At 39.8% G+C, this 70,027-nt stretch overlaps 2 protein-coding genes and 1 long non-coding RNA gene across 8 annotated transcripts in view; 2 read left to right on the plus strand and 1 right to left on the minus strand.

The window, feature by feature from the left end:
- The first annotated feature begins 15,392 nt into the window (after nucleotides 1-15,392).
- CCDC6 (coiled-coil domain containing 6) lies at nucleotides 15,393-47,525 on the plus strand. Its single transcript, XM_042818288.1, has 9 exons — nucleotides 15,393-15,409; nucleotides 16,993-17,149; nucleotides 22,660-22,788; nucleotides 27,334-27,437; nucleotides 29,237-29,397; nucleotides 32,466-32,622; nucleotides 35,812-35,912; nucleotides 39,546-39,670; nucleotides 42,031-47,525. The coding sequence occupies exons 1-9, from the start codon at nucleotides 15,393-15,395 to the stop codon at nucleotides 42,220-42,222; spliced, it is 1,143 nt and encodes a 380-aa protein (XP_042674222.1). The 3' UTR covers nucleotides 42,223-47,525.
- A 426-nt stretch (nucleotides 47,526-47,951) lies between these two features.
- Nucleotides 47,952-53,215, minus strand: LOC122160133. The gene is made up of 3 exons (XR_006168739.1): nucleotides 52,823-53,215; nucleotides 51,133-51,377; nucleotides 47,952-49,959 (listed from the first exon to the last, which is right to left on the minus strand). It is a non-coding gene; the product is annotated as an uncharacterized LOC122160133 (long non-coding RNA).
- Nucleotides 53,216-58,959: 5,744 nt separating this feature from the next.
- Nucleotides 58,960-70,027, plus strand: part of SLC16A9 (solute carrier family 16 member 9) — a 23,871-nt gene continuing 12,803 nt past the window's right edge. Inside the window, exons 1-4 of one of the 6 annotated variants that reach the window (XM_042818400.1) lie at nucleotides 58,983-59,043; nucleotides 68,068-68,127; nucleotides 68,610-68,727; nucleotides 69,396-69,624. In XM_042818400.1, the coding sequence (XP_042674334.1) occupies nucleotides 69,429-69,624 (196 nt within the window). In that variant the 5' untranslated portion in view covers nucleotides 58,983-59,043; nucleotides 68,068-68,127; nucleotides 68,610-68,727; nucleotides 69,396-69,428. Of the gene's footprint in view, nucleotides 59,044-64,224; nucleotides 64,281-64,447; nucleotides 65,443-68,067; nucleotides 68,128-68,609; nucleotides 68,728-69,395; nucleotides 69,625-70,027 lie in introns of those variants that run through there. The other 5 variants (XM_042818398.1, XM_042818401.1, XM_042818396.1 and 2 more) reach the window with 5 other exon arrangements.

Genomic DNA, 70,027 nt, shown 5'->3' on the forward strand with positions numbered 1-70,027 from the left:
TACTGTCTGAAAAGGTGGTCCGGAGCTCGCGCGAGAAGAGGACCGACAGCCGTGCGGGAGCGCGCCGCGCCGTCCCAGCTCCGCTCCTGCTCCCTTATCAGCACCGGCAGGATAAATGAGTTTATCTTCACTTTGCGGCGCTCCGAGGAGTCAGTCCTCGGCAAAAGACGTATGAAAATGTATTCCGCATGGCACGGTTTCCTTCCCCATCGGAGGGGCGTCTGGGGTTTAGGTCTGTGCTATCTGGGGGGACTGTCTGTGCTATCTCAGCCGTCAGCGCTGCTCTGGGTGCTGCAATGGCCACGGCTGGTGTACGGGCAGCCCAGGCAGCTGGGGGAATACGGACTTGGAGGTGGTGCCGGCAGCGCTGTGCTGCCCTGCAGCCCTTGCTGCTGCGGGCAGAGCCGCAGTAAAGACTCCAGAGCCCACCTGCGAGTGCTCATTCCCATCTGATGCTTCATTGACCGGCTCGTAGCCGTTCAATTGCTGAGCAGTTTGTTGCAATACATCTAGCAAAGGAATGGGATCTGGAGCTCACACAGGCAGACCCCTCCTCTGTTCCCAATAGTGCTAGCAGGATGTGGGCCGGAAGAGTGCGTGAGACACAATACAGAAGTAATTTATTCAAGAATGACAAATATAGTGCCGGTTGGGGAAACGTGTGCTTTGTTAGTACTTTACGAGAAGGAATGAGTCTTAATTAGGTAGCGGTGGAGTGCCTTCAGTGCTGGAAGGGGCTAAGACATCTTGTCAGTCAGACATTTTCTCTCTGCCTGTTCGAAAGACATGGCATCTGTCTGAACCCCTGGTAGATGTATTGCTGTTTGTAAACAAGTTCCTGTGAACTAACATTCCTTTTGTGCTCTCTCTAGGGACTGATTACATTAGGTTTTAATTGGAAAAAAGGGAGTGTTTTTCTTAAATCTGAAACCATCTGTGTCTTTCTCGACATCTTGACTGAAGAGGGGAAGGTGTTAGACTTTCACAGCAACCTGTAGGCTGCCTAGAAAACCAGCGTCTTGAGCAGACACTGTTTTTGCTATACACAGTTGAGTGAACCACTCCTAATTCAGCAAGCAGCAAAATAGTGAATGCAGAGCAGGTTTGGGGTTTTTTTTTTGAGCCACCGAGACTGTGCTGCGATTTACATAGTCCTTAATGTAAACAAATTTGCAGTCACAATACTTTGTTGCTCTGACTATGAAAGTGATCGGAGATGAGCGTTGTTGGAACGCTGAAATGTGTGCCATTTGCATGGAAATGTCATTAAATGCAAAGTTTTCTGATTTTCCCCATTGTGATGGTAAGCCGTTGTGGAGGTACTCCCACAGCCCCGCTCCAGCTGGTCGCTGGTTTGCAGTGTGGGCAGGGCTGTGCGGCACAGCCACTTCCTGCTGTAGGCACTGTGCTCTCACGGATCAGCTTTGATTTTTATCATTTGCTGAGGATGAGCTGTGAAGCATGAGCGGAACCGAGAGGTAGCCAGAACTGCAGGTGAGATGATGCAAGCTGTGTGCAGTAGGTGGAGGTGATGCTTCTGGCTGTGTGACCCATCATCCCCGTGCCTTTCGCCACCCCTTCCTCTGAACTCTGTTGTGCTGCAGTGACACTGTGCTTTAAATAGTTCCCTCCAACTTCTTTTCTGGTTTTGAATATTTTCCCTTTTAGATTTATCAGATAGAAGGCAGTCTTTTTCTTCTTTCCTCTCGTGTCTGTACTGACGTATGCTTGTAAGATGGCATTGTTTTTGTTTGTGTGTAGAATTGTTGGTGTCAGTGTGAGCATGTACGGTTCAGGAACTGTACGATGCTTGCTGCATAGGCACCATGATATTTGTAGTTAATCCTAACATTGTAGGGTTGAAAATAATTGGTCAGCATAGGGGACGTATGTTAAGCAGTGGTACTTGGAAAACTGATTGAGAAGAGGTGTTGACTTGGCAGATTTATATGCTCACTAACTTCATAAAATGTGTAACAACAGATGCTGGTTTAATGCCGGAATCTGTAAAACTTGCTTGGTCTAAGTGTGTTTCCAAAAAGCTTGCAAGCTCTGCTCATTCCTGCAGCCTGAAGTGCAAATGGAGTTACACTGCTGGTCTCGTGCAAGGCTATGGCGTTAAATAAGTACACAAGATAATTTTATCTGACCTGCTGCTATTGGTAATTACCATGGGGAGGTACTCAGTGAGGAAAGTGTGGAGATCTAAAGTGTTGTCTGGAGTATGAGAGTAAATATTAAAAAGAAATAGCTGAGTTCACGTCACTTGTTTGCATGTATTTAGCAATCTTTAATTATATGATTGCATTATATGTTTCTGTAAGATCGTTTTTAGGAAATGGAAAGAATGGTGTTCAGGTTGGGAAAAGTCTGAAAATCTGAGCAGCTGTGTGTGAAGTCATTACTTTTGGTTACAGTGCTACATACACTACCAGAAGAGGAGTTCCTGTATGTACTTCCTTCGTTTCTTGGTGAGAGGTCTGCAAGGAAATGTCATACATGGTGGACTAAGTCTGACACAGCACAACTTCTCTGGTGAAAGCAGAGTACGTGCAACCCTGGGGGGAGGAGGAGCACTCTCCCAAAGGTTGCACTGCTGCGTGCCATGGGAGCTGCAGTGCTTCAACCAGGAGGCTGCACGCATGTCTGGGTCAGGGAGTCTGTCCTGAAGTCAGAAGAGCTTGGGTTTGTTTCTTTCATTATTTGATTTTCACCTTCCAGTGTTTGATGTCACAAAGTTGGCTCAGTGAAAGCCACGCAGTCTTGGAGTGTTTTGGTTTTGTTGTTCTTTCTACTTAACAGGCCTCATAGAAGCAGGCTGCTTTTCATTACAAAACCCGTTTCAGTCCAATTCCTGCAGGTACATACATGCTTCCCTTGGTGTTAGGTTCGGTCATTTACCTCCCATGAGTTGGCCTGGAATAGTCCGGCATCTCCTGTAGCATCAGAGGAATAAAGTGTAGTGAGCCTTACTCTAGGGATTATTTTTTTCTAACTGGTGTAAAGGTAGTGGATTTGCATAGTCTTGATTTGAGAACATTCCTGTTGCATGGTGCCAGATGTAGCAGTTTTAATGCTGTAACATAGACTTTCTGAGAACAGCTTCCTGTTCTTCTACCCAGTTTGCTTTGCAGGGAAGGAAAGATCCTAGAAATCCCATTGTGAGGTATGTGGGTGTCCAAAGGAATATAGGTTGAGATAGAGAAGACTGATCCCAAACAGCGATGGTATGAGTGCCACATGGGTGCTGCTGGGGTGAGCTTGTCGTGTGCCCTGCTGTTGTGCTGTGAGTTCCATGATGCTCAGAGGCACAGGAGTTGGGGCAAAGGGCTGCTGTGCTGCGAGTTGCGAGCAGCAGTGTTTTCCTGGGAGTCTCTGCTGTCCTTGTCCCTCCAGCTAAACCCACACCTTGGGGCCAAGCACGAGCTTGTTTGTATACTGAATGTTAGCAGAGGGCAGCTGCGGCTCCTAGCTTCACAGTCTCCTGTGTTTCTGCACTGCAGTGTGGACAGGCTTCTGCTAGCTGGGAGAAACAATGGAAGAAAAGGGCTTACTCAGCTCTCATTTCCTTGTTTTAGTCACAAATTCTGGGGAAATTCGTCGCTTGCAATAACAGACATCTCCTGCAAACAAGCAGGCTTTCTGTGACTTAGAGATTGGCAAAATCTTCTGTGGTATTGCAGAGTTGTTACAGTTTTCTCGGTAAACAACCAGATTTAGGTGCTGGAAATAGATGTGATTTTAGCATTTTGTTCTCAAGGAAGTATGCGGTGGGATGTGTGCGTGTTTGTGATCTGCTGCTGTGGTTCTTTGTGGAAAATGTCAGCCTGGAGAGGTAGTTTGGGGAAGTTCATGTGTATTGTATTGGTGAAAATCCTCTGCAAAGAGCGCTTTTGCCTTTCCTGCAGTTGGAACCAGAGTTTCAAAGCAGAATGCTTTTTCAATACGGAATGTGAATGGTAGGAGAAAAAGCAGAGCAGGCTGTATGAAAACACAAACCTGAAAGGTACTCAGCTAAGGGCAGAGGGAAGAGAGCGGTTAGAAGGTACAAAGTGTATCAAGAAAGTGAGGAGGTGAATGTTTTAGCAGAGGTAAAGTCTGTTATTTATGCTTTCCTTTAAAGTAGTTGCAAGTTTGAAAAAGTAGTTGCAAGTGTGAAAAAGGGGGTTCTGCTGTTTAGTGGCAACTTCTGTAGGTGTAAAAGTGCTCTCACAGCTTTCAAATCTAACAGCATCGTTCAGTTCTGGTTTTTGGCTTCTTGAAGACAACATTTTTGCTGAGATGAGCAAATTAATATGCAGTGAAACTCCAAAATTTTTCAGAAAGAGCAGATGCAGACGAAACGGCTGTCTTGTATTTGAATGTTGTGTTTGCCACCTTCTCAAGAAATTGAACTTCTACAGAAATCTGTAAAGGAAGAAGGAAGCTTCATGATGGACTTTGTTACTGTTCGTGACCCTTAGGTTAAGGTGATAAAAGCCATGCTGTTTGCTGCAGTGCTGGTAAGCTGCTAATGGGAAGGTGTGGTACCGTTTGCTGCTGCTTGATCCTTGTGCACGGCTCCTGGCACAACTGAAAAAAGCTGTCAGGCTCTGAGATGCTGAAAGTCCAGTGTGCTGGATCAATATGTTGTGGCTGTATGGTGCACTGGTCGAGGCTGAACACGTTTTTCTGCTCCAGATTTGCTCAGCTGTTTCTGAGAGCTTCATTTGAAACTGATGGCTTTTATTTTTTCATCTTGTATCGTCAGTCTTGCTCTGTGAGCTGACTGTTGTGTGCTGCAGCTAACTGAGCACAACTTGCAGCAGCACACGCATGTCTTTTCCAGGCCTGACTCGTACTGCTGCAGCACCACCTGATTTGGTGCTCGTAACTGCGGTGCCATGGTCTCAAAAAGAATGTTTTCCTCTGTTCTTGATTTTTGTGAGGCTCTGTTAGCTCTCTTTACAAAGAGATCGTAACACCATGCATTTATTTCCCCATATCAGTTTCACCGATGCTGCTCATGGTGGTGGAGGTGTTCTCCTCTGCTGGAGCCTGGAGGACCTTGTGGAGCAGTACCTCTGCTGCAGCATCACTGGTGAGGCCAGTGCTCCCTTCTCTCCATGTCCATTCTCTGAGGAGAATCCCTTATTTGTGGGGATAAAGAGTGGTGTGGTAAAGAGTCTCTTTTTTAGCCATCTTGCAATTTTAGTCTCGTGGAGTTTGTCAGAAATGACTTAATGAAGAGTGATATGCAGTCGATGTTTTGATCAGCATCATGCTTAGTACGTGTTGGTGTGAAATTGCATTAGACATTTCCCGCCGACAAGTGTTTTTAAGGTCTGTAAGCCACTCTGGAATTCTGCCTGTACTTTGATTATTGCATTGCTGTCTTCAATACAGTCTTATGAGCACCATGTACATGTCTTATGCCTTTGCAGTAATCTTTATTAGAAATAGGCTTTGGCTGAAAGATAAATCTCTGCTTATCTGCCAGAACTTGTTCCCTATAAAACCACGCCAAATAGCTCTCCTAATGTTTCTGTCCTTTTTACAGTGAGTTTGTTTTCAGTATTGCCATTGGGTTGATACCAAACTGTGATAACCATCTATGTCATGCTTGCCTAGAAAGGTTGCACAACAGCTCTGCTTCGTTACCCGTTACTTTACTGGTGTTGCTTTGTTCAGTAATGGTGGAATGTCTTCAATCGATAGTAGTGTTGGTATATTGGTTTGAATTAATTTGGGATGGAAGTGAAGTAAGAACTGTGATTTGAGAATATATTTGGGAATTTTTAATAATGCAAAGTCCTTGTTGTTTCTGTAAGCTTCCTGTTGTGCGTGTGCAGTGTTCTTTTAAACAAACCTTCTCATCAAAGTGGTATTCAGTTCTGTGTCAGACTGTTTGTAGTGAGTTTTTCCAAACACAGCTTATTGCCAGGTTTGAACATTTACTGAGGCTAGCAGCTCTTCTTTCTTAGTGTATCTTCAAGGACTGAAGCATTTTGAAGGAGCTGTTCTAGTTTCTTCTGCATTGTACACCTAACAGGTCTGTTTTCACAGAAACAAATATCCCTGTATGCTACACACCTGTTGCTTTGAATGGTAGGGTAAGGCTTTGGTCTTTTCTCCAGGTTCTAGCCCTGTTGCTAATCCCAGTTTTGAAAAGCTACTATGGACAAAACCGTAGAATGATTTTCAACTCCTGGAAGTTCTGCCACTGCATTTTAGTTGCAGTTTTGAGCGTAATAGAGTTTGATTTTTATTGCTGATTGCAAAGGGTGAAGGAAATCTGACTAAGTCTTTCATTTAGAGTAGTGACTTGGTCTTTGCTTTTCTTTCACCTGCAAGTTCATTTTACTTGTCTTTATTGATTGTTTCCTCCTGCTGCTGATATTGGCTTCAGTTAATATTGGAGTTTGTTCCTAAGCACTCAGTCCTGGGTGTTGGTGTGCAGGGGGCATATTTTCATCTGCAGACTGTTAATGCTAACACTCCTTGTGTCACATGGGGAAATAATACTGCTGTGTACAACACAGGTGTGTTAAGCAGGTAATGATTTGCTGCTGCTAATGATTTCAACAAAAGATCGTGTCAACACACAGCAACTTATAAGATGTGCTTGGGTGGAATTTCAGGTAGAAACGCTAAGGCCACAGAATGCTTGCAGTGGTGAATCCACGATGCTGCAAATAGAGCTGGTCACTGAGCTCAGTGTGTGAGATGCCACAGAAGGACATGATGCTAACTTCTCACTGTTCTTGAAATGTGCAATAGGGAGTAAGAAAGTGCTCTTCCAAAGGAGCAGAATTTGTCAGCAGAACATATCTGATGCACTGCAGCATAGCTTGCTAAGAGCAGCAGAGAGAAACAGTTGTTTGCTGCTCTTTTTTATGCTTGGGGGTAGGAGGAAGATACTGAATTTAGCAGCAGAGCAAGGGGTGAATCCTTTTTTGTCTTACTTGGAAAAAAAAAATCTGGAGGAGGAGAATGGTAGGGACAAAATGTACAAACTGCATCTTGTACAGGTTTTCATATCTGAACAGAAGGAGTGGATGAGGCAATGACATGTTCTGGAAGAGAGGCAGAAAATAAAATACAAAACAAGTCCCTATGGATCAGTAAGGGAAAATACTGCTGTGATACATTGCTTCCAGTGCAGCAGCCAGGGGGCATCAACAAAACAAGGCCTTGAGTTCATCTTCTTTAGCCAAGGCCTGCTGCCTGGCTGACCAGGGGAATGTCTGAGCTCTAATTACGGGGACTGTTATGGTCCTGTTTCAATACATGGGATGAAAAAAGAAGTAATGACGAAGGCAAGACCATTGAGGTACACTACTCCAAAGTAAACAGGCAAATGTCTAAGTCAGAAAGGCTGTAGCACGAGTGATGTGTAGATCTCACATCTGGGGGTTGTAAGGGCTCCTTGGTTAAAGTTAAAGCAATTTGCAGAAATGTTGAATCAGTGTTGAATTGTGACATCTGTGCCTGTAACTTTTTCAACTTTCCTGTTAAAATTGTAGGCTAACTGTTGCCTACAGCAGCAGTCCTAGCAGTTCCCAGGAGTCATCCGCATCTTTGTGTCTTCTGTTGCTCCCACTGAGTTCCTGGAAAGAGGGCATTCCTTCAGCTAAGCTGGTGCTGGTGGTACAACCGAGGGAGAGACACTTGGCATAAGGCCTTGTTAACATGATCTGCTTTTCAGACTGGGGTAAGCTTTAAGAAGTAGATGTGCCTCTCCTCAGCTGTGCTGTAGATCGAAGTGTCCTCGCAGTGTTTCAGCTGTCTGTCAGCTTTGGTCAGATGTTTTAATTCTCTAAATAGCCTCAGAATGTGATGTTTCTGTTTGTTGCCATAAAGCTAAGGATTTTTAGTTCCTTTATTGCTGTTGATGCTAACCATGATGTGGGTTAGCGGACACGGTGGTGATGGGTTGGTGGTTGGACTGGATGATCTCAGAGGTCTTTTCCAACCTTAGTCATTCTATGATATTTAAAAGTCCTACCACAAAGATTAAAAAAATTATATATATAATTCCCACAATGATACAGTTCAGTTTTGGATAAAGATATAAATGATTCTTATTAAGTCAGACGTGATAAAGTTTGATATTCAAAAGCCCCTTACGATGTTTCTTCCTGTCCCTTGGAGTTCCATTTCTACTTAGAGCAAATGTGGAAAGGACTTTGTTTTTGATTGTAGCGGAGGGATTGCCACTTTGTTTCCCTTTACTTCCAAATAAGCAGCAAAAGCAGTTATTTTTTTTTGCAAAATTTAGTTTTTTATTAGTTTATTTAGTTTTTATTTAGTTTTTTATCAGTACTTTTCCAAGAGCTTCAAACAGTGTGTTTTTCACATCTGTGACAAATGAAGAGTAGTTTTCTGCAGCCAGCTTTGCGAGTAATCCATTCATTAGGTAAAAGCAATGCCTTCATAGGCCCTGAAGTGCTGGCTGAATCAAGATCTGCCATAACCTCCTTTTTCTTTTAAAAGGGAGATATTTAACTGAAAGTTTCTGCTCTGAGGATGGAAAGATGGGTAGGCATTTCCTGAAAAATGCATATGGTTATTTCTGTGTTAGATGTACTTTTTCAGTTCTTTATGGGGTGAATACTCAAAGATGAGTGCATTCTCTTACATCCTGCAAACCTCTGCTCGTAGACAGGTAGAGCAGAGGATGTAGATGCTTCATCTTCCTCAGTGTCTTCTCCTGCACTATGTAATAGACCTGTTTCTTGTCTTGAAAGCCTGAAAAGTGATTGCACTTTGACATATTATGGTGTGTGTATTGCAAGAGACCCAAAATATTTAGAAAAAAAAACCCTGAATCCACAGAGTTCTGAACACGTGTTTGTTGTGTTGGAATTAGAGCTAGCATGCATTAACTGTGGGATGGATGATGTGATGTGAGCTTTGTGAATGTGTGGGTTTGGAACAAGGTGTGATTAACATTGGTGACATTATGGCTTTTCTGGAAAGCCAGTGTGTGCATGAGGAATTAAGGGGGTTTTTGAAAGGAGCGCTCTTCAGAGGCTGGTTGTGTTACCAGGCACCTTGCTAGCGTGGAGAAGAACACGGCCATCCCTATGACTATGTAAGCTGTATTGAAACTTGGCATTATAAAAAGCAAAACCAAGAAGCCAACAGCAGAGGTTTTAAGAAAATGGCACTGCATGGGGGATGCTTGTGGTAGCAATGTATGGTCTGCCTAGAGAAGTGGGGTGGGACAGGATAATGCTTTGGCTGTTATCTACTCCAGTGAAGAAGACCAACTGTTTTATATCCGCATCTTTGCCCTGGCTTATCTGAGCTACGAGGTGAAGTAGGATTGACACAGATGATTTAGAGGGGCTGGCTGCTCAGCCTCTCCTCTCTGTTTGCACTCCTGTGCCTGCAGAGAGAAGCAGCCATGGCAGCTTCTAACAAAAGCGTGCTGCGCTTGCACTTTGTGCACAAGCGTGTTGTTTTAAAACATGGGTCGGTGCCCGATGGCACAGATGTGCATAGCTCACTGAAAAGAAGCTGCTTAGTAAATTAGTCACCTAGTAGTTATTCTGTTTGTTTTCTTTCTTTCTGTTCTATTCTTCTGAATCCTTGCTGTTTTTTGCTGTTCTTTTTTCTTTCACTGAAACTTTGGGAGTGAGCAACAAGGAGTTTTTAATTGGTCAGCAGTATATTTTGTGATTAATGTAGTATGTTTTGTAATTAATACCTCTCTGCATCAAAGATAAATGGTGAAGTAGTAGAAAGTAAGTAGTAAAAGTAGTAGAAAAAAGGCAAAGAAGTACTAAGTAATAAGATAAGTTGTATTTTTGTGCCCTGGACATCTCATGCCGCAGAGTAGTTGGACCAGTTTGCAGCAGGGTTACATTTCTTCCAAGTTGTCCTACCGAGTGGTGGCATTGCTGGGATTCTAGCTGGTGTTGGTTTTTTGCTTTCTGAGCAGCTTGACACAACCAGATTGCATTTAGTTGGGGTATTTTAGATGCAAATTAAACATGAAGTCTAAATATTTCTAAGGGACGATCAAGTCTAAAGGAAGTTCAAATGATCATGGGGCCTATGAAAAATAAGTTTAAAAAACCCAAACAAATAAAACCAACCAAGTCTGCCCCAACATTAGCTACATGCAATTGGATCACTTTCACCCCACTCCACCATTTCATCATTGCTCCATCCTGCTGCATGTTCAAAAACTCAGCTGCATGTTCAAAAACTCAGGCAGACTGAAGTACAACTACAAGTCTGGCTGGGGATCTGTGCACCTATGTACATGTGTGTCCTTATTTCGTTTTTCAGCAGCTTTTATACTGAGGCTGAACAGATGTAAAACCTGTTCCACGTGTTTCTGTAGTCTATTTGCTTTACACCTATTGATTAACTAGAAAGCTCTTTACCACACAAGATTACCAAAAATTTCACCAATAAAATGGCAGCACCAGCAGATGTCTGAGAGTAAAGCAAAAACCTTTCAGTCATCAGTAGAGGGTTAGTAGGGAAATTTCAGGCTTTGTTTCAATGTTTGCTTTGACAGTGTAACTTTACTGTCCATATTGGTTGTCTTTGTCAAGGCAGAGCTTCAGTCAGAGCTTCATGCTCCCAGAACAGAGTGTATTCCTGCTAGGTCATTCCTGTCTTGGCCTGTAGCTTCTGCTAGCTCAGCTTACAGCTCTTGTGTATGGGAGACCACAGTTGCGTCCTCACGGTCTGCTGGGCTTCCACGTGGAGATGGCCAAGTGATTGAAAAATTCATGCTATCAGTATGTCTCTGGTGAATCCTAATATGTCTCTCCTAATCCTAAGCACTCCAAATAGGAAATATTGACACACAGTTTACCTGTACAGATGTGCTGCCTTTCCTTTGTAGAGCTTTATGCCCACGTAGTCTTTAATGACATAAGACTTTTGCATAACAGTGCATGATCATGGTTAAGCTGCTAGGTAAAAGTTATTTGAAGGTTGATACACTTTCTGGACCCTGTCTTGACATTTTCTTATTACAGTAGCTTTTCTAGGAGCTGCCCTTTAATTAACTATTTAAAGCCAGTATTTTGACAAAATAAACTCCCTCAAAGAGAACAGACCAATTTTTTATGCCTGAAGAAAGCCTTTAAAATTATTTTAAAACTGCACTGTATGAATTATGAATTGCACATAGCTTCTCATAAGTTTTGTGTGATGAACCAAGTGCATGAATTTTATGTGTCACCATGTTTATGGAACAACTGTTTTCATAACCTTCTTGTTTCACCTGATGTCTTTCAGTTGCTGGGACTCTCACAGGTCAGCAGCAACCTGCAGAGGGAAGCTATTTTAGGCATGTAGAAGTCTGAAGTGGAATGCAATTGCACACCATCAGAGAGTGAATTGCAATGCTCAGAGGCTTAGTGTGCGTGAACACTACAGAACTTCTGTCTTCAAGAAGGTAGTTGGTGTTGAGGACTAGAGTGTAGGTGTGTGTGTGTATATGGATATATATATCTATATATACCTATATATATATATATATATATAGGTATTGAGTATAAAGAGGTATAGGTATATATAGGTATATATATGTATAGGTATATATATATATATATGTATATATATATAGGTATTGAGTATAAAGAGCTGTTTCTTGTGTAGCTTTCCAAAGCACAGTATGGATGCACTCATCTTGAATATAACTGTGTTTTTTGAGAGGCTTGCTCATGAGGCTGCATGGGTGCTGTGTAGCTAAAAACATCTGATCACTGCTCAGCCAAAGCCTGGCTGGTCCTATTAAAAGGGGTGAGAGGGGATGAAAGGGAGAGAGAAGGGAACAGTATTTTAACACTAGATAATGTTTTAAGGCAGTTCTGTTTGTGGTGTTAATGTTGCAGGATATATTATGTTTAGAGTAGTTGAAGCTGGTAGGTTGAGGTCTGATGGTGATTCATTTTTTTCCTCTCCCATTTGTCTGTTTTGGAAGTAGCACACACAATAGCTCCATTACTCCTGAAAATTTCACTTAAATGGGAAAAGAGGAGGAAAAAAATGAAAGGGGAAAGAAAGAAAAAAGAACGCAAAAGAAAAAACAAACAAACAAACTTGCTCTTCTGCCTGAAGTGAAAGTGAGGAAGTTATCTGGGGGGTTGCCCTACATAAAACAGGAAATCACACTCAAATCAGACCCAGAACTTGAGGTGCAGAACATGGCTGTACCCATGGGAGCAGTGAGCCGGAAGGCTGCAGAGGTATCTGGCTGTGGCACAGGAGGGCTTCAATGGCCTTCCTTGTACCCCAGGAGCCACAAATAGTGTGTGTTGCTGGGCAGCCACAGCAGCTGCAGCAGTGTGAGCCATCATCTCTGAGCTGATTCTTCTTCCATTTCTTGAAAACAGTCTTTTCCTTGCACATGGTTTGCAGTGGTTTGTGTTTCTTCTTGTCTGAAAGGCACGCTGCATGCAGTGTGGTTGTTTCAGGTGCTGAAGGACTTGTAAGATAAAGAGCTCCAATCCAGAAGGGCTGCAGTGTGAAAGTTTCTCCTCTAAAGGAACAGCATTGTTTAACTGAGATAATTGTTGCATTTGTAGACCAGGAGTTTTCTGTATTATTTTAAACTAGTGCAGTAAGCATGGCTAGAGCAGTGTCTTGAGTTGACTGTGCTAGAGGAGAAGTATGTGCTACAGCACAAATGGGAAACCTAAATATGGTAATGTTTTGTGGGAAGATTTTACATTTCTAAAATTGTGTCAATGTGCCTTGCTGCTCTTTACACCCTGTTCACTTCATGCTTTCTTGTAGGATCTTGGGACAGGCAGCTTTCTGAAGAGGCAATTCTATCTCAGTGTACCGTGTGCTGCACTGAGATATCCCTCCTGAAGCTGCCCCAACCTTTTGGGCTATATTCAGTAGTGCAGATTGAGTTTCTGAGTGTACAGCCAGCGGGTTGAATTGCTCTTCAGCTCCATCTGCAGTTGTATTTTGTCCCTGTCACCCAGCAGAAACTGCTCTGCATGGGTGAGTAATAAAGAGTTAGTAGTGGGCCTTGTCTTTAAAGATAGGGAAACTTCAAGGATGAATTAGATCAGAACAGTGCTTGGTAAGCTGTCTCCAGCAAGATCCCCTGAAATCTTAGTGCCAGCTCTACTGCAGGCACTAGCGAAGGCAGACAGTGCTTTGCCACCTAGCTCTCAGGCTTTATGGGGCCAACAAGCCATTCATGAAACGCGTATTCCTGAGGCTGCATCTGAAGAAAGAGCTGAAATTAAAATGCAAGGTCTCATTCACGTCATACCACTGATAATGTGGCACTGGTGTTCTCTAGGAAATAGCTTTCAGCTGTGATGTTGAACCTGCTTTTCCTTACCCTGCTTTGCAGTAGTGGGAAGATTTGTGAAACTTAGAGAAATGGTAACCTTGGAGGAGAAGGAAGTGTAGACAGCTGTCATTGTTATTTGGCTTTGTTAAAGCATCAGAAAACCAGGGTTTTGCTGTTCATAAAATATTGCCACTAGAGCAGTGGTTGGAATCTGGTCTGATGCAGAAAGAGAGCATTCCACCAGGCGCAGAAGCTGCTGTGGGAGCTAGAAGCAAGTGGGCAGAGGGGAATCTAGCAGTGTGTGCTCTTGGCCTGCTAGAGATACATACACAGGAAGAACTGAAAGCATAAAAATACATTGGACCTAAACTCTTGATAGTTTATACTTCCACACACATGCAGTGTGTGGAAAAATAACTTGTAATGAGATTGTCTTCTTAATAAGGTGCTCAGTTACTATGTAAAGTTTTCAAAAGAAGATGTCTTAGTTCCTTTAAAAACAGTCCGCTGGATACTAAAGTCAGAAGGACGGATCTTTTATAACACTTCACACCCCTACTCTACTAGTAATTGGGATGTCGCATGCTACTGCAGTCAAAATCCCCTCTTTATTTTTGATTTTCACAAAGTAACATGATTGTCTTTGATGATTGTCTTAGACCTGTGTGGTGTTGACTTCAGTAATTACAGATATCCTCTTACTGGCTGCGTCCATGCAGTCCTCTGAGTTAGCCAGACCTGAAGTTTGAGACACAGCAGACAGGTGGACGTGGTTATATCTGCAGATCTGTGCAGCAAGGAGATTGCACCTTTCAGGTTTCTAAAGGCTGTCAGATCCAATGTTATAATTTTATATCACTCAGTGTCTTAGCAGTTTATTTTGTAAGGTGGTATACAGAATGAAGTAAATTGCTTTTGGCATTTATGGATGTTGAATGTAATGTGAGTAACAGAGAAATCATGAACTCTGTGCCCTCACTGACCCACTGTCTCTGATTTCCGTGCTCTTTCTCAGTTTTTTTGCTGATTCTATCAGGGGCTGTTTTCTAATGCAAATGCCTGATTTAGAGTCAGATTATTTGTATGGAAACTGTGCATGTATGTTCAGAAAAATATTACTGTGACAGTCTGTGCAGGAAACAGTGTGTGGGTTTTTGACTGTGGGCTAAATGACTAATAGATTTCAGGCAATATTAACATGAGGGATTTTGTTACAGCCAAACTATCTCCAGCGATGAACAAGATAAAGGGAAAGTTTCAGAATGAAAGTATGTAGCTTTAGAAGAAATAGAGGAACACTGTGTGCTTTTTATACCTTGTTTCATAACTCTAGTGTGGTTTTTTTACTTCATAGATAATGTTGAAATTGCAGACCACCATGTAGTTTAAATGGACGCTGTATTTAATTTGACATATGGATATCTGGAACTTACATTCACACTTAGATTTGTATGCTTCTTGTTTGTTCAACTGAGAAATATGATTTCAAAGGTTTTGATGGGTGCAAAGCTGGGACAGAACAGACTTTATGCAAGTTAGAAACGAAGAGAAATCAAAGTAGATGCATCTTGAGTCTTTAAAACCAAGACCTTTCTAATATAATTCTATGTATACTTGGTCTGCTTCCTCTCTTTTACTGTCTTTGAACCATCAGAAAGCTGGCAGTAGAAATCTGTGCCATGAAGACAAAGGAGGGGGATGACTTCGGAAGAGAACACATGAATTTTAACAATTTGAGGACAATGAACCTTTGCAGTTTGAATTGTTTATTCTGTTCTGACATTTCTGTGAAGGCATAAGATTGTTAGTAGCTCAAAGTAAAGCTACATTTATAATGGGATAATGATGTTATTGAGATTTTAGCCAGATCCCTTGTGTTGTAGCATTCTGATATGTAAGCTGACAATTTAGTATTTCTTTCAGGCGTTTGGGCATCTTTATGTTGTCCTGATGTGGCCAGTGATAACCCTTAATGAACATGCAGGAAGAGTGGTTCTCTGCCAGCGAGATGCACTGACGTTAGAGAGAAGGTGCTGAGCAGGACCTCATCTAATAAACTGTGCCAGAGCTTCTTTTCTTTCCTTATTATTGTCTTTTTCCTCATCTTGGGATTGTGCCAAGCGAGATGGGAGCTGGTAGCAGGTAGTGTGTAAGGGCCATGGCACAAAAGCAATGAAGATGGGAGAAGGCACTGGTAAGGATGTGAAGATTTGAAGCAAGGAAGACTCAATTGAAAAGTTTCCAAACCACTGTTATAGATTTTATGATACTGGAGATCTGGGGATATTTATGGTTGTCCCTTTTATTCCACCAGCTTTAAAGACAGTTATGCTTTGTAAGTAAATTTTCTTGTAGGCATGAAAGGTGTCTCTGCTTAAGTAATTGCCTCTTGGACTACTAGGGAATGCATCATTCCATTTAAAAGATCACTGACATAATGAAATCCTGTGAGCACTTTCCATTGTGCAGTATGTATAAAGAGATGATTATTCTGCCACATTTGGGGCAGAACATTATGCAAGTTAAACAGTTATAGTTCTGGATGCTATTTCTTAAAGTTTCCACAGTCAAATTTTGCTGAAATAAAACTAAGCAAATCCTTAAGTATTGCAAGCTACAAGCTGGTATAATTTTATTAAACTCAGGGCAAATCACAAATCTGCAGTTCATGTGATATGGGTTTTGTTGTAGGGACAGAGAAAACTCCTCAACACTGTGTGGTCTCATTTGTTGAAGGTTATGGCTTGGGAATTCTGTGTTTGTGTTGTTCTGTTTTTCTGGGCTAATTATGCATTGCTTGTGTAATTAGGAGTTGGCTTTACCCATCTGTAGCTGTGGGCTGTCATTTGCCCATATGAGTTGCCCTTTGCGGTTTTCTAGAGCAGGCATCCAAAGATAACTACTATATTCTGTTTATGAAGTTTCTTAAGTGTACATAAAAAATCTGGAAATACCTGAATAGCAGAGAATGCAAAGGGGGAGGCGGAGGGAGGAGTTTAGTTGTCTTTCTTTGGAGCAGCCCAACTTCTGGCCCCAAAAGGGGACCATCCAGAATCCGAACCTTTTGTCTGAGAGTGTCAACCAAATGCTCACCGAACTCCAGCAACCTGGGGCTGTGCTCATTGCCCTGTTCCATGCTCACTGCCCTCTGGTGCAGAACCTTTCCCTAATGCCAGCCTGTCTGTCCCCTGACACAGCTCCAAGCCATTCCCTCTGGCACTGTCACTGTCACCAGAGGTGTACCTGCAGGAGAGACAAACACTGTGTGCCTCCCAGAGAGCAGTGCTACAGCTGAAGGGATCTGGCAAGTTGGCACAGTGCTGAATGCCTCGCATCTGTGAGTTGGTTCATAATGGAGAACATTTAGAGAGGTGGCTGCAGTATTTTGTTTTTAGGAATAGAGAAGGTAAAAGTGGTTATCTCTGAATCGCTAATGTTTTTATAAACTTTAAGAGGCTGAGGAGTTCATGCATTTGGTTGAGGGAAGCCACTTTAAACCATCTGTGTAGTTTCCAAAGTTGAAAGATGGGGAACAAAAAAAAAGGCAGAATGATGTTGTTCTGCTGGAAGAGGTAACAGGGCCTACATTCATCTCACTGTTCTCCAGAATGGACGGACAAGCTTTAATATGAAGGGTGGAGAAAAGGAATATTAAGACAAACAGAATAATTGTAGTTTTTGGTGTGGAAAGTTGCTTCCTTTTTTTCTTAAAACTTTGTCTTTATTTCACAGCAAGCAAGGGCAGAGCAGGAGGAAGAATTCATCAGTAACACGCTGTTCAAGAAGATTCAGGCTCTGCAGAAAGAAAAAGAAACACTTGCGGTAAACTATGAAAAGGAAGAGGAATTTCTCACTAATGAGCTCTCAAGAAAACTGATGCAGGTAAGTGGTTCCTTTTCTGGTGTTTCTCTCAGGGCCAAACGGTGGCTGAGTTTTTGTTCTTGCTAGTGTGAGGGCAGTCAGGGATATGGTCAGGTCATATTTGCAGTAAAGCTGACATCTGATAAAGTAAAGTACAAGAAGTGCAGTGAGTGAGGGTTGGCTTTTGATGTTTTTTGTTTTTTAATATGTTATTGTGGAATTTGCATCTTGAAATGCACATTGAGAACCTAAAAGTTTATAGAGATGCAAAGCAGTAGATGTAACTCGTAAAGACGGTTAGTTAATTTTAAAAGTGAGTGAGATAGATGCTTTTTTTTTTTTTTTTTTCCCCCTGGACTACGTGATATTTCAGTGAGTCCTGAATATTGAACTTTATATACAGAACTGTGCAGTGATGCTTGAAGGTTGCCAGGAAACTGCGAGTTTAGCCATATTTCTAACAAAACAGTTGCTTCTCTAGAATTCTCTAGAAAACTCTAATATGTGTTAGGTGCTGGAAGTAAAATAGTTTAAGGTGCTGGAACAATTTATGGCAGAGAAACACCTTTTGATTACCCACCGTGTGAATTTGTGGAGAGTGGGTGAGTATCTGTGGGAAGTTCTGTACACGTCTGCCCTGTTCTGATAGGTGTGCAATACCTGGTTTTGGCCTCTGAGGAAGATGGGTCACGAAGTTAGGTGTGGTCCACTATGGCTCTTCTCATGTGATTTTGTACAAGCTTTGTCATGAAAAATTAGTTGAGTCTGAATAACCTGCCAGTATGTTGTAACAATTTCTTATATGCTGCAGTTGGAGATTTGAGAGGCATGTGCAGCCCTGCAGTTAGGAAATGTGTTGTTTCTAAACAACTTTAGAGCTAATCCCATTCATCTGAACCCCCTCTGTGCTGAAAACTCCTGAGACTTAGTTTAATGCCTAATATCACCTAGTATGCTGTCAAGTTAAATATCCTCTACCTTATATATACTGTTTCCCATTACTCTGGTTGAGGACTGATGAGAACATTTCTGAGTAAGACATTTGCTTTCAAAGTCAACTTTAAAAAAAAAAAAAAAAGTTCTCTAGTGTTCTTTTCTAATTGAAGATGTACATACTATCAAAAAAGCTTTCTACTAAAGAAAATGCTGTATTGAGCAGTGCTGCTGATTGAAAGGGCTATGTGGAAATTGGTTACAGAACCAGGTTATGTGGGGCCATGCTGTTATATTGTATTAAGCAAAGTAATGCTTTAAAAGTAACAGCATGAATTACACTTGATTTGGCTGAAGGGTTTTGAACCTATGTGGTGATTTTGCATCCAGGTAGCAGGTTTTTAGCCCTTTGTTTTTCATTGTTGTAGGGGCTTATGCATGGCATTCAGAGCAGCATTGGGACCAAGATCCTACAGTGCTAACATGCTTTAAATATGAAAGCTGTCTGCCAGAGTTCCAGCTGCAGTGCTCCTCACTAATAGCCTAACATGAATTTCCCAGATCAGCATGATGTGTGCTGCTGCTGTATCAGGTTTTCAGTGTTGTTCTAGGAAAGCAAATTTGAAGCGTTCACTGCCAGACTGATTCTGTATGAAAGAGTTTTCAATAAAATACTATTGTCTTTCTGTGGCCAGGCTTTCTGATGTCAAACCATTGCTGGATGCTAGCTGTGTATTTATAACTGTGTGGCATTAGCATTTACTGACTTTACAAGCCTAATAGGTAAATGTATTCTTTTACCTGTTAATTTTCCTTGGATTAACACAATTTTTGATTTTCTAAATGAAGTGCAGCAGAGATGAGGGAGAACATCCATATATCCATCTTAATAGATATTTTGGCGTAAACAAAAGCTATCCATTACACTTATTCCTTGTGAAGTTTTAATAAGCTCTATATAAATCCACTACACTTTTCCATGTGTGTACTCCTTATTGTCATTTACCAGGCTACATCTCTGGAAAGTTTGGCATAATTATTTTTGTAGAGCTGTCAATTCCTAATCAGTGGAGAATGGTAGTAATATTTGGCAGAGTATCACTACAAGTGTTTTGATGGGAAATCTACTCCTGCAGCTGTGCACATGGGTTGTTGAGTGGTAGTTTTGAGATTTAAGGAAGTAAAATCACATCTGTTGTGAAAAGACTGCTTAGAAGAGTAATTAATTTTTAATATTGCTTTAATTTATGAAGTCCATTATTCTGCACATTGTCTAGCAGTCCTTTTCAAAATCAAATACAGATTTTTTTTCTGTGTCTTTTATTTTGAAAGTGCAAGTGACTCTTAAGTACCTGTCCTTGAAATGAAAATGTTGTGACTTCCAAAGATAATAGCTGAATTAAGGGTGAATTAAGTAAATGGGAAGCTATAATGAAAGGTACCCTGTGAAAGTCTGATTCTGGGCAATGCTTTCAAAAGTTGTAAGTCTGTTGACATAAGGTATTTCCTTCCTGCTCTCAATATACCATGCTTCAGCCTGAGGATGCAAATAAATAAAAGCAGTGCTGAATTATCAGAGTAAACTCATCTATCATGGATTTGATGTTCATCTAGATTAAAGAGGAGGCATGCTGATGGTGCAGGTTTGTTAATGAAAAGGGCTTTCAGCATACAGTGGAAGAGGAATTGGGCAAATTTTGAAGGCTGACACAGTAAAAAGGAAGTGTTCAGTGTACAAGGTTGTAGTCTGAGGGATATTTGTTTGCTGGGTTTTATTTGGAAAGGGAACTTCAAGCATTTTTTTTAATGGCACAAGGCAGTATGGTAAAATATTATGGCAGATGTCATCCTATGTTGCATCAGGAATCATCTTTGTAGGGAGAATAGAATATTACTGTAGTTGTTTATGACTTACCTGAACTAATGCATGCACTCTTGTTGCTGCTAAGCTTTCTGTTTAAAGCTCTACTCACTTCAAAGTATTTGCTGTCTCTGTTAACCTAAGTCCATTTTTGATCTTGTGTAAATGCATACCGTATCTCTCCTACGACTTTCACGGGCACTTCAAGGTCTGTAAGAAAGACTTTGCGAAGGTGATTCAATCTAACTCATATTTTGCTTCTCCTCAGTTAGCAGTTATAGGTGTATATGGAAACAGTTGTTACTACCATTACATACAATGTAAAAGTTTGAAAATTTTTGCTTCTTTTTCTGAGTAAAGTCTTTATCCATGTGTTACCATTGAATACTCTCTCATTGTTTCAGTCTTAGGGTTTCAGCATTCACTTTTTTGTGGTGGTTCCTTTCGTTTTCTGATCAAAAGCAGTGAAAGCAAAGGAGGATTTTACCCAAGTGTGAGTGATCACTGAGATGTGTTTTGAGAGGGCTATCACTGTTTTCTTCCTGCTTTGAATAATAGTTATTTCACTTCCTGGTGTACTTACGATTAAACCCGAATAGAAAATATTGCTTGTAGTAGATCTCTTCTAACTTGACTTATTAGCCTTCTGCTCAGCTAGGGTGATCCTCTGGCCGCAGTTCCTGCTCCCAAGATAAGGTTTAGTAGATGCTACACAGCAGCTACACATCCAACAAGTAAGCATTATCAGTTTCCATGTGACGCAAATTCCATGCAAACCTTAAAAAAATAATGATTTAACAAGCAATATTGTGCTATTGCAACTCAATTTAATTTAAGTAATATGACAACTGCAGTTATATACAGGATGTGAGATCAAGAAATAGAACTTGTTAGGTTGGTTTCAGGTACCTTCATAGGGCCATAACAGCAGCCTGGCTCTCTGGAGTGCCTGCTAATGCCCCCAGTTCCTAATTTCATCTTAGCAGCATCTGGCTCTAGGCTGAGATTTTGGCACTGTGCCTTTTTGCACAGTTTATTCAGCTAACTAAATATAAGCTGATTGCAGCAACTGACTTTGGTTTTAATTTGTAGCTAGGCACAAGCACCTGGTGCTAGGTGGGCATCTGCACCCTGCCTGTTCTGTGTGTGCTTTGGCTGTCTTCAGTCTTAAACTTTTGATTCTTAAAAACAAAACCAGTATTTTGATTTAAAACTCTAAATGCAACTTTTTTTTTCTAATGAAAATCTTTCTTAGTAGCCCTGCGTTTTCTCACACAAAAAGGAAATGGCTTCTTTTCTGACTAGACAATGTAACAAGATTTCCTAACCATTCAATTAAGAATGGCCATGATAAGCTCAGTTATATCACATGAGTCCAGCTGGCTTCCTCAAGTGCATGGGAATTTCCATGTGCCTCAGGGGTTTGGGGGAAAAAAATGAATGGAGTGAACTCATTTATTTGAAAATTCTTCTCTACAATTTCATTTTTTACATATTAAAATACTGAGAAGCCCTGAAAACACAGGTGAGCTCTAAATTCTTTGTGTGTTGCAAGCAGTTTCTGTTTGTCTAGTGCTCTTTCCACACTAAGATTTCTGCTTTAAATCCTCTGCCAGTCTACTTCACAGATCATTTTGTCTGCAGGTTAGCAGCAAAAGAAGTTGAATTAATGAGCTAATGAAATTCAGCTTATTAGAAAGTTATAGAATTCTTGACTTGTGTCCATGACTATTAGGTATGCCTTCAGATGTTTCTCACAATGTCCTGCGGATATCTGTTGTCATCTTACCATTCAAACCATTATTTAACTCAGAAGAACTGGCAAAGAAAGTAAGCAAGTGAAAAAATGCCTCCAATTTTTGTTGTATGGCCAGCACCACTGTCTTTTTGTGACATTTACTTCCCAGTAAGTCATGTCATGTACTCATGTCACGGTGACAGTCGCTCTTATCTGTAGGAAGGCTTGAATCCTTTTCTCAGGATTCCATTCTGATTTTGACAGTTAATACTAGAAGCGACTCTACTCCTCACCATAATTTGTGGTTTTTTTATTTCTATCTTTCAGAGATTTTTGTTTTCTGTCTCTGAAAGATTTCTTTATTTTCATTGAAACTATTACATGGACACAAAAAAAAAAAAAAAAAAAAATGCTGTTAAGTATTAAGAAAACCAATACCATGGCTTTGTAATAACAGCATCTTTGTCATCATAATCTTTTGATTCTTGCTGTCACAGGAATAGAAATAAGATTTTTTCTATTATTGCACAGTGTAAGATTTTTATATTGTTGCACAGTATTGTCAGTATTATGACTTGTATGAATTTTAAAGTTTCAGCTGCGAAGGAAGACATGCAAAGGCCTGCATTTTATGTTGTGAGTGCTCGAGATTATGCATTTAGATTAAAATTGATGCTTTTGTGAACATTGATGTATTTTTTCCTTTTGAAATGTGTGTGTTTTTTATATGCTGTATATAATGTGTCTATTTTGATTTGACTTTATTAACTATTCAGAAATGTAGCTTACTTCCATCTTCTTTATAAATTGAACTTTTTAAAATGCTCCTTTATGAAAGGCTGTTGGGTGGGTTGTGCATTTTGAAGTCTTTTCAGGAAAATCATCAGTAGAGAATTTAATGTTCAGTATGAATCAACATGTAAAAATAAAAGTATAAATGTAGCATAATGTTTCATATTTCTGTGTGTTTAAAATATTTCATGTGTCCTGAATTTTTAGCTACAGCATGAGAAAGCTGAGCTGGAGCAGCATCTAGAGCAGGAACAGGAATTTCAAGTGAACAAACTGATGAAGAAGATTAAAAAACTGGAAAATGATACGATTTCAAAACAGCTCACCTTGGAACAGGTAATGCATTCCTTTTGGAGTTGTATGGCTGTAAAACAAGAAGGGATTCAAAAAGTATCTTCTTATTTTTTATTCGATTCGAATTCCTTTTTAAATCTTTAGGAAATTGGGCAATGTCAAGAATATGTATATTTAAAAAAAAAAAGAGGGGGATTTTCTTGCAGTCCAAGCAATAAATTATTCACAGAAATCATTAGGAAAATTTGTTTCGTTTTTTTTTCCCATGGCCTTTATAGCTCTTAGTGCCCTTAATGCAGACCTTAATGTCTGCTGGATAAGCTGTAATTATTTCGCAAAAGTAATTTACTTTTTTTTATAAGTTATGCTTCCTGTTGCTGTTTGTCAACTTGCACTATCGTGCAGCTGTTGAGGACTGCCTCTTCTATTAGCAGTTAAGTGTGGTAGTAAACCACATATATGTGGTATACTTGTACTGTGGGTCACCATTTTGTGGTACCTTGGGTAGCACAGTACTCAAATGTCAGCTGTGTGTAAACTCACAAAGATTTGAGATGAAGCTACGTTCAACTCCCTTTCCCCCTAGAGAGAGATTACAGGTGAAAACTCCGCTAGTTTCCACCTTGTTTCCACTGGAAATTGTCTGCTCCTATCCTGCTGAATTTTAAGCATGTGCATCCAAGCATCTGAATGGCTTTAGGAGGAATCTTTTTGACTGAAGGACAGACTGATGAAAAAATACACACTTGTTAAAGAACTTCAGTTTTCCTAACTTGTGAAACTCAAGCAATTTTGGGTGGTGTAAATATTGTATGTTATTCGTGAGACTTTGCTTGCTGTTCTCAGACATGTAAATCTTGTGCTACTGGTCATCTGAAATTTTAGTAGTTTTTTGACTTTCGTATTTCATTTGGCATCATAGACTACTTAATTAATAGCTATCTTAATGATGAAATGAATTTTCTCAATTCTTATGTTAACATTCTATGCAAAGAGATCTATGAAATAAATGTATAAAGGTAGGAAGCTGGAGTTGCCAGCAAATCCTGAAGCTGCATGTAAATTAATGAGGCTGAACTAACTCTGTTAGCCACAAGGTGGTGGTGATGGCCACGTAATCAAAACTGCAGTGAATGCAAAGATTACAAATTAAGCTGCATACTCCAAACTTAGTTTCATAGAATGGCCTGGGTTGAAAAGGTTTCAACTCCCCTGCTGTGTGCAGGGTTGCCTGGAGCCATATCTAGCCTTGCCTTGAATGCCTCCAGGGATGGGGCATTAAGCTGGTTTAGCCTTTGAAATATTAGAATGAGCCACAGCTGGAAGCTCAGTGGTATTTATTTTTGCGTCATTGTGCTGGGCAAACAGACATGTGAAATGATAACATTTGGAACTTTTTGCTATGTTGGAATATCAACAGTAGATATCTTTAAAAAAAATGTGAAAGCTTAACAATGAATTTGCTTATATGTTGGTGTTATCAGGTCTTTCTTTCAAATATGTGACCTTGTAAGCTTACTTTGATTATGAAGGTGTTCTAATAGGCTTCTGGTCTTACTTTGAATTTCCATGTATTTTTAAATGTCATCCAATACAATAAAATAGAAAAAAAATCTCATATTCGATCTTTATGCTTTCTTGCAACACTGTTTTATCTAGTAAGAAGCAACCAAAAATTGTGAGCAGAGCAGTTATGCCTTTATTGTGCAAATAGAAAATAATGGAGAGGAGACTTACACATCTTCAACAAGAGCGCTGTTAAACAGGACTTGGAACAAGTATTTCAGGAATGCTTTGAACGTAGTGTGCTAGAACTGTATTGCTTGCAACTTTATCTTCACGAGATCTATCACTGCAACCAGTGATCAGACAGTTAGAACAAAATTAATTATCCACTAATTACTTTCCTTAAAATATGGAATAATGTGAATTAGCTATGCTTTGATTCCTTTTTCATCTGCTTTCTCTCATCCGACCAGCTTGTAGCACCTGAAGTAGCTGGTTTGTAGCAGTGATGGTTTTGACGGATGTTAATCCTAATTTAAAAAAATTGGTTTCTTAGATTTCACATGTGACCCAGCATAATTTCCTTGAGCCAGCTTGAAGCAGCAGAGAATTCTCTGAAGGCTGACCGTGAAGAAGTTTGCAACACAGAACTATTTTCTTAACTGAATGTTTTAGCCAAAAGGAACAGTAAGGCTTTTCGGTTCTAGTTCAGTGATTTGATAGGAAATATAGCAGCTGCCAGTTTTGTTCTACAGAGGTCGAGTTTGTGTAGTCTTGCTGTTACCCTGTTTAATCGCTTTGCTATTTCACACATTACAGTGGGTAACTGAATGCAGCTAGCAGATGAGAAATAAGAACTAATATGCCAGTAATCATCTCCTATGTCTGCATCTTTAAAAGGAGAAGATCATTAAATGTAAAATTTCCTGGAAAGATTTTCTTGGAGAACAGAAAAGTGATACAAATGGGAAGCAGCAGATGAGAAGCAAATATGTGGGATTTGGGATAGTGGGACTAGGTGGAGAGTGTACACAGTTTTCATTGATCTATAAGATGTCCAACATTTTAGGAGGAAACAGTTGTGCTTGTTAGCAAGTTTGCTGGAAGAAGCAATAATCTAGGAATACAAACAATGCATATTTTGGCTCCATTAGAAGTAAAGCAAGTGCCAGAGACAAGTAGAACACAATTGGATGGTGAGAAAGCTTAAAAGGGATTCTTCTCTTCTTCTGAAGGGAAGACTAAGGTTCACAACATTAAGCAATACTTTTTTCACTTCCCTACTGTGATGATAAAAATTAAAAGATGTCATCTTACATGGGTATCAAGCACTAATATTGACAGAGCTGTTAGTTTTGTCTTGAGATGTGATCCTTTTTCTCAATTTCATTCTAAATACAATCAAATTCCAAAGAAACGCATTGACTAGAGCTGGACTTCATTTCAAAGCGCACCTGGAATACCTATAACAAAACATACCTACTGTCCCTGTGAATTTGCAGCTCTGCTCAGCATGCTGTACTGGTTTATGTAGGTTGAAATCCTTAAAGCTTTAATATCCTGGTAGGAACTGGTGAAACAGTGAAGATTAACAGAGAAGGATTCTTCTTTGCTGTGTAGTCTGACATTCTTGAAAAAGTAGAGTTTTAGATCTCTTTCAAACCCAGCTTCTTTGGCGTTTCCTCAGATGACATCTGTCAGCCTCAGGTTGCAATACTTTCCTGGCTCATTTATCTGTTATCTCTGATGATTTGACTTTTCCATTGTACACGCTCAACTATATGCAGGTGCCTAATTAACAAGCTGCTGCCCTGGGGATGGCTGCTGTAACACTGATTTTTCAAATCAGGTTATAAGTAATTCACTTTCCAAGTGTGCTCTTTTTCCTACCATTAAATGAGATAGATTTATTTTCATCTGTATGTCTTGTTGGTGCAAGATGAATCATGTAGTTGTAAAAAGACAATGAAGAGTCAGAGCAGATGAGTCTAAATGATACTACATTGAAGTGATGCAAAAAACATTGTTGCAGAATGAGTCATTTGCAGTCAAACCTTCACCATGTTGTTATACAGATAGTTATCTGATGTAATGAAGATCTGCATGCTGTTAATACTGGAGCATGGTGTGTTGATTTGTATTACTTTCGTCCTTCTGAACACCCAGGCATCGACCAGGTGGTTATTGAGCTGTGTGCTAAGGCGGAGTGCTATGTCTCTCCAGGGCTGAGCGCTTTGTCTTCATACCATTCTGGTATAAAATACTTGCTACAGTGTGCAAGTGGCAGCCAGGGTCTACAGTGTGCAAGTAGCAGGGTACAAATTCTCATCTCTCATATGAGACTGAAGCATATTGCTCCTGACTGCTATGTTACCAAAGTCTAAATTCCCTCAACTATTAATGTACTGTTGACTGTTTTTTTTTCTTATTCTTTTTCCTATTACTCATCAGAATGAATATGTTTTTACCTGTGGTATCTAATTGCCCTAAATGTTGAAAAAGACAGTTGTGTGCTCATTGAACCATTACTGCTGCATTAAGTGCACAAGTGTAAATTCTGCTTGGTTATTGCAGTATTAAGTGGTTAGGACATAGCCCTGATGGATTTAGTTGCTGTGATACCACTTCAGCTGTACTGATGCAGTGAGGATGCAAGAAAGTCATTTGATGTGTTTTCATTCTTTCAATGAATGTGGGTTTTTCTGCCTATTCCAAAGATAGCATGTGTTAACTTCAGCTCGCTGTAGTTGGGTGGGGGAAATACCTCCATAGTATTTTCATAAAGATGCTAATCGTCATGTTGGTTTTGTTACTGCTGTCTCCTGTAGTTCAGCCGCTAGTGTTACTGGATAAGATTGGCTCCTGATATCCTAGTGTATTCGTATTAATAGTTGCACAGTGTTTGTACTAAAATACTACCAAGAAAAGGTTTTTCCTTTATTTTTCTCTTTGCCTTCTTGGCGTCTTAGAGAATCTTGGGAAACTGTCTTGTCTTTCTTGCAACACAGGAGTCATTCCTAATGACAATTCTTTGCAAATATTTCTATTCCCGTCATTTTAATCGATTGCTTTTCTCTGCAGCTAAGACGTGAGAAGATTGACCTTGAAAATACTTTGGAACAAGAGCAAGAAGCACTAGTGAATCGTCTTTGGAAGAGGATGGACAAGCTCGAAGCAGAAAAACGGTTTGTCTTGTTCAATGTATTTGTTACTGTGGGAGATGTATCATTTAATACTTAACTTCTGATTTAAGTATGTTTATTTCAGTAATTCAAGCACTATCTGATCTATGGAAACCTGGAATTTAACATTGTTGTAAAGGTCTTTGTTTACGTGTTACCACAGGCTTGAGTGCCTAAACTAGATGAAATGAGGACAGTATAAAAATTGACCTGGGAAAGCTGGGAAAGCAAAAGTTTTCTGAATTTTTTCAACAACTGATATACTCAAGATGTCTTGGTTTAGAAGTAGCTTTCTGTTTGTGGCCAGAAGAAAATAATACATTGTTTTAGTTTATTCTTTTTATGAGAAGCTCTTGTTCTTTCCCTGCCTGCTTGGAGAAGACTTCAGCTTTTTCTCAGCTGTGCATTTGTTTCACTAAGACTTCCCTGTGTAATCAATGAATATTCGGACATTATAATTAAGGTTATATAGGTTATATAATTAAGGTTATATAGGTTGTATAATTAAGGTTATAATACAGGAAAGTTAGGCTAAGCAGGTTGTCATACTAAAGAAGAATGGATGGAAAGCTTACCCTTGTCCTGGGCTCGCTGAGAAGACTCCAAGAGAAGCGATCTCCAAAAGAGATCATTCTCCAGTCAATCAAATGTTCAGGCCGTGATTCAGCAGTTCCCATACATTTCCCTCTATTTGTTCACTAGAAAATAAGACAAGGATTTTTTATGTTCCTGGGAAAGCTAGGATTAAAAGTATGTATTAAAATGATCTTCTCTTTGCTACATTATGAGAACTTTGCCTTGGAAGGAGTAAGGGAGAAGAGATTTCTAATTCCTTAATTTCTACTACGTGTTTTAGGAGAGTTATGCTGGTTCAACTCTGTGAATCTTGGCTACGGACTAGAAACCAATCAAAACTGCAGTTTTTGTAGTTTTATTTTATAGAGCCCTGCTGTGTAGAAGGAGCTCCGAAGAGCTTCATATATTCAACAGTGATAAATCCATAGCAGATATGCGTTTGGTAGAACTTTTTTGTGCATCTTGAAGTCTTTTTTAAGCCAGATTATTTGTGGTATAATTTATTTTGGACTGCACGCCTTCTTTCCAGGATATATGGTGGAGTCATAAACTGTGCTTTAGTACCACGTTGTGTGGTACTTGTGAATAGCAGGCCGTGCAACTGCTGTGTTTGTGTAGTAGTGTCCCTGCTCTTCAGGGCAAACTTGGATCTGGCCAGTCAGCCTTGTTCAAGTGAAGAACAGTTTCGTGCTTCCAGGCTGAAAAAATGCATGTGAAGTCAGGAAATATGTACTGAAACATAGACATGTTCCAAGTGCTTGTTTCGTTGTAGGAGTGGAATGCAGAAAAGGCTGCATTTCACCATACTCCTTTTCTCACCTTCATGTTTATTCTTCCTGTGAGAACATGCATGTAAAAACTCAGATTAAGTGACTTTACTTGAAATTATTTTGGGGAATAATCACATTTTGCGTGTGAAACAGAGGTAACTATGTATGGTCTGTGACTTGTTTTTCCCAAACTATGTGCATAAATATTTGGCATTGACAACATCTGAGTGTCCTAAGAAGTCTATTTGTCCTTGGACAAATCTTAACTTTTAAAATTCTAAATTAAAGAAGAAAACATTATAAATCTTCCTAAGGTTCTTCCAAACAAATATAGTAGATATTTGTATTTGATAATTTCGGTTATCTGTCAAAATCCTTTCGCTTACTTTCTGAGGAATTTAAAGGGTTTTCTTTTCATTAAAGCTGAAGGTAAAGTTCAAGCTGTTTTCTATTCAGAATTTTGCAGGAGAAATTAGACCAGCCAGTATCTGCTCCACCATCACCCAGAGACATATCAATGGAGATAGATTCCCCGGAAAATATGATGAGACATATCAGATTTTTAAAGAATGAAGTGGAGAGGTTAAAGAAACAACTGAGGGCTGCACAGTTACAGCGTGAGTAAACAATTTGCTGCAAATCTTTTTAAGGATGTAATATTAGATTTCTGTCTAAAATTGTGTGGTGTAATTTAAGATATCAGTGGAAAAATGGGACAAGTTCAGTCTAAAATAGTTTAATCATTGCAGTATTATAACTCATTAATGTACTTATACAGCAGTTTGGTCTGTTTGTTTTTAGCATTATTAAAATGGGAAAGAATCACTGAATAGTTCTTGAATACATGTTTCTATCATTTTTTTTCCAGAGACTTTTAGAAGTATTTCAACACACAAATACTTTCATAGAATCATAGAATGGCTTGAGTTGGAAGGGACCTCAAGGATCATCAAGCTCCAACCCCCCTGTCACAGGCCACCAACCTCCCCGTTTAATACTAGACCAGGCTGCCCAGGGGCCCATCCAACTTGGCCTTGAATGCCTCCAGGGACGGGGCATCCACAGCCTCTCTGGGCAGCCTGTGCCAGCACCTCACCACTCTCTCTGTAAAGAACTTCCCCCGACATCCAACCTAAATCTTCACTCCTTCAACTTAAAACCATTTCCCCTTGTCCTTCTGTTATCTACCATTTCAAAGGGTTGACTCCCTCCAGTTTGTAGACTCTCTTTAGGTACTGGAAGGCTGCATTGAGGTCACTCCACAGCCTTCTCACAAGCCCACCTCCCTCAGCCTGTCTTGACAGGGGAGGTGCTCCAGCCCTCTGATCGTTTCAGTGGCCCTTCTCTGGACCCTTTCCAACAGCTATGTCTTTCTTGTATATGGGGCTCCAGACCTGGACACAGTACTCCAGACGGGGCCTCACAAGGGCAGGGTAAAGAGGGGCAACACCTCCCTGTCACTACAGGCCACCCTTCTTCTGATGGAAGGGGTGTACTTTAATACATACTTAAGAATTACATTGTAAGAATCTAGATAGAAGTTAAAAGTTACTCAAAAGAATTAAAACAGCTAGGAAGGTGAAGTTCAGTTGTATATAAGATTAGCATTTATTGGTTGCAGTTACCTTGGGGTAACTGTAGCTTTGCTAAAGACTGATTGTTCAAGCAGCTGATTTGACTTCACAGTACAGCAAAACAAATAATCTTTCTTCATCCTTGCTTAAATAAGATTACTTTGAATGTGAGCAGAATCAGCAGTTGTAATAAGGAATCTTGTCTGTTCCTATCCTGGGAAGCATGGTGGGACGTGGCCTGCTTTTTTGCTGCCCCTCTTGGGGAGAAAGGAAGGGCCCAAGTGCGTGTTTTAGGGTGGCAGGAAGATCGCTTGTGTCTTCCTGTGGTCTGCAAGACCATTCCATCATCTCTTCATCCTACAATTAAAGTTCCTATCTGTGGTTTGTCAGCTCCACCTTTTTGTTTTTTGTGTATTTCTTTAATCATGGTGTACTTCCACCGCTAGATAAGGAGGTACCTAGCTACATGGTCAGGAAGGTGTGGGCGAGCAGGAAGCAAGCAGTACCCCCTCAGCAGTGCTGGCTATGACAGGCTGACTATAGTACTTCTCCAACAGCTTGCCAGAGACTTTCCTTACAGGCGGAGTAGCTTGCAGAGTGCTCTTGTGCAAAGGCCTTGTACACACATTGGTGGCATTAATAATTTGTCTCAGTTAAAAGAAGATAAGGGCTGCTAATCTTTGTACTTGGCAGTTCTGTGCTGTAGCCTTTGCTTTGTGAACCTCAGAATGAGAGCATGGCCTTAGATTTACTGTCATTATGCAGATCTGGCATAATTAATCTCATTTCACGCGTTCCTTATTATTTCCAGGTAATTTCTTTTTGAAATACTGTGATTTAGAGTAAAAATTTTGAAGCAGTTGAAGTCAAATTCTTATGAAAAGTGGGGTTTAGGTTTAGAAATACTCTTTTCTGTTGTAAACAGGTTAGAAAAAGCTGCAGAATGTATAGTCATACTAATGAAAGTTGTGGATTTACTGCTTTATGGACTGCCAGCAAACAGAAGGTTAAACTGAAAAGCACTTTTTTGGGGGAGGAAGTTTGATGCTTTGCAGTATGTGGCTGTTTCAGAACCCTTACTGTTATACTTGAGTACTTTGTAAAGTCTACTTAGAAAATTGTTATTGTGTTGTTATATTGCATCTTCCCAAAACACTTCCAGTTTAGGACAATACTAATTTTGTATAATTATGTATTATTGGTACAGTAATATCTGCAAATAAGTAATGCTGTTACATTTAGAAGTTGTATTCACACAGATAAGTGGAGAATTGTAGACAGTTGATAATTTTCTGAAACAGGAATATTCTTTGGACTGCAGCATAAAGAAATGATCAGAGAGTAATGGATCACTTTATTGTTTTAATAACAAGGAATTCACTATATACTTGATCAAATATTAGAAAACCTCACAAAATATGTTACACGTACCGTAGGTTCTGTTTTATTGCAATAATGTATCAGTGTGCTACAAGGCTTTCCTTGATGTAATTTAATCACTTAAATGATCTGGTAAATGACTTTTAAAGTGATGTTTGATGAACTCTTTAGAACTGCAAACTCAGGTTATCTTTTATGTAGAGAGTAAATCACTGGTTAGCTTTTGATACTGGTAGATGTCCTGCTGGCTTATTGAAAGCATGCTATAGAATATTTTAAGATAGCAATTTAATTGAAGTTGGAATATTTTGTGTTACAGAACTTGTTTTGCGCTCTTTCCCTTGTCAAATACCTTAAATCATTTCTTCACTAAAATTCTTGTAGATGTTCAATAGCATTACTCAAATGGAGCAGCAGTCATTCATGGTACTGCTTCACGGTTTTGGTTTTATCATTTTCTTAATGACTTTTTTCTTTGCTTTTTGAATTTATTTAAGTAAATACTTGAAACTTGTTTAGCTTTTTACCCTTCCTTGTAAAATTGCAGTCAGACAGCACTTTGTTTTAGTAGCTACTGTTACAAATTAGCCAGAGCAGTCGTGTCTTATGGATGAGAATCTTGATGATCCGTTCTGAACATTTTCTACACCTTTCTTCTTGAAGTAGTGGGGTAAAATTCCTGTCTCTGAAATGGAATTTGAATCAAATTTTAACAGAATTCTGAATTTCAGATTCGGAGAAGATGGCGCAGTATTTAGAAGAGGAGCGACATATGAGGGAAGAAAACTTGAGGCTTCAAAGAAAATTACAGAGGGAAATGGAGCGTAGGGAAGCACTCTGCAGGCAACTGTCAGAAAGCGAATCCAGCTTGGAAATGGACGATGAAAGGTGTGTATCTTTTAGCTATTCAGGTATGTTGGCATTGAGCTTGTTAATTATTATGTGTGTTGTGTTTTAGATTTATTCTTAGTACTGCACAATGAGTACTCATGGTAATAACCGACATAGGGTTTTCATATATGTATCAAATTTCAGCATGGTGCAGCAATATGTTTGGTAGAACTATGTCAAACTTATGTAAAATTGGACTAATTATAACAGTGAGAATTGAAAAAGTTACTTCTAAGGATTATTTAGGGTTTTGATAATGTATATCGAAATAAATATACCAGTGTGATTGAGCTTGAGGATGCTTTAATCATAGTACCTTTCTTCTTCCCCTAACCTGATGACTGTAATGAATTCTATGAGGTAGGTACAATATTCTTACTTGCAGCAAACTTTTCTTTTACAGAAAATAGGATACATTCTGCCAAATCTAAGGGAGTAATATATAAAGCCTTAGAGAGAGGAGGCATTTCCAGAGCTGATGGCTTCTTGAAGTCCAAGACATAACATGCTTGGTGGTTTTCTGTTTGTTTGTTTTTATTCTACTGAGAAATGCATTGCTTGCACTGTCCTTACAGGTAGTGCAGATTTTTTTATTTTGGTTTTATGTAATGCCTCTTAGGTTTTTTTTACGTGATAGTGTTATGACAGTGTTATATTTCGGAGGTGGTGTTATCTTATTTCTTCTAACATGCCCATTATTTTGTTACAATTTTACGTTATTTTGGATTTATGGTTTTAAAAAACAAAACAAAATAAACCCACCCTCACCCTGTGATGTGTTCTGCAGATACTGAGATGATGCTTCTTGTGTCAGCAGTATATTTGTTGTGAAACATAATCTACCGGAGTGTCAGATACTTTGCTTCAAGAAGCGCCCTTAAAATACAAAGCAATATGTTCATTTTGATGAAATGCTAAGCAACTGATGTTTGTTGCAGTAGAATCCAGTATTATGCTGTAGTTAATACCATCTAAATTAGAGTGTAGTGAGAAACAGGATTCTGGTGTTCAGATCTAATTTTAATAGCCTGACATTTTCCACCAATACTTACATTGCAATAGAAATAATCAGAATCTCTATTTATATGAATTATGAATGTTCATCTAAAAATGTGACATATCCTGACTTTTTTTCCTACCTTTTCCACGTAGTGATAGTAGTAAAAATGTGGAAAATAATTAAATAAGAGATTTCATTGTCATACTGTTTTTTTCTTTCTGTTATTGCAAAAACATAAGAGAATTACTCCAAAACAGTGATTTGCACTGTTAGTAATGTGAAGTACTTAGGCATATGTTAGAATGGTTAGTCTTAGAAGAGAACTGCACAGAGAAAAGACTGTAGAACAACACGCGGTAATGACTTAAAATTGTAAATTTGACAGCTTCTTTTATTTTCCTAAAAGTGATCATGCTGACAGATCAGTTATCCAGATTTTTTAGTTGCGTTTCTAGTGGATGATACTTATGTGTGGTTTTTTTGTGGATGGGGTAGATGAAGATGCTTTACTGGATTAAAAATGCATAGTTCTCCCAAAATTTTCTCAACTTGACAGCAGAAGCTTTATCTTTTCCCTGTTATCGAAGAAAATAAGATGGAGATTTCTAAACCCAAGAAGCATACAAATGATATGTGGTTATTCCACTTGATATGCTCTAGGTGACTAGGAAGACTTTAAAAAAAAAAAGTTGTATTTATCTAGAATAAGATTGAGTCATAAAGACCACTGCCTTGCTGTAGTGCATATATTGTCTGCATTACAAATTCTTGTATGTTATGGAAGTAACCTCGTCAGTTCAATTTTGCCAGTGCTGCCATTGGCATCTCTTTGGGAAACTGGTACATAAGTAAAGCCCTTATTTGCCCACAGTTGTTCCAGGTGGCAGCTACCATTGTTACTTTATCTACCTAAGTTTAAACCAACTTCAGCATTGCTACAATCCACTGCCTCTGTTAGGTATTGTGGTTTGATGACTCTAAATATTTTGATTAAAAATGAATTAAATGCAGTGTTAAAGCATTTATCAGATTGATTAAGAACTGCCATGCAGAGCTCAAAGCACCCACTGAGTTCCATTGACTAGGAATATTTTATAATATTTCTTTTTCCTTTGATCTGAAAGTAAGTGTAGTAACTAAGAATTTCTGAGCAGCACAGTGGTAGATGGAAAAGGGTATTTAGCTAGCTAATTTTGCCTGCTGCTTTGTGAAGTTCAGTAAAGAAACACAGGTAGATGTGCTGTTAATATGAGGCCGTTGATTTGCAGCCTTACGTACAGGAGGAAATGAGCAGAGAAACTTCTGATCTACACAGCGATTGAAAAATCTACAGGGAGGAAGCATGAGCAAGTAAACCTAAAAGCTAACATCACAGTGCTCTGGAAAAAAATACATAAAATTGCTTCTGAGATAGAAACAGTGAGCGGAACTAGGAGCAAGTGGTATGATTCTTGTTATACTGAGTAGGACTAGCACTTCATGGTTGTGAAGAAAATTCCCTTTATTTGGTGAAGAAAGAACAAATAAAATAGCCACTAAAATAGTTACAGGTGGAATAAAATTCTACCTGTTTATTTTATCAAAATGAAGTGTGGGAGGCATCTTGCTACACCACCTACAAGTATCTAGCAGGTGAAAGTGCTGCATTCAAAATAGCTCCCTGTTCCTGTGGCAAAAGACCTGATGAGCAGATGGCTTAATGTTGAGACTAGATGGATTCAAATAGGAAGCAGGACTGAGACTGACCAGCTCTTGTAACCAACTGTCAATACTTGAGTGGCTTTTCTCCTTTTTTTGTGATTAAAAATTAATGCTTGAAAGTCTTTCTGGCAGTAGGAGCATTCCTGGGAGACAAGGTATTGAGTTCAGTGTAGAAATTCTAAAATGTAATTGTAAAATGCAAGACTGTAGCGTAGGTCAAATGGAATGATGTGGTGTAAACCCCTGACCTTAATACATATTATTCCAATTGTGCACAACTTGTACAGTTTAACTGCAAATGACTGTAAGTCCATCTGTTTCCGTTCAGCAATGAATTGTTCCTGTCATGGCTTCCTAAAGGTGACTGGTGGTCCTACACTAATCTTGTGTGACTCTTATGGGAATTGAAAATGCACAGTGAAACATTTAAAGCATGGCACATTTTAAAAGGTTTAATCTAATTATTCTTTGCCTTCTTTTGTTAGATATTTTAATGAGATGTCTGCACAAGGATTAAGACCTCGCACTGTGTCCAGTCCTATCCCTTATACACCCTCACCAAGTTCTAGCAGACCTATATCACCTGGTAAATATTTTACCCAGTTTCTAAAATTTTTGTATGCATCACATAGTAATGTGCCCTAGGTCGATAGCCTTTCAAAGCTGGTCTGGGGAAAAAGTGCATTGTAAATGTAATAATAGATTTGCCTTAGATTTCTTCTACTGCAGCATGTGTTTTGAATGGTTCTGTTTTATGCTGTGATCAAATTATCAGAGGTCAGTTAAGTAGCTATCATTTTAACTCCTCTCTACCTCCCCTGCCTTCCCCATAGCTGCATTTCTTTCATTCCAGTAGATATCCTGATTCTCCTGACAGACTAGAAGTGAGACTGCTATTGTGCTTTGAATCAAAATGTCTTGTAGAAGTCTAATCTTGACATACTGAAAATAAGTTCATTTTCATTTCTCTTCTGTAGAGAAATGGCTTTGGCACTGCTGCCAATTTATGTTTTAAAACAATAACAATAACAAAATTAAGGATTTCTGTCCATTGTACCTTATGTATTAAAAGCAAACTAACCTTTTTTGACTATAATAAATGGATTATGTAGGCTTTGGAATTTCGAAAGAACCTGAATGGATTACATCTGACCTTAGATGATTGAATTTTTAATTACTGAATATATTTTTAAGTCAAAGGAAGTGTATTTGTGTTGACATATAAAATTCATTGGAAATGCCACTGGATATTTGTTATAAATTGTTGACCATGGATGTCAGGTGATGATCACCTATTCACTTGTATGTAACAAAGTGAATCCTGCATGCTTCTCTTTACAAAGTTCACCTTTAAAACCTGTCAGACAGAGTCCTACCATAAGAGCAAAGGAGATGTTCTTACTATTGATACATTCTACAGAGTGGGACTTAGACATTTGATTGCATAGGTCTGCTAGAACATAAGTAGTGTGTTTAAACTCTTTAGTTTTCAAGATTGACTTCAGTTTTTCAGAAAGACTCAAAACAGTTTTCATCTTTATGTAGATAAAAGAGCAAGCATGTATTTTTCTGGCACTGGCTTATGACTGAGAGTTTAGTTTTTTTAAAGAGATGAGCCAGATCACTTGGCTTTTAATGTTTTACTAGATATACTATCACAGAAATGATACATACTTTCTTATCCTTTGCCTCTAACTGTGTGGTGTGTACAGAGATAAAGCCATACTAAAAACTCTTCTCAAGCAACTGCTTTGGACATGTATCTGCGCAGGCTTCATAATGACCCAGTACTCATTTACACATTGCATCTGCAGTCCACACAGTGTTAAAATAATAATAAAAAGTATGTGTGGTGAAAATTCGCTGGCAGCTTATGCTAAGCTTACATACTAGATTTCCTAGAAATGCATGCTGATGTTTCAGAGCAGGACTGTTCTTCTGGTTCATTGTTTCTGCACTGGGACTGTGGCAGGTTCCTTGCTTGCTGTGGGCTTGCCTCTGCTCATGGGAGGCAGAGTCCTGCATTCTTGTGGGAATTATTCCTACAGGCAGGGGATGCTGCAATGCAGTCTGAAATGGAGTTAAAAATAGCATGGCTGAAATGATCATTTCCAACAGACCTCACAGGTTTTTTTTGGTGGTTGTACAGAAGATATTCCAGCTCAGCACTTCTGCACAGGCAGCTGTATTGCTCTCCTTCACATCTGATAAATTAATGTCCACAGCTGGAAAGTTTCAGACTTAGAAAAACAAAACAGCAGTTTGCTAGAGAACTAATGAGATCAGTAGGGAATTTCACACAGTTGTCTGATATGTATGAAAGTAGTAATTAATGAAAACAGTTTGTTTTTGAGAGTAAAGCAGTAAGACTGCAAGAAGTATCAGCACAGAAAATACGATTAGTATTTTGCATCAATTGATTATATGACCTGACATATTGGGTTTTTAAAATAAATGATTTGCTTGACTTTTTAGAGACATATTTTGAAACCATTTTAAAATGGTGTAAGTTTATGTGTTAGTGAGTCGGACTTAATGGGTCAGATTCTGGCTCCTTATTTTTGAAGCCTTTCACGCTTGTGTGGCTTGAGATGCTGCTTTTGAGGACTCTTTCAAGCAGCACGCTGCGGTTTATAGCACAGTGCATGAAACTGCTACTCCTAGGCAGCTGGGGAATGGTTGCTGTAATTACTGATTAGTCTTTGGTGTAGTTAAAGCTTTGTATGCTTTTCTTCTGCATCTGGGCTAGATAGATATTTTAGGCTGCAGAGCTGTGGATGAGCTACCTTGCGCGTACATGCATTACTGTTATCACTGATTTGACTGCCATGCAGATTTGCATTTCTGAAGTTTTTGAAGCTGATGTATCCCAGAGGAGTCCAAAATTGTAATATTGCAAAGATGACTTGACATGTTAGTTATAAAATATGTGCTATGCAGACGATTAGATTACATAGTCAAAAATGAAATTGATTTGTTATCTGTATTGTTTAGCTACTCTAAAGTGATGGATTTGCTCACAGTTTGCACTAGATGTACACTGATAACGAAGCAGAATCAAACGTAGAATAGAAAGAAGCAAGGGTAGCATAATATGTTTTCTTGTACAGCTTTATTAGTGATCTGAAGCTTTTTTGTTGTTTGTTTTTGTTTTTCTGAAAAGCCTCATCAAGAACAGGCACAAAAGCAGGTATATGCAGTTAAGGACAAAGCTTTAATGATGAGAGTGTGTACTGTATCTTTACTTACACTTGATTGCATTGATGTAGTGTGAAAACTGCTAAATTCAGTGAGGTGTTCTAAAGCAGTTTCTAGTTTCTAATACTAAGCAGCTGAGAAAAGAGTTGTCTGCTATCCTACTGACATTTTTTCCAGAAGGTGAAGGTGAGCTAAAAGTTTTTGAAAGTTTGCTGTTTTGAGAAATAGTCAAAATGGTCAGAACACTTCCAAGTCTGAATTTCTTGCAATTGGCTGCTATTGTTTCTTCTCACCTAGGTTCGCTATACAAGTACTCTGCATTTTTATAAACTGGGATTTACAGAGGGGAAGTGTTGAGGTGGGAGGATTAGATATTAGCTCTTTTGAATATTACAGTCTCTTTAACACAGATAAAACACGTTTTAATTTTAGATGTTTGTTCTTAGTGTGGAATATCATCCCATAGTATTTTAACTTCACATCTCCAAAGATCTTTGGGATTCTGCCTATAAACACTAAGGCAAAAAAGTAGGCTGCTGTTGGTTTGGATGCAGAGCTGCTCTGCCTTGAAGGAAGCACCTCCATCCAGTTTCTTTCATGTAGAAACTCTTAGTGTCTCAGTGCTAGACAGCTTCTCCAGACACAACGTGTCTACTTCTTCAGACTGCGTTTTGTCCAGGGAGCGATTTGTTCCAAGGAGAGATGGAAAGTTGCATGGAATATCTGTGAACTGAAGGTAAACTTACAAGGGAGACTTGTTTATGTGAAGTGAAAATGCATGTTTAATGCCATGTGATGTGTGTTTTGAAACACCTGGTAGTTTACTACAGGAAAGGAATGGAATAAATCTTGAATCACTCTTTTCAGTGCAATGAATTTTTTTTAGGTGTCTAATTTGGCACCAGTTATTATTTAAATAATAACTCATCATTGTTTAAAAATAATAAAAAGCACCCCTAAAACTCCATTATTTTAAAAAATAAACAAGAATATTGATGTTACTTTTTCTAACAATTTTTAGGTCTGTCATATGCAAGTCACACAGTTGGTTTCACACCACCAACTTCACTGACTAGAGCTGGAATGTCTTACTACAATTCCCCAGGCCTTCACGTGCAACATATGGGTCCATCCCATGGTATTACAGTAAGTATTGTAACAAAGCAAATAGTTGTTGCCAATGTCAGTTTAATTTTTTGTAAGTTATGATTGCTTGTCCTTAAGCTTTGTGCAAAACAGTTTTGTATATGTTTGTTTTTGTCTCTTTACTCCAAGATATCTATTGCTGCTTTCTTCAACCCTGATTTTCCTCTTCACCCCTCAGAAACTGATTCTTTTTGAAGAACCTTATTTTCCGCAAAAGAATAGGATGTATTATCATCTTAAGGACAGTAATAGGTATCATCTTATGGATCAGCAGGCAGGATGTGAGAAGTGATGTTCTAAGCTACTGAGCCTATCACAGGAAGTAAAAACACTGCTTTCATTTTTCTCCTAGTCTCCACCATCTGACGGATGAGTCATCTGAGGTTGCTCCAAGCTCAGGTTTTCTCCAGGATGGCACACAATGCTACCACCATGTCACTGTAACAGGCAGTTAACTCTTATTTTCTATTCTCATTGGCAAAGAAGAAAGTTAATATAATAAACATTTGCTAGGACAATTTCTCAGTATATCTTTCAACTGGATTTGTTTCCTTTTTAACACTGTTATTTAATGCATTTCTACCTAATTGAGTTTCTTCTCAGTATTTGTGGAGTTTTATGAGCAAACAGAGCCTCAGTATTAGCCATCTTTGGAAAGACGGCTTGTAGTGGGTGTGTCAAGACCATTTTGATTTTTCTCAACAGATATGGTCAAGTGTAAATATTATTCTGTAAGGTGTTTGCTCATACTTGTCGTTCTCAGATGTGAAAACGTGTTTCAATAGAGTATTTAGAAGAATGTTAAAATATGTCTGTTTCTAAAATTGCTTAGGTAAACATGCTAAAGTCATTGCTAATTCCAGTGAGCAAATGGAAGTGGGAGCTATATACTAGTACTTAGAACAGGAGGCTGGAGCTCAGCAGAAGGGTAGAGTCCTAATCCAAGTCCAGCACCCTGCTGTAACTAACCACAGGTTAGCCACAGGAAAATCTTCTGGAAGATCTAGAGCCTAGTTTTGTAAGTAAATTTTTGAAGGACCTTGTTCTCATCAGTCTCTGTGAAATGGTAATTCTGCTCTTTCATCTAGTGTAAGTTAATTGGGGTCTCACTCAGTCACTATAACAAGGACAACTGCTAGGACAAAATACTGTTTTGAAGAAGGTGTGTTAAGTGGCTCTTGGCTTTGTGTTGATGCTTAGGCCGGTTCCCTTCATGTTATTAGACGTAAAGGCAATAACAAAGGCAATAAATGATTTTAAAATGTTTCAGAAACATCAGTCAGTTATTGATAATCCCTTGACTTTTTCCGTAGAATGTGCAACTGATCTATTGTACATAGTTTTGCAGACAAATAGATACAATACACATTTTTTGATCAAACTGCTATTTGCTTCTTGGTTCTTATTTTTAACCTCCTTTATGGAATAAATTGAGTTTATATGTAAAGCATTTAGTGTAGCACTGTAACCATTCTTCTCCTCAGAGCTGATTGATTTTGGTTGGTTATTAATTGTGGGTGGGTGGTTTTGTCATACCATGAAGTTCCATATTGGTAAGTAGTGACCATTTCAGTTTCAAAACTGTAGAAGTTACTTCTGCAGTGTAACTTACAGTTGTCACATTGCTAACTTTTAAGATTCTTTTCTCCTCACTGGATTGTAAATATGAACTGGACTTTAAATCTTTGTGTTTAAATGTGGAGTCTATGGCAGATCTGTGGTTTGTGTTGTGGGGAGCTTTCTAACAACTGCTTTTTTCTGCAGCTCAAGGGATTGTGATCTTTGTTGTGTGATATTTGTTCTCAGAATGAAAACATAAGTTATGCTTCAGTCTTTCTCTAGTATGCAGGTTAGGAGTCTTTCAGAATGCTAAAGATTCCAGGCAAATGCTTTGGCATTCAGGACATTCCCACACTCACTCACAGACTGCATATTTGGACCTGATGTGCCAGCAGGGTAAATTTAAAAGTTCATCAGTGCCTGCTGTTGGGCTAGCACAACTGAGAGGTACCATCCTTTCGGCGTCTCTCCAAATCTCTTTTATAGGTTGCAGATCATCAGAGGTAAACATATGTTCAGGACATAATGTCTTATTTTCATTTCCTGCAAGCTGACTGGAAGGAACGCATGTTTTGTTTGGTTTCAGAAATACTTCTACTTTCCTTTGCTTTCTGTTTTAGAGAAACAATGTATCATACATAGAAATTGTACCGTGACTCTCGCATTGTTTGAAAGTGATTCTCCCCATATAATTGTGTTGGTTTTTTTTTCCTGTGCCAAGCTCAATACATTGATTAGAGGACTTGCACCTAAAGTTGTTAAGGAATGCGTTAAACATAATTTCAATATTTGTTCTGCAGAGGCCTTCACCACGAAGAAGTAACAGCCCTGACAAATTTAAACGTCCCACTCCTCCTCCTTCTCCAAACACGCAGACCCCTGTGCAGCCACCTCCGCCACCACCTCCTCCACCTGTGCAACCTACGGTCCAATCCGCAGCATCGCAGTCAGCCACTTTTCAACATTCAGTGCATCCCTCCTCTCAGCCTTAGTGCATGTGCTCAGCAGTCTGTATGTCAGAATTGGACTCATAACATGGAGCAGTTTACTAAAGCCAAAGGCTTACTTGGCATATTTGGATTTGACTTATTTGCACTGAGGTTATATAGGCTTCACTGTTAATTGTGTTGTAAACGTTTGTATAAAAATGCAGCCAGTGTTGTGGGTCTACAACACTAACTTAACGAAAATTTCCATCAGTGTTTACTTGAACTACATGTATGTCCATTCTCTGGCTGGAACATTTGCAACTCTGTTTGGTAATACGACATTATGTCGTTTTGCTTGGCTCCAAAGCTTCATTTTCCTGGCTTCTAGGTTTGTAAAATTAAAGGGATACCTTTCTATATTTTTTCATGACAATTTGCATAAAGTTAAAGGCATGATGGGCTATCTGATAAATTCTGAAATATTACAGTGTTTTACCAGGCTTGTGGAAAATTAGCGCTACGTTTCAGTCATTTGAAATAACAGCTTCTAGCGCAAAAGTGAGTCAGTCACCCTAATCAGTGCCCAAGACACATACTCTATTGTATTACGTAGTAAATGAGCTTAATTCAGCACACAGGACACATCCATACTTCTGTTTAAAAACACCTCAAATGTATGGTGCAGTCTGAATTTTAAGGAGAGGGAGCTGACTTGCTGGAGTATATGGAATGTACCATTTGTGGACCTTAAGATTTAATTATTTCACTTGACGTTTACATTAACCTGTAAGCTGTCCATACGGTGTGATCTGTCGCAGTTAACTTAGAGCTCTAAGTGTGGTCCTGCCCACAGGTTACTGATAGCTGATTGAAGTGTGCTCTTTGATTTTTTTGCTGCAGAAGGCAACATGATTGTAGAAAACAGCTGATTATTTTTTCCTTGTTAAAATATATTAATTGTGATTTCCCTAAAACAAAGATTGAACAAGTATTTGAAATGTTCAAGTCTGTTAGATAACAAGATGTACAATGAGCATATAGGAATATATTGGCATAACAGCCAAAAATGTTGTATTACTTGATAGAAACAGAGTACAAGAAAGTAGCACAACATGGCACTAATGAATGCTTATTTAGCAGCCTAAGCCGGTACAATGTATAAAGAAATATGTTTCAAATACATTCTTTGCATTCATTTAGCACAAATAAATTGTTTGGTTTCACTTTGCAGTGGAACAAAGTGTCACTTCTTGGTATTGACATCTTGCTCAGTTTTATTTTTCCTGAGGTTCCTGTTGAGTACTGAGGTTTATATATTATTGATGATTTCAAGTGGTTTACCTCATCTATATGTGGGCCATGGAAAATGACAAGAGAATGTTTATTTTATGAGAATATGTATCTGGCTATAATCAGAGCAGAACATGAGTAATTTATCTTTTGTTTACAAAAATTTGTTTGACATGCCTATGCTTTATTAAGGACACTTTTAAGAAGGAAGTACAGCATTTTGGTAGTATAGTAAGACTTGTACATGTATTTTCCATGTTTGCCGCTCAACTATTCAGTAAGAGTTGAAGGTTGAATATCTTCATAAAATCAGTGCTCTAAATCAAAGTAGTAAGTTAAAACAGTGTTGTGAAAGGTTCAGCTTATGGCAAAACTAGAATTTATTCATTCTATCTATGTAGTTTCGGCTCATAGAGAATTTAGAGAAATGCATACCTAGCCTATTACACTTGTTAAACCAGTATGGGATCAAGTGCATTATCAAATTACTTTAGTTATGACAGTGACTTTCTGATAAAGTGATACTCAAGATTGTGGCAGATCTACAATTCGACCAGTGCTTCCATCTGAAAATAACTGCCCATGGCAGGTGCTCATTTTTCCACAGAGGAAATACAGCTGTGAGCATTACCATTAAACGCAGCTCCTGAATCAGTGGTAGGATTGCATGTGAGAAGATGACAGGCAGTCAGAGGTGAGACTAAGGTCAAGATAGGTAGGATTGGTTTTGTAAGCTGAAGAGAAATAAAAAATATATATTCTTTTATAAGCAGGATTCCAGCTTGATCATATCACTGTTGAAAATGGTGTCCTCCTTTCTGAAGTGCTTTGAGATTTTTGGCCGTAAGGCTCTATGGAGTACGAGCCAATAGTAGTACTAGTATAAATGCTGGGGGTGGGGGAAGGCCTTTGATAATGTTGTATAAGGACCTTAAAATAGAAATTTGCCTCGAATAACATTTGATGCATATTCCAAAACTGAATTTGTGTAACTCAATTCAGCTGCTGTTATGAAGTGTCTTAGTGAACTCTCCGTATTATTCCAATGGGACTGTTACCAGATGAAAGTAAAGAACTGCCAAATGTATACTAAATCCTGAAAATGTAACAAGCCACTAAATTGGCCTTACCTAATTAAGAACGTTGAACAAACTTGTGCTTGCAATCAGAAGTGTTAAGCTCTATTTGTAGTCTTTTTGAAGAAGATAAGGAATTGTGCACAACCATGTCCTAATAAATGTAAATGGATTTTCAGTTTTCTTGTGAATTATAATAATGAATTATCATTCTGCAGTGGTGATTTTGTGAGAATCTTCCATAGGCTAGAGAAACTCCTCTGACAGAGAGGTCTGGCTTAGCTTCTTTATTTTATCTGAGAAGCATCCGGGTAGGTTTCTGCTGTTGTCATCATTTATGATGCCTGTGGGTTACACGATGCATCATCGCGAGTTGTGCAAGGTCACAGGAGCAACTTTTAGCCATGATGAACATTTTGTGAGTGTGCCTGTTTATAGCTGAAGGTTTAAAATAAATAAATAAATCTTGTGGCTGTTTCAGCAGTACTTACTTCTCTGACAACCAAACAGCTTTCTTTTTTACTTTTTCTCTCAAGGGATCTGGTTTCGACACTGGAATGCAGCTGATCTCTGTAGAGCATTGAGTTCATTTTATCCAGAATTTGTTCCAGAGGAGTTCTTTGGAAGAAGAGATGGGATTGTTCGGAGATAGTCTTCCAGCTAAAAGCCAGATAAGATTGTTTTAATTATATCTACTCCTCTAAGAGCATATTCCCAAGGTCAAAAAGGATTATCACTGATTCCCAAGAAAGTAACGTTCAAAGACAGTCACGTCTGTCTTGCTGTACCAGAGCTAAACAGGACTCCTTGTCCTGTTAAAATCAGGTTCATGAATCCATCTGTCTGAGTGGAACTTCAGTGCACTTCAACTGAATGAAAAGTACAGTCTTGGAAGCAACGAAAATGTTGGAATTTCCTGGAATCTGTGCAAGCTGCACTGTTAACAGGAAACAATTTAGACTGCATATATTTTGTTAAATATGGAAGCTGACCATGGAGCCTTGGCTGGTTTTGGCTGGCAAAGGTCACAGTCTTTCATTCTCAATATTAGTTATTGCTTACTAAGAGGATGCATCCAGGGACCTCTTTAAAGTCTTACAGCGGTTTGGTTTGGTTTGTTTTTTTCTTTTTTTTTTTTCCCCCTCTAATGTTTAGTTTTACAGGCAGTGTAAGTTCTAATCCTATTCCATTTTTTTCCAGTGTTTCCTTTGTTTTAGTCATAGCAATTGGCTTCTTTTTGATCTGTGGGAGTCTACAGAGTATGAACTATGCAGAGCATATTTCTCCAGTTCAAGCCATCTCATAAAGAAACAGAAGGCTTATTAGTGTAAGCTATGAAATCTTGATACGTGTGTACGTTGCAGCAACCTCCCTTAAGAGGAAGGAACTGCCTTCTTCAAGGGAGGGAAAACAAGGCCCATAAGTTCCAAATGAACTGTATTCATAGAGACAATCTGGTTTCCTCAGTTCTTCAAATGAGGTGAATTTCTCTCCCAATCTTTTTTGGATTTGAAGTAGATTTGTTAATTTTTATTTTTCTGTATTTTTTTTAGTCTGCGTTTCACTGTAATAAGTACTCAGGATCTTTCGTATGCTCTTTGGATAAAAATCATTAGTCCCAGTACAAATAGAGGTTAAGAGACATTGCCATTTTGTGGATTGGAGAAAGCCACTCAGTGTGCCATAATGTGGCCTTTATGATTCAGTCTTAGTTCAGGTGGGATTGTATGCTCATAATATGATTTCGCTTTTTAGAAGCTATTGCTGTGCTTGCATTAGTAATGTGCCCTGAAGAAGAGGGGGAAAATGCAGAGATTTGGTGCTGCATTAACAGACAGCTGCTACAGTAGGGAGAATAATTTTTGTTCCTTTCCTGTTCAACTAGTTGGGCTCCAAAGAAAAGTACTACCTCATCTTTACGTTGGGATGATGTGGCTGCAGAGTCAGTAGAAATGTAGCTATGCTAGGTTTTTTTTCAGCATATATTACCCAGACAGGAGTCTTTCTTCACTGCAGCTGGGCTCCAAAGGTTATAAAGCTTTTGTAGATGGGGAGTGGAGAGTTGGCCAGATGGTTGAGGTTGAGAAAACTGCGTGTTCCTGTAGTAAGTTGCTGCTCAGAGTACTCTTTGGCTAGGCCTGAACCACAACATTTTTCAAAGAGCTGTGTTGCAGTTGTTTCTTTTTTAAGTTCTTGGTGCTGGTATCTAATTAAAAAAAAAAAAAAAAAAAAAAGTGATTCCCCTTTCCACAGAAATATTGGAAGTAGTGTTCTACTTGCAAAGGTGAGTTTTCTCACTATATGAATTAATGTTGTATCTGTAAACAAAGGCATTTTGTTCTAGTGGTAAAGCCTAAGCTGTCCAAGGCACTTTAGTTTGTGATTGCTGACTTTTGTTTTGGCAGGTGTTTCAGATGAAATCTAAGCCTCCTGTGGAGGAAGAAAAAAATCACCTGACAGATGTAGACTGTTCCTTTCCTGCAGAAATTCAGCAATTTCCTCAAATGCAAGTAAAAGTGGAACTAACGTCCTTGAGCTTTTCTGAAGCTTATATTTAATTTCAGTACATCAGTGATTGCTCTTACGTGTTTAGGGATCTCTGAAGCCTTATTCTAGGTTGGATGCGTGTCTAGTTGGTTATTCCTTTGTTTTCCTGCTCCTAGGGAAGGAAACCTGTTCAAATTTGGATCCAGTTTATAAATACATCAGTTAATAACAACAGTCAAAGTGCAGATTTGTTGAGTGTGAATCCAAGTGGTGACTTAAAAACATTACACTGTGTTGGTGTGAATCAGATCTTATAACTGAAAGAACCTCAGATACAAAAGTTTGTTGTTGTTTTTTTTAACAGATTACATTTTATTCCTGTATTAGCTGTATTACTGCTTTGTTGTATATCTCAACGTGTTTACATATATTTGTAATTGTTACAATGTGTCTGTAATCAAGCTCATCTGTGCCTTCATGCAGATTTCCAATAAACACTTGATTTTTTTTGTATTTACTTGTATTGAAAGACTATGGGGTGGATGTATATTTCCTTCTATCAGCCTGCCATCACTGGGGTGAAGAGAATGAAAACTAAGAATCAGTGAAAGATATGTGCTTGTCTGTTTTTGCTGTTTTTGATTCTAATTGGACTGTTTCTGGTATTTTCACTTAAGTGGCTGATTGGAGAATCTGGGGATTACCTTATTTGTACAATAAAGTTTGTACCTGAGATGCTCTTTGCTTTGAATCAGATGTGGATATTCAAGGTACAATCAGCTGTGCATATTTGATTCTTTAGCTTTACTTCCATCTTGGAAAAGTGTAGCTCTGTCTCTTGAGCTGTTATTGTGGGGAAAATCATAGAATGATAGAATGGCTTGGGTTGAAAAGGACCACAGTGATCATCTAGTTTCAACCTCCTTGCTATGTGCAAGGTCGCCAACCACCAGACCAGGCTGCCCAGAGCCACATCCAGCCTGGCCTTGAATGCCTGCAGGGATGGGGCACTAAAAATTCCAGAACATCTTTCACAGTTAAATATGTATATTTGACCTCCAATTTCCTTCCAGTGAGATTTATCTCTTTTTTTTTTGCCACAGCAAGAACTTTTGATCTTAGTAGGCCTGCACACCTTGCGGGTACTTTTTGATGATTTGGGACATGGGCCCTACCGTACATTCTTGAGTCTTAAGAAGTTTACAACGGTACAGCTACTATTCTATTCTATTTGTGAGTGGAAGAGAAGGGAAAAATGTTCCTTTGCACGTATTAAAAGGTTTGCTTTCTGTTTCGTAGTTTGGAAGAGAATACCTTCCAGTTTTTTTGCCCTGCTAAAGGTTATAGTGTCTGGTAGTCTGTTACAGTTTTTCATGATTTTTATTGTAGTCAAACATTGACAGCTTAGGTAGTTCTATTTTTGACATATTCTGCCATATTCTAATGGAGACTTATCTTAAAAATCCACCATAATTTGTACTGTTTGTACTTTTTTGTCTTTGTTAAAGCATTGTGTTGATTAATATAAATTTACGGATATTTTTGTTATTTGTAGTGAACACTTTGATACTGTGACATTGTGTTAACTGTCTTTGAGTGAAAGCAGCGATAAGAATAGTCCTAGCATTTTTATAGTTGCAGTGTGTTGAATTATAAGCCTTAGATAGCTAACAGTGGTGGATATGCATTTCTGAAACTTGTGTAGGTGCTTTGTTTTGTTGTCCCTTGTGAAATCTGTTTTTGTCATCTTCTTATTGTTGTATGCATTCATGCATTAACTTAGCACAGAGTTTGCCTGCACAGCATACTTTTTGTGTACTTTGCTGTATTGCCAAATTTCTGGGCTTAGATCTTAGCCTTGGTAGCACTTCTCAGTTGTCCTTTGTTCATCTTCTATTCAGTGTCCAAGTCTTACCAAACTGCTTGGATGGATCCACTTGTTCCTGCCTTGTTCAGCTCCTTCTCTGGTACGTATCTGTATGCGCACTCTCTGCTCTGCATTTCCTGTGTTCCTGTCTATGAATAAGAGTTGCTGCTTTACTTTGTACTCTTTTCTCACTGACACTATAAAGAGCATGTTGTCCATTTAATCTGGTGATAATATATACAGGAAAATCCCTGTAGCATGATGACTGCAGGTTCTAGGGCAGCAGGACATGTGAGTACTTCTGCAGTGAAGTGCTGATCTAGCTCTTCTGTGTTATTCTGTTCCTACAACACAGTATTTCATCAGATGCTTTTATTCTCTCCACTGCTGCAAATGCTGAGCAATCTGTTCTGCCTGTCTCCTTGTGAGTATCCTGCTTGATACTGATGCACCTGGTGAGAGTGTTAACCAGTGAATGAGCTGTGCTGATGCTGTTTGTCTTCATGCCTTTCATCTTTTCTCTGACGTTTGTCTGAACTGAAAGGAGTAAATTGAATTCTTCCAGAAGACAAAATGAGAAGAATATGCATGTGATCAGTGTAATTTCAAGTTCCTTTGTCCGTGTGATCTCCTCTTTAAGTGGTTCTTCTTTATTTCTTCTGGAGCTTGTACTGGGAAAGCAGGTTCTCAGCGTTGCAGTAATAAAAATTCCGATAAACTGCTGAGAGCAGAAAATAAACTCTGCATTGTAAAGTAAGCAATTTTGATAACCCTAATCTTTATCTAGAATGCCAGTAGGAGTATCAAGTTGCTCATGCATTATTATACACCTTTTCTCTGGCAATTATAGGCAATTATATACCTTTTGAGGTGTAAGGTGAGAGGTGAACAAAATACCCTTCAGTGCAGAAGCAAGAAGAGTTTGAAATTAGTCCTGCATTTCCCAGATGGAGATTTAAGATGCGTGTGAAAGACCATTAGTTCTTTGGAATGCAAAAAACACTGAATGCGAGTATTGGGGAGCACTGCTTTTCTGCCTGAGGGCTTGTCATGGAATTGGCTACAGCCTCTTCTGTATCCCTGGAAGAGAGAAAGTCTTGTTAATCAGTGAGTTGGTGGTGATGCCTGCTCTGGCAAACGTTTTTGTTTTTTTTTTTTCTTTTGAGTGACATAGAGTAAAAGATTATTTAGAAATAAGAGTAAAAGCTGGACATCAGGTATTTTAAACAAAATCTCATGAATTTAATGAAACCCGAACAGTGGTCTGTGATAGTCTCAAATGCATGTTGTGTGATCATCTCTGTTCTTTCAACAAGGCAGAAGCTCATGACTAGTGGTTCTGATCTAAACAGCGCAGGTACTTCTCACAGTAGAGATGAGTTGAGGAAATTACAGGGATCTCACAGAACATCTGGATGTAGCCAACTGTGTTTAGGGCCTGGAAGTGTTTAATCCACATCTGCAGTGTTGTATATCAGCAACATCTTAATATTCACTGAAACTATTTAGAAATGAGTTTCTGTGCATGAGTGGTTAGAATAAAGTCTTATAATACATCCTTGAGTACTGTCACTTATCCAAACATATTTGTATGTAACTGTTGAGTAATCTATTTGCTGGTCCTGCACAGAGAACTTACAGCAAATTTAGTGAATCATAAATATCATAAGTTTTATTTAAATTATTTCCAAAATAAATGTTAGCCATGACAACGTATTAAGGAATTAATCCTGTTAAATGTTACTACATTCTTCACGCTATTACGGAGCTCTAGGTTTAGTATGACTGTTGTCTTGACTATTTAATGAAGGACTTTATTAATGCAGTTAGTTCCCAGAGGTAGTAAAGGATTCCGAAGTTAGGGGTTCTGAAATCAACTAATTCATATTGTGAAAAGTCATGAAGTTTCTTTTAAAACCTTGTGTGTAGACTGAAGTGTCTCTTATTTTTAAGTGTATGAGTATTGGCTCTGTGTAACTGAAGTTAATTTCTGAGTTAAGTGCAGAGCAAAACCTATTTTTTGGCTGAAATACCCCAATAGCTTCCCAAAGATGCTCTGGGAATGTGATGCCCTTTTTCTTGAATCTCCCTGATTGAAGTGTCAGTGCATTGGATGGATGGTTTGTGAGAGTCAAAACTACAGAGTAAAGCTTTGACTTTTATGTTTATCGTATGTTGTAGAAACCCACCTAATTGAAAGGAGAGCACTTTGCACTAAATCCGTATTAACTGTAATTTCAACCCAAATCTTACCTAGATTCTTGTAAACACGTGGCCTCTTGAGAACAGTCACCATTCTTAGCTCATCTGGAGTTCAATGCATGTGTTTGATGGGTTTGGTTTGTTTTTCTAGAGAGAGATCACAGAATCACAGGAATTGGAAGGAACCTCAAGAGATCATCGAGTCCAAACATCCGTGCTTATATGAACGTGGCTAGAAATATTATTAATGTCCTTCCAGTTTTACCACCTCTCCTAGTTCTATGCATCTGCCCGATCTGTAGCAGGAAGACAAAACAAAGCCCATTTCAGATTCAACACTGTATCATAGCTTTAGCACAGCCAGCATGTGAGCTGGAGCCCTCACTGCAGTCTGTCTGGTTCTAGCTTGTTCCTATCTTTGCAAAGAATGGGGGGAGGGAAGAGGTATGGAAAAAAAAGAGCAAGGAAAACAGAAGAAAAGTAATTGGCTTCTGTGATTTCACCTCCCACATATGCTGAGAGCAAGAATCCCTGACAGGTTTTTACACTTCTGACATGCAACACAGACTGCTGCTTCCAGGGCAAGACTGTCGGGCAAGGAGAGTTTTAGGTTTTCAGTTTCTGTTTTAATGTATAACAGCTTAACTTATCTACCCACCATTTTACAGAAAGTTATCTGAATAATGAAACAAACCACTGTGAGTAATGCGTGACAGCAGTTTGGGTGTGCCAGATGGATAACGGGAGGACAGGGCACAATGTGAACAGAGTAAGTTCCTTTACACTGCTTAAAAACCCAGCGAGTGGGGAATCCAGCTCGTTTTTGAAGAGGAAATTGACCTTTTTGCTGGAATTAATAGTTGTGGATTTTTTGTGTTTATTTTGTTTTGTTCTGTTTTGTTTTTCCTTAAGTATTTCCATTTCACTGTTGAAATATTCTGAATAATATTCTTACTCTGAAACATACTCTTAGTTTCAGGATGTGTCAAGCCAAACAAGGCATCTCCATTTTCCCAGGTTATATATTTTTAAAAATGAAAGGAAAGTAATTTCCCAAAGATTCCCAGTATTTGGCTAGACAGGATGTCTGATGATAGTGATACAATTTACTGTAAGTATGCTGGGAAAAGCTGTGAAGTGCTGGATAAACAGTGCACTGATTGAACTGATCATGACTGAGAGTCTGTCAGGCTACAAGTTTCACTTCTTTAGAAGTTCTTTTGTTTTTTTTTAACATGCTACCAGGTTTATTTCCCCTTTTCTTCTTTGATCTTTTGCTGCTTGCTTCTCATGCAGGTCTGAATCTTTTGTCCATACCGCCTTTTAGCAGTCTCCTATACTTGCTGGGGCAGCTTCCTTTTACTACTGCAGAACTGTGTTTCAGTGATTTTTTTTCTTATAAATGATACTGAAACTGCCAAACTTAACTGTCATTTCATAGTAGCCTATATTAGTAGTATATTAGTATATTAGTAGTATATTAGTAGCCATATTAGCTGCTGACAGAACAACTTCAGTGCTCTCATTTTTCTGTTTTCTCCTTGTCTTCCAGATTCCTTCTTAATAAACTGTTCTGGGAAGGAGTTTGTAGTGGTTTGCTTATTTTACAGCACTGTCACCTACCTGATATTATTTAAATGTATTATGGCAAGGAATCTTTTTAGATGTAATTGAGCAGACATCAATGAATATTTGATTCCCAAAATACTAGGATTTATTGATAGCAGAAATTAGGACTTACCTAGATATTGTGGGTCAGCTGTTGTTCATACTGGTGAAATAGCAGTTGTAAAATAGCTTGGGAACTAGACAAGTAGAAATGAGAACTGAGTTTGGTTGCAAATTCCAAATGGATCAGCAGATTTCAAAATTAACTTTGAAGTCTTCTACACCTTCCTGAAAAATTCACGGCAATTTCTAAACTGAGCGCTTCCTTCCAGGTTCAGATCTCAGATTTCAGTGAAAGGCAAGGCAACGTCATTCCTGTGGGGCAAAAGGGGCCAACATGCTGCTTTCTCCTTATCTGTCCACTGATACTAAAGTTGCCCTCGTGATAATCAGGGTTTACTTTCTTCCTCCACAGCCAATCCCCAAAAGTAGAACAAGCAATAAAAACCTAACATGTTCTCTTCTGCTTTCCCATACCAGCCTTAGGGTTAGGTTGGGGGAGGTCTCAGTGAAGAGCAATGGATCAGCAAAAGGTTTTTTCTTAGCCCCTTCTCAAGTGTTCTACTCATTATACTATATATTATATATATATATATATATTATATATATATATATTATACTATTATATATATATATTATACTAATTATACATTATACTCATTATCTACTCTTATTTTTAAAAAAATAACAATGTTCTGGGATTGCAGGCTTAATTCGCTGTCAGCTTACTCAAGTTCATATTACTTACTTACTAAATTCATATTTCTTCACCTGTTTTACTTTAAGTCTTTTGACTGGGGTAGATCTGCTCTGAGATTGTTTTCCTCACTGGTGTTTGTTTAAAAAAAATAAATAAATAAACTGCAATATGAAGCAATGGCATTTTGTATGAAGACCTGTACTTCAGATGCAATCTAATTACATATTAAGTCAATGTCAATTGAACTTTTGGGCAAACTATAACCGTAGATACTTCTTTTAATGATTATCCAGTGCAGAGGAAAGAGGAAGAAGTAACATGTGTCAGTTCATGAACATTAACTGTGTGGGAATGCTATGTCTTAAAAATAAATTCTAAGTCTGTGTAGAGATTTTGAAAACAAACTTTCTTCAGTGTCTCACATATTTCCAAAATACATAAGTATATCCAAACAAGAATAACCTTTTCCCCCCGCAAGAGAATGGGTTTTTTTGCCTCTCAAATCCCTTTAATATCCTTGCAGATACTTGTGTCTCTTCTGAGGACCTTCTCAGTAACTAAAAATAGGTCACATAAATCAATGGAGAAATAACCTTACTCTAAGATGAGACTCACCAGTAGAGAGAAGAAGCTGACCAGTTTACTCTAAGCTCAAATTTTCTAACCAATACTCATTCAAAACACCTGTTTGTCGTGGTAATCTGATGATACTTTTTCTGGCTGCTCTATATGTCACATACCTAACGTAAGTTAAGGCTTGCTTGTAGAGTGATGTACTAAAACTTGAGTTTCTTCAAAGTTCTTACACAGTGATACCACCAGTCAACGCTAATTAAATGTCGTGAAAAAGATAAGGCAGTTCCTCATTACTTATGGCACTGATAATACTGGATATTTGAAAATAGAAATTCTTGTAGTTTATTACTGTGTGCCTCAATTGGTATGGAATAATCTTTCTCTGGGCTCCATGATAAGCAAATGCATGTACGATTTAATATGGGATTATAACATTCTTTCTGTGCCCATTTCTGTGTATGTTATCCGTTAGCTGAATCAACAGTGTAAAAAAACTGGATAACTGTGTACTTATTTCAGTGCACATTAACAGTCCTTAGAAAGTATTGCTCAAATGCATGAAGTATATGAGGAGGTTTTTTTTAGTATTATGTGACACGAATTAAAACAATTTAAAAACAATTTACAGAGCAAATCAGCAAGGTCTGTATGGATTAAGTATGGTTACAGAGATTCACATTCTGAGGATGAGGAACAGATAAGAACAGATGGGCTTTATAATGCTTTAGAAGATCTTTAAAAGCCTGCTTGAATTATCCCCAAAATGCACGCCCCTGCAGAACCATGGCTTAGCCCTCAGTCTCATGGCATTGTTACAAGCATGTGTTGTGCACTTCAAGGTGGGACTCTGTTTCCTGTTGCATACTTGGCAGTGCAACCCTTTCAAGAAGCTTTCCTCTGAAAGTGGTCTTTTTTTGTGTGTGTATTAAATGCATGCTTTTGCTTTGGGGAAAAACAAATTTGCTCCAAAATGTTGTGAATTCAAGGTAGAGACTTCAGGCTGTGTCTTAAAAATTAGATCATGACTCACATGTAACTTTTTGGACAAAAGCTTATCAGATCTTAACATCTATCATAAGAAGATCAAAGTCAGAAATCCTGCAAATGAATGTAGACTGTATGTCAAAATGTTATGAAATTACCGAGGCAAAATCCATTTATATTTACAGGAGTGTATTTCGCTTCTCTGTTCAGCAGTGTCTGAATGACATCTAAATCAGTCATTTGGAACTCTCTTTACGTATATAATGGCACTGGATTTTCTGAGACTGGCATCAGTGAGCTGGTCTTTCTGCCTGCCCCTCCTAATCTCACTTTCAAGGTGGGAAGCTTCTGCTTTGGCATTGCCTAATCTGAAGTGCACTGCCAGAAGGTTTACCTTTGCCTTGCTGATATGCATATTCCACAGCTTGTTTCATCCTCTGAGTGCAGAGATTTTATAGCTTAAAGGATACCAAAGCACCGTATTTGCCTTTCTTATTCCTAGAGGGGGTGTTTTCTTTTTCCTCACACACATCTCTTTTTTTTGGCCTGTGGTACCAATAAGTCTTAGGATCATTCCTTGTGAGATAAGGATAAGTGTTAACACCAGCTGTTGAAAACTCAGGTGCTATGAAGAATTTTTTCCTTCCTCCCTCAAAATGGATGACTGTTCCTGAACATTGATGCATTCTGGAGAGCTGTTAATTTAAATGATACTGGTACTTCCACATGATTCTTGTTGCATTTGCTGCTTGATTTGCAGGGGCAGCAGGTGGTCCATAAGACTTAAGTTGTACTGGCCAGGTGATGTTGTATAAGGAGTGTTATTTGTGAGAGAGGAGTATTGTACAGATCTGGTCAGAACTCGTTCTGTGGATATGTTGCATTGGTAGCTGCTGCAAAGCAAAAACCTTCATCAGCTTGTTTTCAGGACAGAAATGAGTATGCAACATGCATATGTGCTAATGACAGTTTTGTTTTCTACTTTGTCTACTTGTTTCACTAGTTGTTGGACAAGTTGAAATATTCTACCTCAAACCAGATTGTGAAGGTTTCAAAGATAGATCTCGTTACGTGATTTCATTGGTAGGTGATGCACCTCAGAGCTGAACACTCATATTACATTGAGGTCTGGAACCATCCCAGGTGCTGACACTGCACAGCTCTGTCTCTGAGTCAGCACAACAGCACAGTACTCAATCTTGGCAGATCTGCTAGTCTGCTAAAATACAGCCTGCAAATCAGTCCTGATCTAGTAGTCCGGTAGCAAAGCTGAAAAGTCAAATGAAGTTTATCATAAATGTAGTTACACATTTATGCCTGGTTTACAGAGTACAAAGGAGTCTCTAGGCTGTTTCAGTGAAAATATGCTTGTTCATATTTGTACCTTTTCTACTTAGAAAGGTATTCTATGAATAAAATGATTGGCTCTGATCAAGAAAACACACAGAGGTTTCCAATTCTCTTCACAGTCACTGCTGTACAGTTAATGCAAGCTTGGAGAGAGTATCAGTACTGTGGTAGAACCAGTTATGTTTACACTGCAGTTGTCAGAGCATATAACTTTTAAGCTAATTTAGTGACAGTACATTGTCCAAGCTCTTCACAGATGTGGCTACTTGCTGGTACTTGATATAGATGATTTCAGTATAGTTGAATATTTAGCTGAATACAAGGATTAGCAAGCCAGAGCTAAAGCAAGTATTAGCAAGTGGAGGACAGGAGGTAGGAGTTAGCAGGAACCCCAGGCAGAAGTGGCAGGATTTCTGACTGGGCAGAGCCAGGACCAACACGTGTCCAGCACAAGCTGCCTCCTGCCTGGGGATATGCAAGCCACTGCAGAAGCTCAAGGAACGTGTCTGCACAGACCCCACTTACCTGTTCTTTGCAAACTGAGCTGACTTGAAGAACTGGTCTAGAAAGCTGAAGCCCCTTGGTGAGCATGCTACTCATCTTGAGAGCCTTCATGGAGCTTCCCAAAGCTCAGATGACAAAGGCACAAGGCCAACAGTAGAGGTAAGCTTTTCTTGGTTATTGTTACTCCCTACATACAAAAACATGCTTACAAACTTTCATTGGACATCGGTTATGATTATCTTGGGCCTGGGTGTGAATGCAAAGCCTCCTTGCTGTTCCTGAAGAACTCCGCATGTCTGCACTAAATGCAGACTAAGGGTGTTTACTGTAGACAAATCTATATTTAGACAGGCCTGGTGGCAGCTTAACATAGGTTTAAAATAAACCTCTTCCATTGTGGAACCTTCCTTTCCTTTTCATCCTTCCACTGAGTTTGTGTTGGCAATACGAAGTTAAAATACACAGGCCTTTGGGGACACTTCACGGGTATTTAGAGATAAATTGTGACTTGCTTTAGAACATGCTATGTAACAAACTGTAAGCATGACTACAAAAATGCAGTGTAGTTTGAAATCTCTGCCTCTGTGACAACGCAAGATTAGGCTGAGAACAATATAGGAAATGAGGCTACAACTTAGCTGGCAAGGAAAAAAAATGACAGCATTGAAGTAATGAGATTGCACTGAGATGAATTTAGGTCACTAGCTGTTTCGTACTGCTCCTATTAACCTCTCAATTTTGTTGACAGAATATAAATGCCTTCCTCAGTATTTTAATGTGGTTAACTAAGTGAGGGAAAAGCTACCAACTCTATTAACTTAATACTCTAGCAAGATGAAAAGTGTGTGTGTGTTGTCTGCAGAGAGACAAATACATCATCCTTCCTGCCGTGATCGATGGATGCCATTACATTTCAGCATGTGGTAATGGCAAGTAGATTAATTTTCATTAAGAAATAAGCCAACCCTCTTTCTGAGGGGCTTCCTCCAGTATCCGTGCCATGCCTTATGACTACCTTGACAAAAATACTTCCTTTGTAGTATGCTAAGATGGTCATTATTTCTGCTATGCAGGTGAAGTCATCTCCTTGGACTGTTCTGACAGAGGTTTCATTGAAAGATGGATGGCCAGCAGAGTAAGGGAGGTGATTGTCTCCCTCTACCCTGCCTTTCTGAGACTGCATCTGGAGTACTTCATCTAGACCTGGGACCCCCAGCACAAGAAAGCTGTAGAGTTGTTGGAGTGGGTCCAGAGGAGGGCCACAAATGCTCGGGCTGAAGCACCTCTCTTAGGAATAAAGGCTGAGGGAGTTTGGCTTGTTTAGCTTGGTGAAGAGAAGGTTCCAGGCGAAACCTCACTGCCAACTTCCACTACCTGAAGGGAGCTTATAAGCAGGAGGGGGCTGTCTTTTTTGTATGGTCTGATAGTGATAGAACAAGGGAGAATGACTTTAAGCTGTAAAAGGGAAAATTTGGGTTAGATGTTAGGAAGAAACTCTTTACTCGGAGGGTGGTGAGGCACTGGCACAGGCTGCCCAGAGAAGCTGTGGATGCCCCATCCCTGGAGGCATTCAAGGCTGGGTTGGATGGGGCTCTGGGCAGCCTCATTGAGTGGGTGCCAACCCTGCCCATGGCAGGGTGTTTGAAACTGGATGATCTTCAAGATCTCTTCCAAACCAAGCCATTCTGAAATTCTAAATAGTCTTAACAATGACTAACAGCTACCCCCTGGAGAGTACCTGAGCATTTCTAGAGCAATTAATTGACACAGATTGTACACTGAGTCCCACTGGGAAGTCATCAGGCACGTGATGTGGTTGGTAACAGCCCTATCCATGTCATACGCTTGATGAGCAGATGCTGGAGATAGTTCTGTGTAACAAAGGTGTCATTGTTTTCTTAAAGGACCTTCTCTAATGCATTTTTGCCACCTCATCATGTCCTGTGTCATGGCTCTGATTATTGCAGTAGTCAGCCCTGGATTTGTAGCATGGCACCAGAGGGGATGTTCTGGTACTTGCTTTGTAAAGTTAACGCTGCTTTTCAGAAATAATAAAGACCTGGTTCTTTTATTTTCTATATAACAGATTTTTACTTTCAGCAGCGGATGAAAAAAGGTCTGATATTTGTGATGGAAAACAAAAAAGCCAATGTTGTGTAAGCCCGTCCACCTTCCTATAGGTAAGTAAACTATTCAGATGCCGTATTCATATATGTACAACAGTTCAGGAAGAGGTGCAGTGTTCAGAAATGGGAAATAGATTGCATTTCCTTGTGAATGCTATTTTCTATGAAAGTGGATTGATTATTTGTATATTATGATTTTTTTTTTCTTTTTTTAACATAGAGATATTTTCACTGACATCTGGGTCTCTCATGTAACTGTACTTGTATGTATGAGTTCTGTTCCCAAGTGGGATGGCTGTGATTCTTGCCTCTCTCCCATAAGAAGCCCTTTTCCAATTTACAGAGGAAATTGAATCTTTTCCTTAAGACAGATCTGAGTTATCCTAGTCTTACTTAAGTTTTGTTTTGCTGTGGGGGATGTTTCATGAGAATAGTGCAGTAAGAGAAGACAGTTGAAAATCAGAAAATCTCCATACACCTGTGACGTATGCTGGTATTGATCTCAGTGAATTTATGGCTAACACAGAGGTCATGAGAGGCCTATGCCATAATAAATACGTCCTTTGTGTTCAGTAAAAGTGAATGCTCTGAGAAAAGGAAGGAATATTTCTTTGCTTGAAGATATAGTACTGTCATTTTATTTCCATTTTACATAGTTAGCAAATGTTCTTCATGCTACCAGCAGTTATTTATCATTTCATGTCTACTATTGCATTTTTGTTGAAAGATAATTTTTTAAAAAAATGCCTTAAGTTACTGTGATTTTTTTCTTAACGTTCTAATACATACAATATAATTAATTTGGGAACCCAAATAGTTTGTTTATCAGCATAGAGAATGAATAGACATTGGTTGATTAGTAAAATTACGCTATGGAAAAGTTGTGATAGTTCCCTAGTTTATTACAAAAAACCTATTAAGCACATGTAGTTGTGAAATCTTCAGAAGACAGTCCGTGTGACTACAGTAGTTGAATGCATTGCATAGCAAAAATATTTAAATGAAGAACAAGATAAAATTGTTGTTGTTGTTGTTGATTTTTCAGGCAACATTTTCCTATAGTTTTTCCATGGCCTTATCACTTAAATGATTAGAGTGAGAACCTAAAAAAAAAATCTTATAGAGTAATGCAAAAGCTGCAAAGGTAATCATAGATTGCATTTTTCAAACTAAATGTCTACTACTTATTTTTTGTTACAAGTTTTGCATGTTCAAAAATGGCATTTATCTGGCACACGTATTTTTGAAGATTAACTTAGGAGACTTTCTTTATCAGCATTTCGAAGTACACAGTCTGCCAGACAGCAGTTAGCCTGGCGATATTCTGAACACCTGCTTCAGGGCTGGTCCATCTTTCAGGACCTTTCAGAAGACCACAGTGTGGGTGCATTGCGCTGCATGTTGGCAAGGCAGATGAAGTGTTTCTGCTGCTGGACCTGGCTCTTGGCGCTGCATGCTGAGTTCCCTGTCAGCGCAGCCCTGATGGCACTAGGGACTATTGCAGTACCCTTTGGGCATCCGGGGGGAAATCAGAGTTCTTTGCAGCTTAAGCAATCTTGCTCCCTTTCACTCAAATCTTGAAGAAGGTGTAAAGATCCTGTTTAACGTGGTCCAACAGCTTTGTTTTTTCTGCCTCTCACATGAAAGGTTAAATTATAACATATGACTGTCCTTTAGACTCTGTGACTTTAAACACAGATGTTTAATACATCCACGTAAATTATACTGATTGCTTTCCTCACCTTTTTTCCCTTCAATCATTAATGAATGTTTCCTACAAGAAAGTTAAAACACCCAAGCAGATGACGAACTTTGGACTTACTAGTTTGAAATTGTACTTCTAGAGCTGGTTCACCAACAGAGAGATCTTGTAAAGACTGCAAGTGTACAAAAGGGTGCTTGTCAGTCTGGACCACAGGTTAGAGGACAGTAGTAGATCTATTATGTGGAATAGTTGTGTCTTTCGAGGTTTTTCTCCATAGCAGATTTTGTACCTTCTGATAATAAAACAACAGTAAAGAAAAACCACCACTTTAAACTGAGGAAGTAATTCCTTTGGGTTATTCAGCACACCAGCTGCATTCAGTGCCTGGCAATTACTCCTTCCAGGGGGCTGTATGGATGCACTCTACACTTCTCTATGCCCTCAGGAGCTGCCACTGCTACACCACCTGCAGAGCAGATCATCTATCTGTACACCCACACAGCTGCAAGTGACCTAGAATTGCACACCCCGAGATCATTCTAGACCAAAATAAGGTAATTTTTTAACCAAGTGTTGATCTCATGTCTGGCCATGTTTTGTGAGTGTCTTTGCCCTTTGGATTCCTAAGCCCTAAGGCTGGGGAGGGCTGCTATAGGCTTTATTTGTGCTTCCCTTTGTTTTCTATTTTGCAGCAGAAGATTGAGAATTCTTCTGGTGATGTATAGGACAAAAGCGTAACTATTAAAGATGCAGCTGTGGCACTGTTACAATTTGCTTGCCTTTGAAGGCCCTTTAGGAAGGGTTTCTGATGTGAAGAAATGAGATTTATCACTGATTTGAGAACTAAGCCAAGTGGCAGCTGCCAAAGCACTGTAGGCTGTGAGCAAAAACCTGGAATTGGAGGGAGATATGTTGCTTGTTGCAAAACCAAGGATGAAGCAGACGTGGAGGAGGGCTTCGGTTTCTATGGCTCATTTTCATAGGACTGTTTTTTACTAGCAAGGCTGCCCTCTCACAATTATGATATGTACATGACTGGCTTGTTCATATGAAAGGCAGAGTTAAATTTAAAGGAGAGGACTTCTCAATAGGAGGGCATCCAAAGGAGTTAAGGTAAAGCAACTAGGATCAATATGCACTCACATAAAGTGCATTTTATTTCTGAAGTGAGGTTTCTCATTTAGGTCCCAAGCTGCTTGTGATCTGAGGTTGAATTGCGTATGCCTTGGACCACTTCCTCTGCAGAAAGAGACAGGTTATTTTAATGTATGCTGTGACTGATACACAACTCCTTTGAATGTTCCTGTATAGATAAGCCACAACTAACTTTTAGCTTCTTCTGTGCAGATCTACTTGAGAATACTCAAATATTCTTCCTCACCCTTTTTTTCTGATGCTTATAACCAATTTTGGTAGACTGAAATGTTTTATGTTTAATTTTAGCCTGTAGCATTGTTTTCTAAGCTTTTGCAGAATTCAAAAAGCAAAACACTTCTGTCAAGTGCCGTAATGGGGCATCTGTACACTTATGTGGAAAAAAATGACTTTTATCAAAGTTGTTAGTTTTCTATTACGTATAGGAAACAGCACGACTTGAATGGTCATTTCAGAATTGTTATTTTCCAGCTGCTCCTCGTGTGGCTACAGTAAAATTTCAAGTGGCCTTTCCGCTTCAGCTGTCATGGAGCCCAAGGAATGACTGAAGTAAATGGAGACTGTGCTGGCTGGGCAGCTGTCTTCAGTCACTTCTCACTTAGGCAACCCAGTGCGTGTGTTTGTGAAATGCCACGCTCTCCCAGGGAAATCTCTGCCAATGCCACACTAACCTTACTTTTCCTAATATGTAGCGCAAAATTCTCTGATGGAACTGAAGCTCACTGACCTCTTGGTTATGGCTAGTATAAGTTTGTTCCTTTTTCTTTGCCGTGACTTGTTTTATTTTCTGGAAGAATGTTATGCGTCATTCTGCTCTCCTTCTCTTTAGGTTAAACCCCATATGGTTTTCTCCCATTACCAGTTTTCTAGAGCCCTGATGGTTCTTTTTGTGTTGTGGGCTGCTCTTTCTGCTGTGAAGTACACAGACAGAGCCTTTTGCACTACAGCACCGTCTCAGAAATAAGGCTGGAGTTCATATCATACATCTGTCACTCCTGGCAGCGTTTCTCTATTTTCTTGAACACTCTGAGGTAGATTTAAGTACCTTAAGAAACCGCAAAAGTTCATGGACCTTTACAAAGTGTGTATGGAGGAGTCAGTCTGGACTGCTGATACCAAAAAGGAGTTCTGCCATGCCTGTCACTGCTGTGGGGGCTGTGCACGTTTAAAATTGCTTCAGGACGTCAGCAGCCACTCGTCTGGGAATATTTCTATTCCCAGCTGCAGCGGATGCGGACGCTAGTGCCGGCCTGTCGGGGCAGTGGCACGGCTGTCACACGGGCCGCGGTGTCGGGCAGCTTCTGCGGCGGGTGTCGTAGACCGTGGAGGGAAAGCCGCAGCGCGCCGAACTGGGGGGAGCTCGGGGCCGGCCGTGATGCCGCAAGGAAGCGCCTGCGGTCATCAAGCGGCGCGGCCGTAATCCCCTTCTGCCGCGGGGAGGCTGCTGCGTGCACCCGGGCGCGTTAAAAGCGAGAGAAGCGGCGGTCGTGCCTGCGAGGCTTCGCCACAGACGCGTCAATAAAAATGGGGGAGGCAGCGAGACTTGCCGGCGGGAGGAGGCGGCGGGGCCGGGGGCCGCCCGGAACGCGGAGGAGGGCCGGGGCTGCGGCCGCGGCGGAGGCGAGCGGGGCTCTCGCCCGAAGGTGTCGCTCGGGGCCCGCGGGGCCGGGCAACTCCCCCCTCCACCAGCAGCCTCGAGAGGAGGCGGTGGCGGCGGCCCCCGGCGGCTCCTCCCCCCGCCAAGTTACAACCGGTTCGGGCTGGCACCGGCCGCGGCCGCGCCCCGCCCCGCCGCGCTGGGGATGCGGGGCTGCCCCGGCGCTCCCGGGGGCGGCTCCTGCCCCCGCCGCGCAGGTAACCGAGGACGGCGACGGGGGCCGGGGGGCCCCGAGCGGAGGCGCCGCCGGTCCGGGGTGAGGCGGGGCCGCGGCGGGGAGCCGGGCGGGGGGCCTAGCGCGGGGTGTCCTGCATCACTCCCCGCCTGGAAGGGGCAACGCGGGGCTCCCCGCGGCGCTCGGCACGAGACGGCTCCGCTCCCGCGCCGTGCCTCGCAGATGCCCGTCGGCGTGCAGACGCCCGCTGGCTTCCGCTGCGCGCACGCGGCGGTGTCCGCGGCAGGTGCCCGTCACGCCGGTGCCCGTCGCGGAGCGCCCTCGGCGTTTCGGGAGAGCGTGCGCCCGTCTCCCCGCTCGCGTGACGTTGGGCTCCGCTGAGAGGAACGCGCCGAGGATGTCCTCTTGTCGTTCCTCGCCCGCTATGTGGGCCCGGACGGAAGACACCGCTCGTAACTTGGCCCTTGGCCCGGCGAGCGGGCTGGCCCGGGGGCGTGGGAAGGGGCCAGGCGAGCCGGGGCCATAAAAGCGCGCCCGTCCCGCAGAGGCGGCCGAGGGACGCGGGCTGGTGAGGGAGCGCAGCGCGGCAGCCCTCGCAGGTAGCTATGCGTACGGAGAGGCGCGCTCATCTTCCCAGCGAGGCTGGCTCGTGGCTTGCGACTGGCTTTACCTCTGCCTGCTCTCTGACGGCTGGTTGTACTGCAGAGGGGGGGGTTTCCACATCCTCTGGGGCGGTGGGGCTGAGAACAGGTAGGACTGGTTGTGCTGAGCTGACGGACCTGTACGAGGGTGGCTGGGCTCTGTGCTGCCCTGACGGACGCTTCTTTGTGTGAACTTAGTGAGCGTAATGGGAAAAATGTTATTACGTTCTCAGGAAGTTTTGTTCCGGTGTTTTGTTTTAAGCCCCGTTGGTACTGCTCGGGCAGAAATGGAAGGAAGTGTTTATGTTGAGGAGCCTCCCGTGTGAGCTGCCAAAGGGAAAGTGGAGTGTGATAGATGTGTAAACCTGAATGCCGAGAACTGAGAGGACGCTTTCGTGCTCAGGGTGGAAGTACTTAAAGACTGGTATTGAAGTGTGGGGAGCTACTGTAGCTCAAACATCAGTTCAAGCCTGACATTGTCAAAGTACAGACAAGCCTTTTTCAGTGCGTTTAACACAATGCCTGTACTTGCCATAGCATCTGTGACTGGAGGAAAAAAAAAGCCCCACAAATCTACATGAAATTGAATCCTCTTCAAAATGAGGGATGCTATCGTTCTGTCTGTTTCTGTCTCTGTTCGTACCAGTGCGTTGCCAGACTGGAAGAGCTGTTAATCACACAGATTCTGCTGACCTCAGCCTTCCTTGCAGCCATATGCTGCTCACAGAAAGCAGCGTGCTTAACAAGCTTCCAGTTGCACATATAACAAACTGAAAACAATCCTTTTGCTACTGTTTTTCTCAAGATTCCCTTTGCCACAGATTGATACAAGTTTCTGTGCTGAGGGCCGGAGTTTCAATTGCAATCATACAGTTCAAGTCAACTTGTGTTTTGGTGTGTCGGTGCTCATCTGTCATCTTTAAGCTGAACTTTAACATTTCCACAATAATGGTTTGGTATTGTGAGGAAACCAGCTATGCAGAGTAAAGCAGTTACAGCATGACACCACTATCCTATGTTTTAACTGTTGTTCAGTTTGTTCTCTAGGGTTTGTTTTTCTTTTCTTGCTATTGTTCAAGGCCTTCATCAAACAGCTCTCTTCCTCCGATTCTTGTTCTTTGTGAGTACAAATCATTGAAAAGCTTTTTCTAAACACTCTTCCAGTTACTGTTTACCCCTTTTTGCTTTATTTCTCCATTTCTGTCATTTTGAAGTGGCTAGGTTTCCTGCAGTCCAAAACAACATCCTCAGTTCTTCTGAACAGTAAGATTTGCAGACTGGTTCCCACCTAAATTATGGTGTTAACAGGTGTTCATTGTCCATTAACCTCACTTCTGTATGAGCATCCTTCTTTATTTTTGATGATTTAGTACAGTCTGTGTCTTCCTCTTGCCCAGAGAGAGAAAACAGTGGGAGGCACTTTGCATCCCTTCCAGGCAGATGCACAGAATGGATGCCCATCTAGGCAGCACTGGGAGTAACAATGCTTTAGCTCCTACTGTCAGCTCTTGGCCATCCTACTGGATTTTTATCATAGTATCATTTGAGTTGAAAGTGACCTTTAAAGGTCATCTAATCCAACTCCTCTGCAGTGAACAGGGACATCTACAGCTAGATCAGGTTGCTCAGGTTGAATGTCTCCAGGCTTGAGGTATCCACCACCTCTCTGAGCAGCCTCTTCCAGCACCTCACCACCCTTATTGTCAAAAAAATCTTCCATGTATCCAATCTAAATCTCCACTCTTTCAGTTTGAAACCATTTCCCTTGTCCTGTCCTGTCATGACAAACCTTGCTAAGGTGTTGTGTCCCCTTCTTTAATATAGCCTCCCTTTAGATACTGGAAGGTCTCTATCAGGTCTCCCTGGAGCCTTCTCTCTCTAGGCTGCACAGCCGTAGCTCTCTCAGCTCATAGTGGAAGTGTTCCATCCCTTGGATCATATTTGTGGCTTCCCTCTGGATGTGCTCCAACAGCTCTGTGTCTCTCCTGTACTGAGGACTCCACATCTGGATGCAGTGCTCTAAATGAGGTCTCACCAACATGGAGTAGAGGGGCAGGATCACCTCCCTCACCTTGCTGGCCATGCTGCTTTAGATACAGCTCAAGATACAGTCGGCTTTCTGGGCTGCAAGGGTACCTTGCTGGCTCACAGCCAGCTTGCCATCCTCCAGTACCCCAAGGCCTTTTCAGCAGGGCTCTGCTAAATAATTTTGTATTCCAACTTGCCATTTGCAGGGAAGTATTAAATAACGTACCAATAAAAGGTACCTTGATATCCACACTTTTGATAATAGGTTTGGTTTACTGGAGTACATTTAACCATGTACTGTAGCAGAAAGCTCCAGGAGACAGGCTCTTCACTAACACTCTTTCCACGGGAAAACTTCATGCCTTCAGGGAAGTAAGAAAATGTGCCTTGTTGTAGATAAATAGGCACACAGCAATGTCCCTTAAGGGACCTGCAAGAGAGGGAAAGAAAAGCCAGGGCGTGATAGCTGGTAAAAACAATCTGTGGGATTTGGTAAATTCTTTTTTCACTACAAGGATGATTTCTGTGGGGGAAGTGATGGTGATTTTCACTTTGTGCTTGACAGTTGCCTGTAAGTGGCCTGAAGTGCTTAGAAAAGAGACATTTTTGCTGTCTATAAATCTGTCATTTTAGCTAAAAGATGTGAAAGAAAACTGCTGTGCAAAATAGGAGTCTTCTGGGAAGTCAAAGGTCAGCTCTTTTGCCGCCCTAACTTGGCAGAACTCTGTTAAAGTTGATAAAGCCATGTGGACTAAAGGCAGACAAGGAGCTGGTCCAAATTTTCTTTTAAACTTTCTATTAGAAAAGACTAAGACTGAAGGCTGTGAAAACTTTTCATCACCTGCCCTCCCTTCCTCCCCATCGTATCAAAGAATAGCAGAACTGAGTTAGGTGAGAGTTGTGCCTTTGCAAAGTTTTGCTATGAGCATAACAGCTAGCATGTATTGTTTTCTGGAGACCTTAAACAAACAAGAGTTGGGATTATTCACTGTATATATCTATATTTTGGTGAGTTTTCAAAATCTACAATGTGATTATTATTATTATTATTATTATTATTATTATTATTACTTTTCCCCCAGTGGAACTGTCTTTTCTAGAAGCTGTAACTAATTTCCACCATTTTTACCCCGTTCAGGGACAAAGCAAACACTTCTTTAGTGCAAGAAGAGGTGCATGTGCCCAGTCTTCTTATGACTGTATACATGTAGTGTACTTTGTTTAGAGATAGAGGAGATCCTCTGTTGTGTAATTGTAAGGGTTATTGTTGGAAGATACCTTTAAGCGGCTTTTCAGTGTGCCTTATGTATCCTGTGATTTCAGACAGCTATCATCCTGGCATCCACTGTGATCAATGGACAGTTGCCAGACATTTGAAGGAGTAAATCAGAATTTAGATTTGTAACTGAAAGAAAACTTCATGATGATTGTAACTGGAAATACTATATCATGAAGGACAGTTATTAGGTTAAAACCATAAATCTTTCCCCAAAGACCTCGAATGTCAAGGCTTATTTTACGTTAGTAGGTCATGTTATTGTTATTTGGTGCTCAAGGCTGCTGTCAGCTGTTGATTAATTGGGGGGGAGGGAATCAGTATTTCTCCACTGAGGTAACTGTACCTTGAATTCTTCTGAACTTCCTCTGTAAAAATACTGTTTCTACTGTTGCAGTGATACTTGGGCTGAACAGTTGCTTTGCTGCTCTTTTTCTGCAGGTAGAGCTGCCACATGAAGTTACATTTGTAGGGGGCTGAAGGACTTGCCTGTTGTCATCTGTAAGTATCTACTCCTGAAGTAACATTTAAGCATTGTATCTATGAATTAGATAGAACCAGCTCTTTTCGTGTCTCACTCTACAGTATTTATTCTTTGCAATTTTATACTGCTTTTTTTTTTTTTTTTTTTTTTTTTTATACATTTTTTTTGAATTTTTTTTTTTTTTTTTTGTGAGTTTTCCACATGAATCCTTAAAAACTGATCATGAAGAGCAGACTCTTAAATGGGACTTCTGTTATGATCTACTCATTTAGATCATTACTTTCATAAAGCAGTCTTTTTTTTTTTTTCCTTTTCACTGAAAAATGTTCAAGAACTGGCACCTCCTCACAAACAGACAGTAAGACCTGCTTATTTTGTTGTTTTGCCCCCGGGGTCTCCCAGATCAGAACCATTACTGCAGCACTCTTAATGCTTAAGCTGTGGTGTGAAAATGTCCTGAAGAAAACAGAGTGAGATCTTATCTGTCTCTGTCTTACAGGGTAAAGAAAATAAAACGATTGAAAATCACACATCTGGTTAGTGAGAGAGCCAGGAACAGAACATGGGTTTTGTGATCATCAGTTCAGCAGATTGCTCCCTAAAGAGAGGGAGGGCAGGTTAGTTGCATGCATGGGAACTCACGTATCAATGGAGTCATCCAAACTCCAAAGCAATTTAGTCTGGAAACTAATAAATCCTTTGCTACAAGTTAGAGGCACCTCTCTCTACATTCAGAAACTAGCCCTAAGAAGGTGAGGGCAGTTAGTTATTTAAAGCTGAGATGCACAGATGGTGGATCTTGCCATGCCTTGAACTAATACTTTTATGCTTCTGAATTTTTTTCATACCTAAATTATTTATTAGAGTTATTTTATACTTGTAGTCTTCCTTTGCCTTTGGGCCTGTGTACTTGTTTAGGATAACCAAGGGCATAACTGCTAGTGACCAAGTGTTTCTCTTGCTGTACTGCACCATGTATTGGTGCCTGGGGCCTTCACAAAGCTTCCGTAGCATTCAGAAAACGAAATGTGATCCATTTCTGCTGATGGATGTGTGACATACTAATATATGACTCGCACTGTACAACAGGAGCCATATATGACTATGAAGGATCAGAAATACCATATGGCAACTCATCTTCATTGCCTGTATGCTGCTTTTTATTTTATTTCTTGAAGTTTGCTTGGCATTATCTTACTTCTACAGCTCAGTTATATTAACAAGCCCAGATTTTAATGCTCTGTTCTGACTCTCTTTTTTCTTGTTTGTTTGTTTGTTTGCACAGGGTCTACGTGTCCATCTATGCTCATCTGACAAGATGGTGTTTCAGAAACCACCCGATGGGGGCTGGGGCTGGGTGATTGTTATCGTTTCCTTCTTTACTCAGTTCTTGTGTTACGGATCACCGCTGGCGGTGGGAGTCTTGTATTTGGAATGGTTGGATGCTTTTGGAGAAGGCAAAGGCAAGACTGCTTGGGTTGGATCACTAGCAAATGGAATCGGATTGCTTGCCAGTAAGTGTAGATACAGTATCTATCTTAAATGGAAACATTTCCTTTCTAATAGATGCCTTCATCTGTGTGTGCTTTTGGAATTGTATTTAACACAGCCGTAAATGATGATAGAGCATGAGGAATATTGTATTTTTGTTTCAGGTTAAGATAGGTAAGAATATTGCATTTATAGTTACACTTTCAATAAACCAAAGCAATGGTAAAATAGCAAAAGAAGTATTAACCTTATAAAATTCAAAATGGCTGTATCTGAATAATTTACAAATACCAAACTACACTTGAGAAACTGAATGGTAATTTTGTTGTTAGGGTTTTTTTTTTTTTTTTTTTTTTTTTTTTTTTTTAATTGGTGTTGGATAAATTTTATTTTTTTGTTTTTAATATAAGGGCAAAAAGCTAGTAT

This window comes from Centrocercus urophasianus, unplaced genomic scaffold (genome assembly GCF_019232065.1).
Source record: "Centrocercus urophasianus isolate 14NV4802_14NV808 unplaced genomic scaffold, USGS_Curo_1.0 seq_17, whole genome shotgun sequence".
Classification (NCBI taxonomy): domain Eukaryota; kingdom Metazoa; phylum Chordata; class Aves; order Galliformes; family Phasianidae; genus Centrocercus; species Centrocercus urophasianus.

Excerpts from the sequence above, each read along its gene's own strand:
- CCDC6 (XM_042818288.1), top strand. Across the intron at positions 27,438-29,236 it reads AAGCTCGAAGCAGAAAAACG|AATTTTGCAGGAGAAATTAG; the intron begins GTTTGTCTTGTT and ends TTTTCTATTCAG. Across the intron at positions 39,671-42,030 it reads GTCCATCCCATGGTATTACA|AGGCCTTCACCACGAAGAAG; the intron begins GTAAGTATTGTA and ends TTTGTTCTGCAG.